This window comes from Somniosus microcephalus, unplaced genomic scaffold (assembly GCF_052327205.1).
Source record: "Somniosus microcephalus isolate GS21.2 unplaced genomic scaffold, FLI_Smic_1.0 scaffold555, whole genome shotgun sequence".
Lineage (NCBI taxonomy): Eukaryota > Metazoa > Chordata > Chondrichthyes > Squaliformes > Somniosidae > Somniosus > Somniosus microcephalus.
The window spans coordinates 22447-94535 of record NW_028225742.1 but is presented as its reverse complement, the minus strand read 5'-3'; the positions used below and the strand labels follow the sequence as shown (position 1 = coordinate 94535).

The following is a 72089-nucleotide window of genomic DNA, read 5'->3' as shown; positions in this document are numbered from 1 at the left end:
GAGACTAGGAGCGAGAGAGAAAGGTGTGTAACTCTGTGCAGTGATCGAGACTAGGAGCGAGAGAGAAAGGTGTTTAACTCTATGCAGTGACAGAGAGAGACCGGGAGCGAGAGAGAAAGGTGTATAACTCTGTGCAGTGATCGAGAGAGACTAGGAGGGAGAGAGAAAGGTGTGTAACTCTGTGCTGTGATAGAGAGACTAGGAGCGAGAGAGAAAGGTGTGTAACTCTGTGCTGTGATAGAGAGAGACAAGGAGCGAGAGAGAAAGGTGTGTAACTCTGTGCAGTGATAGAGACTAGGAGCGAGAGAGAAAGGTGTTTAACTCTATGCAGTGATAGAGAGAGACCAGGAGTGAGAGAGAAAGGTGTGTAACTCTGTGCAGTGATCGAGAGAGACTAGGAGCGAGAGAGAAAGGTGTTTAACTCTATGCAGTGATAGAGAGAGACCAGGAGCGAGAGAGAAAGGTGTGTAACTCTGTGCAGTGATCGAGAGAGACAAGGAGCGAGAGAGAAAGGTGTGTAACTCACTGCTGTGATTGAGAGACTAGGAGCGAGAGAGAAAGGTGTGTAACTCTGTGCTGTGATAGAGAGAGACAAGGAGCGAGAGAGAAAGGTGTTTAACTCTATGCAGTGATAGAGAGAGACCAGGAGCGAGAGAGAAAGGTGTGTAACTCAGTGCAGTGATCGAGAGAGACTAGGAGCGAGAGAGAAAGGTGTGTAACTCTGTGCTGTGATAGAGAGAGACTAGGAGCGAGAGAGAAAGGTGTGTAACTCTTTGCAGTGATAGAGAGATAAAGGTGTGTAACTCTGTGCTGTGATAGAGAGAAACCAGGAGCGAGAGAAATATGTGTAACTGTGCTGTGATAGAGAGAGACTAGGAGCGGGAGAGAAAGGTGTGTGACTCTGTGCTGTGATAGAGAGAGACTTGGAGCGAGAGAGAAAGGGGTGTATCTCTGTGCTGTGATAGAGAGAGACAAGGAGCGAGATTGAAAGGTGTGTAACTCTGCAGTGCTAGAGAGAGACTAGGAGCGAGAGAGAAAGGTGTGTAACTCTGTGCTGTGATAGAGAGAGACCAAGAGCGAGAGAGAAAGGTTTGTAACTCTGTGCTGTGATAGAGAGACTAGGAGCGAGAGAGAAAGGTGTGTAACTCTGTGCTGTGATAGAGAGAGACTAGGAGTGAGAGAGAAATGTGTGTAACTCTGTGCTGTGATAGAGAGAGACTAGGAGCGAGAGAGACAGGTGTGTAACTTTGTGCTGTGATAGAGAGAGACTAGGAGCGAGAGAGAAAGGTATGTAAATCTGTGCTGTGATAGAGAGAGGTGTGTAATTCTGTGCTGTGATGGAGAGAGACTAGGAGTGAGAGAGAAAGGTGTGTAACTCTGTGCAGTGATAGAGAGAGACCAGGAGCGAGAGAGAAAGGTGTTTAACTCTGTGCTGTGATAGAGACTAGGAGCGAGAGAGATTGGATTGTATCTCTGTGCTGTGATAGAGAGAGACTAGGAGCGAGAGAGAAAGGTGTGTAAATCTGTGCAGTGATAGAGAGAGACTAGGAGCGAGAGAGAAAGGTTTGTATCTCTGTGCTGTGACAGAGACTAGGAGCGAGAGAGAAAGGTGTGTAACTCTGTGCAGTGATAGAGACTAGGAGCGAGAGAGAAAGGTGTTTAACTCTATGCAGTGATCGAGAGAGACTAGGAGCGAGAGAGAAAGGTGTGTAACTCTGTGCTGTGATAGAGAGAGACTAGGAGCGAGAGAGAAAAGGTGTGTAACTCTGTGCTGTGATAGAGAGAGACTAGGAGCGAGAGAGAAAGGTGTGTAACTCTGTGCTGTGATAGAGAGAGACTAGGAGCGAGAGAGAAAGGTGTGTAACACTGTGCTGTGATAGAGAGAGACTAGGAGCGAGAGAGAAAGGTGTGTAACACTGTGCTGTGATAGAGACTAGGAGCGAGAGAGAAAGCTGTGTAACTCTGTGCTGTGATAGAGAGAGACTAGGAGCGAGACAGACAGGTGTGTAACTCTGTGCTGTGATAGAGAGAGACTAGGAGTGAGAGAGAAAGGTGTGTAACTCTGTGCAGTGATAGAGACCAGGAGCGAGAGAGAAAGGTGTGTAACTCTGTGCTGTGATAGAGACTAGGAGCGAGAGAGAAAGGTGTGTAACTCTGTGCTGTAATAGAGAGACGAGGAGCGAGAGAGAAAGGTTTGTATCTCTGTGCTGTGATAGAGAGAGACTAGGAGCGAGAGAGAAAGGTGTGTAAATCTGTGCAGTGATAGAGAGAGACTAGGAGCGAGAGAGAGAGGTGTGTAACTCTGCTGTGGTAGAGAGAGACTAGGAGCGAGAGAGAAAGGTGTGTAACTCTGTGCAGTGATAGAGAGAGACTAGGAGCGAGAGAGAAAGGTGTGTAACTCTGTGCAGTGATAGAGAGAGACAAGGAGCGAGAGAGAAAGGTGTGTAACTCTGTGCAGTGATAGAGACTTAGAGCGAGAGAGAGAGATGTTTAACTCTATGCAGTGATAGAGAGAGACCAGGAGCGAGAGAGAAAGGTGTGTAACTCTGTGCTGTGATAGAGACAGACCAGGAACGAGAGAGAAGGGTTTGTAATTCTGTGCTGTGATAGAGAGAGACTAGGAGCGTGAGAGAAAGGGGTGTGACTCTGCAGTGATAGAGAGAGACTATCAGAGACCATCAGAGACACAAAACAGAGACAGACCCTCACCAGGTACAGACTAAGCGACCACCAACTGGAAATTGAAAAAGGCAGATACAAGAAATCCTGGCAGCCTAGAGAGAATAGAATATGCGATCAATGTCTGGCTGGCGAGGTTGAAACAGAAATGCATTTCCTCCTAAAATGCGAAAAATTCAACACATCAAGAAACATATTATTCAACAAGCTAAGCCAAACAACCCCAGATTTCAAGGAATTGGATGATCTGTCAAAATTGAGATTAGTCCTAGGAGAAGGAGACAGACCATACCTTGGGGCCAAATATGTAACAACATGTCACAACCTGAGGACTGTTTAAAATTAAGACTGTTTAAAATTAATATTGAACGTACCAAATGAAGTACAAAGACTGTTTAAAATTAATATTGTTTAAAAGTAATATTGTATGTACCCAACAAATGTCAAATCGATTGACACCTACAGAATGTTGGAAAACTGTACCTTTTTGCTATGTAAGCTTTGGCAATATGGTTCTCTGTAAACTTTCATGCCAATAAAGCATTTTAATTGGAATTGGAATTGGACTAGGAGCGAGAGAGAAATGTGTGCAACTCTGTGCTGTGATTGAGAGACTAGCAGCGAGAGAAAGGTGTGTAACTCTGTGCTGTGATAGAGAGAGGCTAGGAGCGAGAGAGACAGGTGTGTAACTCTGTGCTGTGATAGAGAGAGACTAGGAGCGAGAGAAAGGTGTGTAACTCTGTGCTGTGATAGAAAGAGACTAGGAGCGAGAGAGAGAGAGGTGTGTAACTCTGTGCTGTGATAGAGAGAGACTAGTAGCGAGAGAGAAATGTGTTTAACTATGTGCTGTGATAGAGAGAGACTAGGCGCCAGAGAGAAAGGTGTGTAACTCTGTGCTGTGATAGAGAGAGACTAGGAGCGAGAGAGAAAGGTGTGTAAATCTGTGCTGTGATAGAGAGAGACTAGGAGCTAGCGAGAAAAGTGTGTAACTCTGTGCTGTGATAGAGAGAGACTAGGAGCGAGAGAGAAAGGTGTGTAACTGTGTGCTGTGATAGAGAGAGACTAGGAGCGTGAGAGAAAGCTGTTTAACTCTGTGCAGTGATAGAGAGAGACCAGGAGCGAGAGAGAAAGGTGTGTAACTCTGTGCTGTGATAGAGAGAGACCAGGAGCGAGAGAGAAAGGTGTGTAACTCTGTGCAGTGATAGAGAGAAACTAGGAGCGAGAGAGAAAGGTGTATAACACTGTGCTGTGATAGAGAGAGACTAGGGGCGAGAGAGAAGATATGTAACTCTGTGCTTTGATAGAGAGTGACTAGGAGCGAGAGAGAAAGTTGTGTAACGCTGTGATAGAGAGAGACTAGGAGCGAGAGAGAAAGGTGTGTAACCCTGTGCAGTGATAGAGAGAGATTAGGAGCGAGAGAGAAAGTTGTGTAACTATGTGCAGTGATAGAGAGAGACCAGAAACGAGAAATTGTGTAACTCTGTGCAGTGATAGAGAGAGACTAGGAGCGAGAGAGAAAGGTGTGTGATGTGCCTCAATGAATCCGAGACTCAACGATAACGGAGCAAAGCAAAGCTTTTTTTTAACTTAGAAAGTAATACACAGTGGAGAAGTGTCTCTCATGCAGAGATCTGCTGTACTGCCTGTGAGACACGCTGGGGCCTGCTTAAGTAGGGGCCAGGTGTGGGCGGAGCCCTACACAATACAATAGAGGTAAGGAAATGAAAATTGAACTAAACTCCTCTGCTTGCCACAGTCACAGGCACAATCAAACATAGAGAGTACAGAGTGCCTGATGAATGGCATATTTCATCACATTCACCCCTTCTACAGATTTAGTCTGTTCGGGGGTTTGATAGTCCTCTGTGACCGACGTAGCTGTTGTGGTGCCGCGGGTGTCGGCTGGGTGTCCCCGGTGGCCTCCTGGGTCTCTGCCGGGGGCACCGCCAGGGTTGTTGAAGGGGTAGTTGGCGGGGGTGCCGTTGGTCAATGTTCTTCCGGGGGCGATGAAAGGATAGTGGGTGGGTAAGAGTTGCTGTGATTGCTGTTGTTGTCGTGGTTGTTGTCATTACCGGCTGGGGCGACGTCTTTTATGGACACGGTGTCCTCCCTTCCGTCGGCGTGCCGGACATACATGCATTGGGGGTTGGCGTGGAGTAGGTGCACTGACTCCTCGAGAGGGTCCTTCTTGTGGCCCCTCACATGCCTTCGTACAAGTACCGGACCTGCGGTGGAGAGCCATGAAGGCATGGATATGCCTGAGGTGGATTTCCGGGGAAAGACAAACATCCGTTCATGAGGCGTGGCATTAGGGGCAGTACACAATAGCGACCGTATCGAATGGAGCACATCTGGGAGGACTTCCTGCCAGCGGGAGATGGGGAGGCCCTTGGTCCTTAGAGCTAGAGTGACTGCTTTCCATACTGTCCCGTTCTCTCGCTCCACCTGGCCATTACCCTGGGGGTTGTAGCTGGTGGTACGGCTCGTGGCGATCCCCCTGGACAGCATGTACTGGCGTAGCTCTTCACTCATGAAGGACGCCCCCCTATCCGTATGGATGTAGCTCGGCATACCGAACAGGCAGAACATGCTGTTGAGGCATTTAATGACCGTGGCGCTGGTCATGTCTGGGCAGGGGAAGGCGAATGGGAAACGGGAGTATTCATCCACAATGTTCAGGAAGTAAACATTGCGGTCGACTGACGGGAGGGGGCCCTTGAAATCTAAGCTGAGCCGCTCAAGGGGCCGTGTAGCTTTGATTAAGTGGGCTCTATCTGGGCGGTAGAACCGAGGCTTGCACTCAGCGCAAGTGCGGCAGTTCCTGGTCAGAGACCGAACTTCCTCAGTCGAGTAGGGTAAATTGCGCGACTTTATGAAGTGGAACAGCCGTGTGACACCTGGGTGGCAGAGGTCGTTGTGGAGGGTCTGTAGCTGATCCCCGGTGGCGCTGGCACACATCCCTCGTGAGAGGGCGTCGGGGGATTCGTTAAGGGCCCCTGGCCGGTAAATGATTTCATACTCGAAGGTGGAGAGCTTGATCCGCCACCTGAGAATCTTATCATTTTTAATCTTCCCCTTCTGTTTATTATTAAACATAAACGCTACCGACCGCTGGTCGGTAAGTAGGGTGAAGCGTTTGCTGGCGAGGTAGTGGTGCCAGTGGCACACTGCCTCCACGATGGCTTGGGCCTCCATTTCCACGGAGGAGTGTCTGATCTCGGGCACTTGGAGGGTCCTCGAGAAGAAAGCTACGGGCCGCCCCGCCTGGTTGAGGGTGGCCGCCAAGGCAAAGTCAGTTGCATCACTTTCCACTTGAAAGGGAGTGTTCTCATCCACTGCCTGTAGCGTGGCCCGTTCAATATCCCGCTTAATGCTTTTGAAGGCGGCGTGGGCCTCAGCAGAGAGCGGAAAAGAGGATGCTTTCATGAGGCGGCGGGCATTGTTGGAGTAGTTGGGGACCCATTGGGCATAATAAGAAATTAACCCCAGGCACCTTTTCAGGGCTTTGGGAGTGTTGGGCAGGGGGAGCTCCCGTAGGGGGCGCAATCTTTCGGGGTCTGGTCCGATTTCCCCATTCTCCACCACGCTGCCTAGTATGCAGAGGCGCATGGTGTTGTAAGTGAGGTTGAGTTTTTGTGCGGTTTTCAGGAACCTCTCGAGGTTCGAGTCGTGATCCTGCTGGTTGTGACCGCAGATGGTGACGTTGTCGAGGTAGGGGAAGGTTGCCTGCAAGTGGTGGTCATCGACCATGCGGTCCATCTCCCTCTGGAAGACCGAGACCCCATTCGTCACCCCAAAGGGTGTACGGGCGGTCCTCTGGACTGATAGGGAGCTGGTGGTATGCTGACTTGAGGTCGATGGTGGAGAACACCCGGTATTGGGCAATTTGGTTCACCATTTCTGATATGCGGGGTAGCGAGTAGGCGTCTAGTTGGGTGTACATGTTGATCGTTTGGCTATAGTCGATCACCATCCGTTTCTTCTCGCTACCCCTCACCACCACCATTTGGGCGCGCCACGGGCTGTTGCTGCGTTCAATAACGCACTCCCTCAGCAGCCTGTCCACCTCGGTCATGATAAACCGCCTGTCCTCCCAGCTGTACCTCCTGCTTTTGGTCGCTATTGGCCGGCAGTTGGGAGTAAGGTTCGCGAATAGCGAGGGCGGCTTTACCTTCAGCGTAGCCAGACCGCACACTGTGCGGGGCGGCTGGGACCCACCGTAATTCAGCGTGATGCTTTGGTGGTGGCACTGGAAATCCAGGCCCAAGATCACGCTCGCACATAGACTCTTCATGATTAGTAATTTAAAATTATCGTATACAGTTCCGTTAACGGATAATTGTACCGCGCAGTAACCCATAATGGTCGATGTCTGGGTTTTATCAGCCATAGAGATGGTGCCCCGAGCAGGGACCACCGTTAGAGAGAGTTGTTGTGCTAGTTCAGGGTGGATAAAACTCTCCGTGCTTCCACTGTCAATTAAGCATTTAACCCCGCACCCGTTTACCTCGATGTCCACCATTGATTTGGATAGCGTGTGCGGTCTGGTCTGGTCCACTGTGACCGATGCTGCTGTAGGGCCCTGATCGAGACAAGATGGCGTCCACGCTGTCTGCTCACAAGATGGCGGACCCCACGAGGTCGGGCAAGATGGCGTCCAAGATGGCCGCTCCCACGGCGCACACGCGGCCGTGGCGGGTTTTCCAGCGGGGTTCCCTCTGCACACCTTCCCGAAGTGTCCCTTCTTACTGCACTTAAAGCAGGTGGTGCCTTTTGCCGGGCACAGGTTTCTGGTGTGCTTCGGCTGCCCGCAGAAGCAGCAGTTGGGGCCCCGACGCGTCGCGGCTGTCGTAGGGCTTCTGGGGGGAGAGCGGGGTGTCGGGCTGCCGGGCGGGGAAGATGCCTTCCAAGATGGCGGTGCCCTTGGTGCACGCGTGGGCGGCGCGGGCTGAGGAGTGGGCGTCCGAGTTTCTCTGGGCCACATCCAGGGATCGCGCTGTGTCCACAGCCTGTTTCAGGTCCAATCCTGTTTTTTCCAGTCGTCTCTGCCGGATGTAAGTGGAGCTGAGGCCTGTGATAAAGGCATCACGAACAAGCTCGTCAGTGTACACTGCAGCTTTTACATCTTGGCACTTGCAGTCTTTGCCAAGCGTTTTCAGGGTGACTAGGAACTCCTCCAGCGATTCCCCAGGTCGCTGTGTGCGAGTAGCGAGCAGATGCCTAGCGTACACCTCGTTCGTAGGCTGCTGGTAATGTGCATTTAGGATGTCGCAGGCGGCCGGGTACGTGTCGGCGTCTTGGATGAGGGTGTAAACCTGCTGGCTTACACAATTCCGCAGGATTCCGAGTTTCATAATTTCAGCGTCCGTAGCATCTGTGCTGGCTGCGGAATTGTCCAGGAAGTATTCCATACACTTAAACCAGTGTCTGAATCGTGCCGATGCGTCCGAAGCATGCGGGTCCAAATCCAAACATTCGGGTTTCAAGAGTTGATCCATTGCGTTGAAAATTGAGTTAATAAAATTGATGTGCCTCAATGAATCCGAGGCTCAACGTTAACGGAGCAAAGCAAGGCGTTTATTAACTCAGAAAGTAATACACAGTGGAGAAGTGTCTCTCATCCAGAGATCTGCTGTACTGCCTGTGAGACACGCTGGGGCCTGCTTAAGTAGGGGCCAGGTATGGGCGGAGCCCTACACACAATACAATACAGGTAAGGAAATGAAACTGAAACTGAAACTAAACTCCCCTGCTTGCCACAGTCACAGGCACAATAAAACACAGAGAATACAGAGTGCCTGATGAATGGCATATTTCATCACAGTGTGTAACTCCGTGCTGTGATAGAAAGAGACTAGGAGTGAGAGAGAAAGGTGTGTAACTCTGTGCTGTGATAGAGACAGACTAGGAGCGAGAGAGAAAGGTGTGTAACTCTGTGCTGTGATAGAGAGATACTTGGAGCGAGAGAGAAAGGTGTGTAACTCTGTGCAGTGATAGAGAGAGTAGGAGCGAGAGAGAAAGGTGTGTAATTCTGTGCTGTGAGAGAGAGAGACTAGGAGCGAGAAAGGTGTGTAACTCTGTGCTGTGATAGAGAGAGACTAGGAGCGAGAGAGAAAGGTGTGTAACTCTGTGCTGTGATAGAGAGAGACTAGGAGCAAGAGAGAAAGGTGTGTAACTCTGCTGTGATAGAGAGAGACCAGGAGCGCGAGAGAAAGGTGTATAACTCTGTGCTGTGATAGAGAGAGACTAGGAGCGAGAGAGAAAGGTGTGTAACTCTGCTGTGATAGAGACTAGGAGCGAGAGAGAAAGGTGTGTAACTCTGTGCAGTGATAGAGAGAGACTAGGAGCGAGAGAGAAAGGTGTTTAACTCTGTGCTGTGATAGAGAGAGACTAGGAGCGAGAGAGAAAGATGTGTAACTCTGTGCTGTGATGGAGACTAGGAGCGAGAGAGAAAGGTGTGTAACTCTGTGCTGTGATAGAGACTAGGAGCGAGAGAGAAAGGTGTGTAACTCTGTGCTGTGATAGAGAGAGACTAGGAGAGAGAGAGAAAGTGTAGTGTATGTACCCGTCTATCTTTAAGGGAACTATTGAATGTAACCGTTCACCTTTAAGGGAACTACTTTAGGTGTGGCACTATTTGTTTGGCTTCTGTATACTGTAATACCGATAGTGACCACACCAGTATATAAGTGTTGTGCCAGGAGTTATTGGGCAGATTCGCCCGGACCTTCGAATAGTAAAGACCTGTTTTGTTTGTTACTTCTGAAGTCTGTGTATTTATTAACTGCACAACCCACAGACTTTACAGAAAGGTGTGTAACTCTGTGCTGTGATAGAGAGACTAGGAGCGAGAGAGAAAGGTGTGTAACTCTGTGCTGTGATAGAGAGAGACTAGGAGCGAGAGAGAAAGGTGTTTAACTCTGTGCTGTGATAGAGAGAGACTAGGAGCGAGAGAGAAAGATGTGTAACTCTGTGCTGCGATAGAGAGAGACTAGGAGAAAGACAGAAAGGTGTGTAACTCTGTGCTGTGATGGAGACTAGGAGCGAGAGAGAAAGGTGTGTAACTCTGTGCTGTGATAGAGACTAGGAGCGAGAGAGAAAGGTGTGTAACTCTGTGCTGTGATAGAGAGAGACTAGGAGAGAGAGAGAAAGTGTAGTGTATGTACCCGTCTATCTTTAAGGGAACTATTGAATGTAACCGTTCACCTTTAAGGGAACTACTTTAGGTGTGGCACTATTTGTTTGGCTTCTGTATACTGTAATACCGATAGTGACCACACCAGTATATAAGTGTTGTGCCAGGAGTTATTGGGCAGATTCGCCCGGACCTTCGAATAGTAAAGACCTGTTTTGTTTGTTACTTCTGAAGTCTGTGTATTTATTAACTGCACAACCCACAGACTTTACAGAAAGGTGTGTAACTCTGTGCTGTGATAGAGAGACTAGGAGCGAGAGAGAAAGGTGTGTAACTCTGTGCTGTGATAGAGAGAGACTAGGAGCGAGAGAGAAAGGTGTGTAACTCTGTGCTGTGATAGAGAGAGACTAGGAGCGAGAGAGAAAGGTGTGTAACTCTGTGCTGTGATAGAGAGAGACTAGGAGCGAGAGAGAAAGGTGTGTAACTCTGTGCTGTGATAGAGAGACTAGGAGCGAGAGAGAAAGGTGTGTAACTCTGTGCTGTGATAGAGAGAGACTAGGAGCGAGAGAGAAAGGTGTGTAACTCTGTGCTGTGATAGAGAGACTAGGAGCGAGAGAGAAAGATGTGTAACTCTGTGCTGTGATAGGGAGAGACTAGGAGCGAGAGAGAAAGGTGTGTAACTCTGTGCTGTGATAGAGAGACTAGGAGCGAGAAAGGTGTGTAACTCTGTGCTGTGATAGAGAGAGACAAGGAGCGAGAGAGAAAGGTGTGTAACTAGGCCAATATCCATTAATAATTACTCTACAAAAAACAGCCACCAAATTTTGGAAACACCTAAAAATGAGCAACCCCCACTGTAATGATATCAGCAAATAGAGATGGTATTTGCCTGTTCGATTATGATGCCTTAATAGCATGATTGCATGTATTGATTGCTTGTGCCTGACCAGCAGAGGGCATGTGACCGAGAGAAGCAAGGCAGTTATTTTTGGTTTCGGTTTCATTTAAGATGCATCACTAGCAGGGTGTCTCCTGAAAAGCTGTATAAAGAGTTGAACAGACTTTAGATTAAAACTCATTCTCTTTCATAAATGTCTCATCATTGAACCCACAAAGAAATCAATACACCCACTGCTATCATTACGAAGCCTTGAAATGCCAAGAGAGGACCATAAAGAAGAATACCCTCAGTCAACTAGTCCTGGGACTCAGTGAAGCAACCACTAACACTACTAACAATAACCAGCCCCAGGACAGTGACATCGTAGCACAGAGAATTCGACCCAACACAATTGTCACTAAGCAAAAGGAAAAATACCTGTCATATTGGGCAGAAACAACAAAAACCCAAAACAAACTCAATTGCTACTTGGCACTAAACAGACAATACAACATGGCTGAATACCTGACCATGGTAAAGGATAGCAAACTGAGAAAAACCTTGACAAGGTACAGACTTAGTGAACATAGCCTGGCGATCGAAAAAGGCAGACACAGACAGACCCGGCTGCCAAGAGAGGACAGGATATGCTCTCACTGCAGTCAGGGAGTGGTGGAGACAGAGGTGCACTTCCTCACAGCTTGTGGAAAATATCAGGACATCAGGGAGAATTTCTACCAAAAATTCACACAAATATGCCCTGAATTCAGAAATTTGAATGACGACCAAAAACTCCCATACCTACTAGGGGAACAGAGAAACTGTGTAACCTTAGCGGCACCCTATGTTACAGCTTGCCATAAACAGAGGGACAACCAGTAAACCTAAGAAAAGAGTATATACAAATTATACGAATGTATATTTATACACTCAGGGATATATCTGTTTATACACTGTATGAATAGATCTGCATTTATGTGTTTGATGGGACAGTATTCAGGGAGCTTTAAGAATATAAGATCATAAGAAATAGGAGCAGGAGTAGGCCTATCGGCCCCTCGAGCCTGCTCCGCCATTCAATGAGATCATAGCTGATCATCCAAATTCAGTACCCTGTCCCTGCTTTCTCTCCATATCCCTTGATCCCTTTAGCCTTAAGAGATATATCCAACTCCTGCTTGAATATATTTAATGAATTGGCCTCCACTGCCTTCTGTGGTAGAGAATTCCACAGGTTCACCACTCTCTGGGTGAAGAAATTACTCCTCATCTCTGTCCTAAATGGCTTACCCCTTATCCTTATACTGTGACCCCCGATTCTGGACACCCCAATCATCGGGAACATCCTTCCTGCATCTAGTCTGTCTGGTCTTGTTAGAATATTATAAGTTTCAATGAGATACCCTCTCATTCTTCTAAACTCCAGCGATTTATATGCCCAATCGACCCAATCTCTCCTCGTCATTCCTGCCATCCCAGCTATCAAGCTGGTGAATCTTCGCTGCACTCCCTCCATGGCAAGAACATCCTTCCTCAGATAAGGCGACCAAAACTGCACACAATACTCAAGATGTGATCTCACCAAGGCCCAGTACAACTGCAGCAAGACATCCTTGTTCCTGTACTCAAAACCTCTCGCTATGAATACAAGCATAAACTTTGTCTTCTTACCCGCCTGCTGCACCTGCTTGCTTACTTTCAGCAACTGGGGCACAAGAACACCCAGGTCTCGTTTCACTTCCCCTTTTCCCAATCTATTGCCATTCAGATAATAATCTGCCTTCCTGTTTTTGACACCAAAGTGGATAACCTCGCATTTATCCACATTATATTGCATCTGCCACGCTTCTGCCCAATCACCCAACCTGTCCAAATCATTCTGGCGTTTCTCTGCATCCTCCTCACAGCACACACGCCCACCCAGCTTTGTGTCATCTGCAAACTTGGAGATATTACATCTAGTTCCCTCGTCTAGATCATTAAAATATATTGTGAACAGCTGGTGGTCCAAGGACCGATCCCTGCGGTACCCCACTAGTCACTGCCTGCCACTCGGAAAAAGACCCATTTATTCCAACTCTTTGCTTCCTGTCTGCCAACCAGTTCTCTATCCAAGTCAATACCTTGCCCCCAATCCCATGTGCCTTAACTTTATACGCTAATCTCTTATGCGGGACCTTATCGAAAGCCTTTTGAAAATCCAAATACACCACATCCAATGGTTCTCCCTTATCTATTCTACCAGTTACATCCTTAAAAAATTCCAGTAAATTATTCAAGCACAAATTACCTTTTGTAAATCCATGTTGACTTTGTCCGATCCTGTCACTGTTTTCCAAGTGCTCTGCTATTACATCTTTTATAATGGACTCTAGCATTTTCCCCATTACCGATGCCAGGCTTTCCGGTCTGTAATTCCCCGTTTTCTCTCTACCACCTTTTTTGAACAGTGGGGTAACATTAGCTACCCTCCAATGCATGGGTACTCTTCCAGTGTATATCGAATGTTGCAAGATGACCAGCAATTCATCTACTATTTCTAGGGCCACTTCCTTAAGTACCCTAGGATGTAGCTTATCAGGCCCTGGGGATTTATCGGCCTTCAATCCTGTCAATTTGCCTAACATCATTTCCCTAAAAATACTGATTTCATTCAGTTCCACCCTTTCATCAGACCCTATGTTCCCTGACATCTCCGGGAGGTTTTTTGTGTCCTTCTTGGAGAAGACAGAACTAAAATATGTATTTAGTTGGTCTGCCATTTCTTTGTTCCCCATTATAAATTCCCCTGATTCTGACTGCAAGGGACCTATGCTTGACTTCACCAATCTTTTTCTCTTCACATATCTACAAATGCATTTAAAGTCAGTTTTTATGTTCCCTGAAAGCTTACTCTCATACTCTATTTTACCCCTCTTAATTAATCCCTTTGTCCTCCTTTGTTGAATCCTAAACTGCTCCCAATCCTCAGGTTTACTGCTTCTTCTGGGCAATTAATATGTCCTCTCCTTGGATCTTATGCTATCCCCAATTTCCCTTTTTAGCAACTGTTGATTCACCTTTTTGTTTTATTTTTACGCCAAACTGGGATGAACAAATTCTGTAGCTCATCCATACGTTCTTTGAATTTTTGCCATTGCCTATCCACCGTCAACCCTTTGAGTGACATTCCGCAATCAATCCTATCCAACTCGCGCCTCGTACTATTGTAGTTTCCTTTGTTTAAATTCAGGACCCTAGTCTCTGAGTCAACTACTTCACTCTCCATCCTAATGAAGAATTCTATCAAATTATGCTCGCTCCGACCCAAGGGGCCTCGTACAACAAGACTGCTAATTAATCCTTTCTCATTACATAATACCCAGTCTAAGATGGCCCGATCTCTAGTTGGTTCCTCGACAAATTGGTGCAGGAAACCATCCCGTATACACTCCAGGAATTCCTCCTCCACAGTATTATTACTAATTTGGTTAGCCCAGTATATATGTAGATTAAAGTCACCCATGATGACTGCTGTGTTCAGAGTTAACTTATCAGGTCGTTGAGCTTTCATTGGAACAGGCAGCTCCACATGTGTTAGATCGAGAGTAATGCTCCACTCACCTCACTGTAACACTTTGAAATACCCCAACCTTTCACTTTAACACTCTGATTTACCTCTCACTTTACTCCTCACATACATATCCCAAACCTCTCCCTGTAACAGACTGATAAACCCAACTCACCTCACTTAACACTCCGATGCACGCTACACCCCTCAATTTTACACTCTGATATAACCAACTCTGTTCACTTTAAAACACTGATATAACCCATAACCCTCACTAACATTCTGGTATACCTCACAACACTATATCCAGCACCCCTCACTGAAACACACAGATACAACCCACTCTCATAAATACCATAAACCTCTCACTGTAACATACTGATATACCTCACACCCCTCACTGTAACACTCTGACATACCCCACACCACTGAATGTAACACGCTGATATAACACACACCCCTCGTTGTAACACCCTCGGATATACCCCACACTCCTCACTGTAACACTCTGATTGTTGAGTCTGTGTTTACAAATGCAGTTATACTGAATAACAGGACACAGACTACAGAAGTAAGTAAACAGGTCTTTAGTGATTGAGGGTCAGGGCGGAACTGAGGTACACTTTGCACCGCAGGGTTTATATACCGGTGTGGTCACCACCGGTACTACAATGTATAGGAGCCATCAAAAAGTAGTCCATCGCCTTAAGATATCCTCTTAAGGTAGTACAGGTTACATACACTACACTGATATACCCCACACTCCTCACTGTAACACTCTGATATACCCCACACTCCTCACTGTAACACTGATATATCCCACACTCCTCACTGTAACACTCTGATACACCCCACACTCCTCACTGTAACACTCTGATATACCCCACACCCCTGAATGTAAAACTTTGATGTAACCCACACCCCTCATTGTAACACCCTCGTATATACACCACACTCCTCACTGTAACAGTCTGATATTCCCCACACTCCTCACTGTAACACGCTGATATACCCCACACCCCTCACTGTAACACTCTGATATACCCCACACCCCTCACTGTAACACTGATATACCCGACACACCTCACTGTAACACTCTCATATACCGCACACCTCTCACTGTAACACTGATATACCCCACACTCCTCATTGTAACACACTCGTGTATATACCCCACACTCCTCACTGTAACACTGATATACCCCACACCCCTCACTGTAACACTCTGATACATCCCACACCCCTCACTGTAACTCTCCGATATACCCCACACTCCTCACTGTAACACTCTGATATACCCCACACTCCTCACTGTAACACTCTGATGCACCCCACATTCCTGACTGTAACACTCTGATATACCCCACACTCCTCACTGTAACACTCTGATATACCGCACACCCGTCACTGTAACACTGATATACCCCACACCCCTGAATGTAAAACTTTGATGTAACCCACGCCCCTCATTGTAACAGCCTCGTATATACACCACACTCCTCACTGTAACACTCTGATATACCCCACACTCCTCACTGTAACACTTTGATATACCCCACACTCCTCACTGTAACACTCTGATGCACCCCACACCCCTCAATGTTAAACTCTGATATAAACAACACAGCTCACTGTAAAATTCTGATATACCCCACACACCTCACTGTAACACTGATATTCCCCACACCCCTCACTGTAACACTGATATACCCCACACCCCTCACTGTAACATTCTGATATACCCCACACCCCTCACTGTAACACTCTGATATACTCCACACTCCTCATTGTAATACCCTCGTATATACAGCACACTTCTCACTGTAACACTGATATACACCACACTCCTCACTGTAACACACTGATATAGCCCACACTCCTCACAGTAAGTCTCTGATATACACCACACTCCTCACTGTAACACTGATATACACCACACTCCTCACTGTAACACACTGATATACCCCACACCCCTCACTGTAGCACTCCGATATACCCCACACCCCTCACTGTAACACTCTGATATACCCCTGTTGTCGGAAAAATGATTCCTCGGAAACTAGACTTTGAGTAAGAGAGACAACTTTATTAAATGACAGAGCTCTGGGAGAAGCGTCTGCAACCACGTGGTCTGCGAGAGCACCTTCTCCCCGATTGTAGTACGTGCCGAGCTTATATACAATTCCAAGAAGTTGGTTTTAGATCATTTACATTCATCCAATCAATTCATTTATTAGCGCATATCATTATTTTCCTCCAGTCAGGAGTTTACACACTTGTGTTGCCAATTCTGCCTCTTCAGGTCTTCGTTCCGTCTTGTTCCCTGGCGGAATGTGATTAGTACGATAATAGGATACAAGTGATTAGTTCGATGATAGGATACCAGTGAACCTTGTTAGTCCTCAGTGATCCAATTAGTCCCAGTCAGGACACGAGACGAACTTTGTTCCAGCCATGCATAAGCGTGGCATGTCTCACTGTGCAGTGATTCAATTAATCCCAGTCAGCGAATTTGTTGTTTGTGTCTTTTCCAGCAAAATCTTGTCCAGCAAAATTTTATTCTAACGATCCCTCCTCTTGGTCCTGGAGCACGATTCATTTGCTCCCAGATGACCATCCTCGGTCCCCCTTTCGTCGGTGCTTACAGCCACTGGCTTATGTCCGGGGGTTCGGTTGTTCCTTCGACAGTGTCGTATTAGTGTTCTTCGTCCCTTGGTAGCAGGTTGGTGTGTTCCTCCACGATAGAGGCGATTGGCATCACGGTTTTCATAGCAGTTTGGCAACACAACTTTATAAGGCTCAGCACACAACACATCAACATACAAATTACAACTATTATTATTATCCCTTGCATCATCCACGCTCCCCACCCGGTTTTCCCTAGCAACCAATCAAGCCACCCTGTGCTTGTGGGTTGATGGAGCTTCTTTATTTCTTCTTGGATATGATTTGCTAGGCTCGTGATATTCTCGGAGCTATCTGTGACATATGTACAGCAGTCTGTCCCGCTCAGGGCACAGGTGCCTCCTTGCGCCGCCAACAGATAATCTAGGGCTATCCTATTCTGTAAGGCGGTGGTCCGGATCGCCACCATTTCGGCACTCATTTCTCTCAGGGACTCAGCCGTATCGTCGGCTATTTGTTTGAGCACTGCTGCCATGTTTATGGATTCCCTTGCTATTTTTCCTGTTCCGTACCAGGGGAATGCTATAGCCCAGAATCTTTCGGTTTCCGTAATAGCTCTCTTAACACGCTTGGCTGGTTGCCATAATGACTGGTACCCGTAGTGGTGGGTTAGGGAGGATAAATAATGAATGTATGGTACTACATATCCTATATAGCATGACCCAGTCCAGGTTCGTGGAAGCCATGGATACGCCTTATATCCGCAAATGAAATAGGTATTATTATAGGCCTCAAATTTGTTCCAAAGTTGGTACATGATCCCAGGTATTCCCCTCCAGGGTAGATTGCTAGTCCGGTTTAGCACTTCGGATAAATTAAACATTCCCACGTAGGGCCATTCTAGGGCACCTGGTGGTTTAGTACTGGTTTTGGTTAAAGTGTAATTATACTTGCACTTACTCCATCCAACCACTAACCCTGTCTCATCATAGTTTACCAAGCAGACTTCCTCCTCTGCATTGTTTAGTTTTCCCCCTGTGCTGACTAATAGCTCTTCTGGATACCTTCGATTATCGTACTGGGGATGAAACCATCCTTTAAAGTTCGTGGGGTTATACCCTGCCTGTTTCCACTCATGTTCCAGCTGATCTGGATTCAAGCTAGTTTGGGTTTGTATGGTATCCTCCTTATTCCAGGTGGTATTAGAGTATAATAACCACCCTACCATCTCCTCTACCTTAAAGGGGATAGGCCTTAATGGGATTCCTGCCCCCGTATGGGTGGGCACATGGGTGCACACCCAGCAGGAGCTTTGGCCCATTTTGTTCGCATAGACATATGACATATACAGAAAGGTATTTACATGCAATCCTCTCTCTTTACGTAAATGGGGTACCGCGCTTCCCGTGACAATATGAAATAACACCATTACCCATAATACTCTAAACATGATTAATATATCACTACAGTCCAGTCTTTAGAGGAATTTTATGACAAAGGGTATGCAGATCACCTGTAAAACAGATTCAGAAAGTAGCCAGTCAGTGGTCTTTATATACTTTCAATTGTGTCCAATGCTTCCATACTCCTTTACCCCTTATGTCTAGACAGGCACAGGTATCCCCACTGATTATGATTTCATATGGCCCACTCCATTTTGGGGCGAACCCTGGTTTGCTGGGCAAAGTTTTCACCATGACTTAACTACCCGCTGAGGGAACATAAGCCGTCATTGTGAGCTCTTGTGCCCAATCCTTGTCCTCCTGATTATCACGGACATTCTTTTGCATCTCCTTTAATTGAGTGCTAAGTTCCAGAACGTATCGTTTTAGTCTATCTTTTAAAGGGCCTACATCGGCCCCACCTGTTATGATGCCTTCTGGCAATTGCATCGCCCTTCCTGTCATCAATTCATAAGGGGTCAAGCCTGTCGTTCGGTTTTCAGTGGCTCGCAGCTTCATTAGGGTAATGGGCAATACTTCAGTCCAGGTTTTCCCCGACATCTGCATTGCCTTTGCCAATGCATTTTTAAGGGTTCGGTTCATTCGTTCCACCATGCCCGAACTTTGAGGGTGGTATGGGATGTGGAATTTTTGTTTAATTCCCATTAATTGGCATACCGTTTTTATGACACTCCCGGTAAAGTGGGTACCTTGATCAGAGTCCATTTGAATTGGTATTCCCCACCTGGGGATTACTTCTTCAGCTAAGACTCTGGCAACCATCAAAGCGGTGCAATTTCACGTGGGGAAAGCCTCTACCCAGCGGGTGAATTGGTCTATGACCACGAGGCAGTATGTTTTGCCGTGTGACGGTGGAAGGGGACCTGTGAAGTCTATTTGTATATGCTCCCAGGGCCCTCGTGGCCTTGGTTGATGTCCCATTTTGACCTTTATGGGTCGCCCGGGGTTATACTGCGCACAGGTGATACATCGATGGCAGTATAGAAACATAGAGATAGGAACAGGAGTAGGCCATTCGGCCCTTCGAGCCCGCTCCGCCATTCAATGAGATCATGGCTGATCTTCGTCTGAGATCATAGCTGATCTTACCAGTTCAGTACCCCGTCCCCGCCTTTTCTCCGTAACCCTTAATCCCCTTAGCCTTCAGAAATATATCCAATTCTCTCTTGAAAATATTTATTGAATTAGCCTTCACAGCCCTCTGTGGCAGGGAATTCCACAGGCTCACCACTCTTTGAGTGAAGAAATTCTTCCTCATCTCTGTTTTAAATGATTTGCCCGCTATTTTTAGACTGTGGCCCCTGGTTCTGTGCTCCCCGGCCATTGGAAACATTCTCTCTGAATTCAGCCTGTCCAGGCCTGCCATAATTTTATATGTTTCGATGAGATCCCCTCTCAATCTTCTAAACTCCAGTGAGTACAAGCCCAAACTATTTAATCTCTCTTCGTAGGTCATTCCCGCCATTCCAGGTATCAGCCTGGTGAATCGCCGTTGCACTCTTTCCATGGCAAGAACATCCTTCCGCAGATGTGGCGACCAAAACTGTACACAATACTCCAGATGCGGTCTCACCAGCACCTTGTACAGCTGTAGTAAGGTATCCCTATTCCTATACTCGAACCCCCTTGATATGAAGGCCAACATACCATTTGCCTTCTTAATCGCCTGTTGCACCTGCATGCTCTCCTTCAGTGACTGGTGCACAAGAACACCCAGGTCTCTCTGCACTTCCCCATCTCCCAATCTATTGCCATTTAGATAATAATCTACCCTCCTGTTTTTACCCCCAAAGTGGATAACCTCGCATTTATCCACATTATAGTGCATCTGCCACGTATCCGCCCATTCCCCCAACCTGTCCAAATCGCACTGTAGCCTCCTGACATCCTCATCAGAGCCCACCCCTCCTCCTAGTTTAGTGTCGTCAGCGAATTTGGAAATATTGCATCCAATTCCCTGATCCAGATCATTTATATATATTGTGAACAGCTGGGGTCCCAGGACAGATCCTTGCGGCACCCCGCTGGTCACTGCCTGCCACTCCGAAAACGAGCCGTTTATTCCAACTCTCTGTTTTCTATCCGCCAGCCAGTTCTCTATCCACGTTAATACTTTGCCCCCAATCCATGAGCCTTAATTTTGCATGATAATCTTTTGTGTGGAACCTTATCGAAGGCTTTCTGGAAGTCAAGGTACACCACATCCACTGGCTCTCCCCCATCTATTTTACCAGTTACTTCCTCAAAAAATTCCAGCAGATTAGTCAAACACGATTTACCCTTTGTAAATCCATGTTGACTCTGTCCGATCCTTTCCCCATTTGTCAAGTGCTCCGCTATTTTATCCTTAATAATGGACTCTAGCATTTTGCCCACAACCGATGTAAGGCTTACTGGTCTATAATTCCCTGCTTTCTCTCTACCCCCCTTTTTAAATATTGGGGTAACATTAGCTACCCTCCAATCCACGGGTACTGTTCCCGAGTCAATGGAGTTCCGGAAGATGATCCTTAGAGCATCTGCTATCTCCAGGGCCACCTCCTTAAGTACCCTAGGATGTAGTTTATCAGGCCCCGGGGATTTGTCGGCCTTCAGTCCCCTCAACTTACCCAACACCATATCCCTAGAGATACTAATTTCTGTCAGCTCCTCCCTCTCATTAGTCCCTATGTTTGCCAATATTCCTGGGAGGTTATTTGTGTCCTCCTTTGTGAATACAGAACCAAAGTATGAGTTTAATTGGTCTGCCATTTCCTTATTCTCCATTATATATTCTCCCGAATCGGACTGCAAGGGACCGACTTGGGATTTTACCAGTCTTTTCCTCCTGATATACCGATAAAAGCTTTTGCAGTCTGTCTTTATGTTTGCTGCAAGTTTACTTTCGTATTCTATTTTCCCCTTCCTGATCAATCCCTTTGTCCTCTTTTGCTGTATCCTGTACTGCCCCCAATCTTCCGGTCTGGTGCTTTTTTTTGCCAGTTGATATGCCCTTTTTTTGATTTTATGCTGTCCCTAATTTCCCTCGTTATCCACGGTTGAGTCACCTTTTTAGGTTTATTTTTATGCCAAACCGGTATAAACATGTTCTGGAATTCTTCCATTCTATCTTTGAATGCTTGCCATTGTCTATCCACTGTCAATCCCCCCAGAAACACCACCCAATCAATCTTACCCAATTCCCGTCTCATACCCTCGTAATTCCCTTTATTTATGTTCTGGACCTTAGTCTCTGATTCAATTTCCTCACTCTCCATCTCGACTGAGAGCTCGATCATATTATGATCGCTCTGACCCAAGGGGCCTCGTACAAGAAGATTGCTGATAAGTCCCTTCTCATTGCACAATACCCAGTCTAAAATGGCCTGATCTCAAGTCGGCTCCTCGACATATTGGTCCAGATAACCGTCCCGAAAACATTCCAGGAATTCCTCCTCCTCAGAATTTTTACTAATTTGGGTAGTCCAATCAATATGTAAATTAAAGTCACCCATGATGACAGCTGTGCTCTTATCGCACGCTTCTCTAATTTCCCTTTTTATGCCTTCCCTCACCTCCATATTACTATTTGGAGGCCTATATATCACACCCACTAAGGTTTTCCTCCCCTTGCTATTTATCATTTCTACCCATACAGATTCCGTTTCATCCGAGTTAATATCCTTCCTTTCCATTGCATTAATCCCCTCCTTTACCAGCAATGCTACCCCACCTCCCCTACCTTTTTGCCGATCCTTCCTAAATATTGTATATCCCTGGATGTTAAGTTCCCAGCCTTGCCCACCCTGCAGCCACGTTTCTGTAATCCCAATCAAATCATACTTGTTTACCTCTATTTCCACAACTAATTCATCCACCTTGTTCCTAATGCTTCTAGCATTAAGATACAAAGCCTTCAGGCTTGCTTTTTTCACACTCTCATTATGAATTAGTTTGGCCCTTTGTGTTTCTCTCCTTTGCTTATTGCTTCTCAATGATGGAGCTGTATATTATGATGGAGCTGTATAAAACACTGGTTAGGCCACAGCTGGAATATTGTGTGCAGTTCTGGTCGCCACACTACAGGAAGGATGTGATCGCGTTAGAGAGGGTGCAGAGGAGGTTCACCAGGATGTTACCAGGGCTGGAGCGCTTCAGCTATGAAGAGAGACTGGGCAGGTTGGGTTTGTTTTCCTTGGAGCTGAGGAGGCTGAGGGGGGACATGATTGAGGTGTACAAAATTATGAGGGGCATAGATAGGATGGATGCTGAGGAGCTTTTTCCCTTAGTAGAGGGGTCAATAACTAGGGGGCATAGATTCAAGGTAAAGGGCGGGAGGTTTAGAGGGGATTTGAGAAAGAACTTTTTCACCCAGAGGGTGGTTGGAGTCTGGAACTCACTGCCTGAAAGGGTTGTGGAGGCAGAAACCCTCACAACATTTAAGAAGCATTTGGATGTGCACTTGAAATGCCATAGCATACAAGGCTACGGGCCAAATGCTGGAATATGGGATTAGATTAGACAGGGCTTGATGGCCGGCGCGGACACGATGGTCCGAAGGGCCTCTATCCGTGCTGTATTACTCTATGACCTTTCTACCATCTATTTCTGACTTCATATGACTTCCCTCTTTTCCACTACCTAGGTTCCCATCCCCCTGCCAAATTAGTTTAAATCCTCCCGAACCGCCCTAGAAAATATTACCCCGAGGACATCGGCTCCCTCACAGTTCAGGTGTAGACCGTCCCCTTGGTACAGGTCACTCCTCCCCAAGAACTGCTTCCAATGCCTCAAGAATTTAAATCCCTCTCCCTTGCACCACTGCTCAAGCCACGTATTTAGCTTATCTATCTTACTCTCTCTAAACTTATTAGCTCGTGGCACTGGTAGCAATCCAGGGATTACTACCTTTGAGGTCCTACTTTTCAATTTAGCTCCTAACTCCCTAAATTCAGCTTGTAGGACCTCCTCCCTCTTTTTACCTACATCATTGGTACCTACATGTACCACGACAACTGGCTGATCCCCCTCCCCCTTCAGAATGCTCTGCACCCGCTCCGAGACATCCTTGACCCTTGCACCAGGGAGGCAACATACCATCTTGGAGTCTCGGTCTCGGCCACAGAAACTCCTATCTATCCCCCTTACAATTGAATCCCCTATCACTATAGCCCTATCCCTCTTTTTCCCGCCCTTCTGTGCAGCAGAGCCAGTCATGGTGCCCTGAACCTGGCTGCTGGTGCCTTCCCCTGATAAGTCATCTCCCCCAACAGTACCCAAAACGGTAAACCTGTTTTGGAGGGAGATGACCGCAGGTGACTCCTGCACTACCTTCCTGCCTTTACCCTGCCTTTTGGTCACCCATTTACTGTCTGAGCTAGCCTTTACCTGCGGTGTGACCAACTCACTGAATGTGCTATCCACAACATCCTCAGCATCGCGTATGCTCCAGAGTGAGTCCATTCGCAGCTCCAGCGCCGCCATGCGGTCCGCTAGGAGCTGCAGCTGGACACACTTCCTGCACACATAGTTGTCAGGGACAGTGTCCCTGATTTCCCACATGGCACAGGAGGAGCATGACACGGGTCCGAACTGCCCTTCCATGACTTAACCCTTACAATACCCTTTCATTTACTACGATTTAGCTTAATTATTGAATTCTACTTAGAATAAGTTTGTGAAAGTACTCACCAACCAGTCACCTACCTGTTTTCTGGTGTTGTATTTTCACTGCCGCCTCCTGTCCTGGAACCTTTTCCACCTAGGTTAGGCTCCTGAAATAAAATAAATTGAACCTACCTTTTCAACTTCCCCTAACCCCTAAAAGGTTAGAGGAGGTGGAAGGGTGGGAGACACTACACTGTAGTGTTTCGGGTTTAGCAACAGCTCCACCTATATAAGAGTTACTGGCCTCCTGCTCTCCCGACTGCACCAGCTGTGAAAGAAAAAGCCCGCGAAAGGTGAGCTTTTAAACTCACCAGTTACTGGCCTCCTGCTCTCCCGACTGCCCCAGCGATATCTCTTCCCATCCCCTTCCGCCACCATTCTTTGCTGAGGCTTCCCATCATCGCTTCTCTCCCTGAGTGTACAAGCCCATGGTGGAGTTCTAATAGCGTATTTTGAATGCACTTGGGGGCCATTACCCTGTTATCCTTTCGCCAGACATTATCGCTTCCCCGCTTTGCGCCTTGTTCTTCCCACGTACCTTTTTCGACGTCGGGGGTGTCCTCATGGAGTTCGTCAATACTTATCTCGTCCTCGGAGCTGCTCACAGCGGCTATTGGTACTTCTTCAATCCTTTCTTGCTCTAGCACCCTTTGTGCTGCTTGGTCCGCAGCCTGGTTCCCCTGGTGATTTAACCAGTCTGGGCTAGTCTGGTCCGGTTCCCTCTGATGTGCCTTAATCTTAATTACTGCTACCTGTTGGAGTTTGTCGCTAGCTTCTAGGAGGGCTTCTATCCTCAGCTGGTGTTTTATGGGATTGCCTCCCGTAGTAATGAATCCCCTCCTACCCCATGCAGTCATATAATCGTGGACCACCCCAAAGGCATACCTACTATCTGTGTAAATGTTCACGATTTTATTCTCTGACAACTCTAGTGCCCTGGTGAGAGCCACTAGCTCTGCCACTTGGGCCGATAGGCCTCCATCAATCCATCCTGACTCTACAGTTTTTAATTCGCCATTAACCATCGCCCACCCTATTCGGGGCAGCCCATCTACATACTTGCGTGAACCATCTACGTACAACGTCTCTTCCGCTGTCACTAAAGGGGTGTCTTTTATCCTATCTTCATCCAGGTTCATATCTACGTCCCCACAGTTGTGGGGCTCCCCAGTTCCCAGTATTCCTTCTGCCGGGTTCTCCCCTGTGTCTCTAACAATGGTTACTGCTTTACTCGGAGGGAGGAGGACGGCCTCCCACTTGGCATGTCTCATGTTCGAGACGGATCTTAATTTCCCGGTATTCAGCATCTCTACCAGAGTGTGTTTAGTGTGCAATATAACGTTTCCTGTCATTACTATTGGCTCACTAACCTTTACTGCCCAAGCCGCACAATCCAATGCAGCTATGCACCGGGAGAGCCCTGTGACTACCAGTCCCTCCACTGTGGAATAGTAGGCGACGGGCCTTCTTTTATCCCCATGATCCTGTGTAACTACTGCTGTGTAAAACCCTTCTTCATTGTTGCAATGTATGTGGAAGTCCTTACTCATATCTGGCAGTCCTAGCCCTGGGGCTGATACTAGCTCAGACTTTAGTTGAGTATAAGCTTCCTCTTGTTCCGGTCCCCAATCTATCGGTTCCAATGCGGGTTTACCCCCTTTCACTAATCTTTGTATAGGTTCTGCTAATTTAGCGAACCCCGGGATAAAATTTCGACTGTAATTAAAGAGCCCCAGTACCTTCCTGTCTCCAAGTACTGTTACGGGTCTCGGCATGCCCTGGACAGCGTGTTTCCTGTCCTGTGGCATTTCTTTAAGTCCTTGGGAGATTAGATGTCCCAGGTATAGGACCTGAGTTTTTCCTATCTGTGCTTTTTTAGGGCTTACCTTGAGGCCAGCCGTCTCTAGGGCCCTTAGTACTAAATATAGGGTTGCCAGATGGTCTGCCTTCGTTTCCGAGGCTATTAGTATGTTGTCGACATACTGCAAAATAGTGCTTCCTTTAGGTACTTCTATCTGTTTTAGGATATCACTCATGACGCGGTGAAAAATAGCTGGGCTATTATGGAATCCCTGTGGCAATCGGGTCCACGTATATTGTTTATCCCCTACTGTGAATGCAAATTTCTCGTGATTCCGGATCTAATGGGAGTGCCCAGAATCCGTTAGCTATGTCTAAAACGGTGAATATCTTCTGTTCAGGGGATAGCCCATTCAAAATTGTTGAGGGGCTGGCAACGATGGGGTGTAATTTAGGAGTGACCCTGTTGAGGGCCGTATAGTCTATAATCAACCTATAGCTCCCATCAGGTTTCTCTACTGGCCATGTGGGGGAATTAGTAGTGGTCGTGGTTTCCCTCAGGATACCCCTTTCTACTAGCCCCTTCACTATGTCCACGACTGCCTTCCTGGCCTCCGCCTTTATTGGGTACTGGCGGTGGGATTAGCCAATGTCCCGCCCCGACTCACAGGAGCCATCTAGACTATTTCAACGTCCCCCTCGCCTGCAGGGGCTGTTGGTTCTGCACTGTAATATGGGGGAAGGGAGGTGGTGTCTGGACAAGTCCCCATTCGCCCCCCCTCGTATACCTTACACTCTAATTCCTTTATAATCTTTGCTTGACATTTCGCCTTTGTCTCTAGTTCCGTAACCATCTGTATTTTGTCTTGTGCAACTTTCTTTATTACGTTTACTTGTTCAATGAGTCCTGCTAGTTGGTGTACTAATAACACTCCTGCTTTCTTGGTTTTATCCTTTGTCTGTTTAGTCAACCAGCTTCTCTGGAGTTCTAAAGTCTGTGACACATCCCACCCGTCTTTCTGCATCTTCTTAATTAACGACTGTCGGTTTGTCATATAAGAATATGTGAGGGAGCCCGAAGGTCCCCTCTTAACTTCCTCACCTGACATCGCCGCTGCTTCACCGATCGTTCCTTCGTGTCTGGGATCTGTTCCTTAGAGAGCCCCCCTATACTTTCCTTCCAAGAATACCCGAGCTTCTTGTCGCACTCTATGCCAGCGTTCTCAGAGGTCCGGGTTTGTCTTTCTCTCAAAACTGCCCGGACGTGTAACGCTTGCTTGTTGGACGGGGTTTCTACCCCTCCCCGGTGCCGGTTTACCTGATCAGGGTCCTACAACACCGACACTAATAATCTCCTAGTTCACTTAGCAACATGATATAATGCAGAAAAATGTTAACCATACTCGACTAGTATCACGACTTTAGAACACCTTGGAGTCTCGGCACCTACTTCATGGTCCTGGCCTTCGCGTGGGGCATTTGCCCTCTTAACAACCGGCCTGAGGCTAGGTGTCTGAGACAAGTGTCCTCCTGATCCGAGGTTTTACTTAGTTACTATTACACAAGTACAAATACACACATACAAATCAAGTAGTGTCTCTTACCCACTCAGTCTGTGTCCCAGATTCGTTTTGGTGCTGCTTCGCCGTTCAGTCGCCTTGTCGAGTGTCTCTGATTTATGGCCGGTCAAAAATCTGACTACTCACCCTGGTCACTGATTCGTACGATTGTTCAGCTCCGTGGCGCCCTGCTTGCAGCGCCAATTTGTTGTAGGAAAAATGATTCCTCGGAAACTAGACTTTGAGTAAGAGAGACAACTTTATTAAATGACGGAGCTCTGGGAGAAGCGTCTGCAACCACGCGGTCTGCGAGAGCACCGTCTCCCCGATTGTAGTACGTGCCGAGCTTATATACAATTCCAAGAAGTTGGTTTTAGATCATTTACATTCATCCAATCAATTCGTTTATTAGCGCATATCGTTATTTTCCTCCAGTCAGGAGTTTACACACTTGTGTTGCCAATTCTGCCTCTTCAGATCTTCGTTCCGTCTTGTTCCCCGGCGGAATGTGATTAGTTCGATGATAGGATACAAGTGATTAGTTCGATGATAGGATACCAGTGAACCTTGTTAGTCCTCAGTGATCTAATTAGTCCCAGTCAGGACACGAGACGAACTTTGTTCCAGCCATGCGTAAGCGTGGCATGTCTCACTGTGCAGAGATTCAATTAGTCCCAGTCAGCGAATTTGTTGTTTGTGTCTTTTCCAGCAAAATCTTGTCCAGCAAAATTTTATTCGAATGTTAGAACGGATTCTTTTACCCTCAGTCTGGTTCAGTAAACACCGAGTCGAACAACTGGAGAATTCAAACGATTTATTATCCGCGGAGTCTTACTCTGATATATCGACACCGACTCCTGCAAGAGTCTGCGAATCCAACAGAGCAAGCAATTTGCCATACCGTGTGCTACATTATTATACTTGCATTTGAGAAGACATTAACACATCGCACATTCTGAGCCAATCCTGAGCTGTGCACGTATACATTTAATTTGATTTCCTGGCCTGGCAGTTTGAAATAAAGAAGTCACATTTAACTGAATGGGTTACAGTTAAGTAAATATCCTGGTAATGTGCTCACGATCACCTAAACATTATGGTAATGCGTTTGCAATCATGGTAATGCGTTTTCTGATCGCCTATTGTCTGTATAACTTCTGCACACTGACTTATATTGTTCCTAACAGCAAGGTGTGACATTTGTGGGCGCCAGCCATATTAGCAGCCAAAGATCAGTTTAGCCTTTTTATTTTACTTCTTGCTGCCTTCGCAGTTTCTGGTTTCTATTTCCTTGACCTTGGTATTCTCACGAACACCCCACACTCCTCACTGTAACACTCTGATATACACCACACTCCTCACTGTAACTCTCTCATACACCCCACACTCCTCACTGTAACACACTGATATTCCACACACCCCTCACTGTAACTCTCTCATACACCCCACACCTCACTGTAAATACTGATATACCCCACATCCCTCACTGTAACACACTGATATACCCCACACCCCTCACTGTAACAGATATACCCCACACCCCTCACTGCAAATCTCTGATATACACCACACTCCTCACTGTAAGTCTCTGATATACCTCACACCCCTCACTGTAACACTCTGATATATCCCACACTTTAATCCACTCTTACATATCCCAAACCTCTCACTGTAACAGATCGATAAACCCAACTCACCCCACTTTAACACACTGATGCACCCCACACCCCTCAATGTTACACTCTGATATAACCAAAACTGATCATTGTAAAACTCTTATATACCCCACAACCCTCACACTAAAATTCTGGTATACCTCACTACACTCTGATATATCCAGCACACCTCACTGAAACACTCAGATACAACCCACTCTCTTAAATACCATAAACCTCTCACTGTAACACACTGATATACCCCACATCCCTCACTATAACATTCTGATATACCCCACGCCCCTGAATTTATCACTGATATATCCCACGCCCCTCACTAACATCCTCGGATATTCCCCACACTCCTCACTAACATTCTGATACACCCCACACTCCTCACTGTAACACTCTGATATACCCTACACCCCTCACTGTAACACTCTGATATACCGCACATGCCACACTGTAACACTCAGATATACCCTACACCCCTCACTGTAACACTGATATACCGCACATGCCACACTGTAACACTCAGATATACCCTACACCCCTCACTGTAACACTCTGATATACTCCAAACCACTCTCTGTAACACTCTTGTAAACCCACTCCCCTGACTGTAATAATCTTATGTACCCCACACACACCTTATTGTAACATAGATATACTCCACGTCCCTCACTGTAGCACACCGATATAGTCCACATCCCTCACTGTAACACACCGATATACCTCACACCCCTGACTGTAACACTGATATACCCCACACCCCTGAATGTAACACGAATCTAACCCACACCCTCAGTGTAACACCCTGAGGTACTCTATCCCTCTCACAGAAACATTCTGATATAACCCACACGAATCACCATAACAATGTGATATACCCCACACCCCTCACTGTAACACTGATATACCCCACACCCCTCACTGTAACACTGATATACCCCACACTCCTCACTGTAACACTCCACACTCCTCACTGTAACACTCCACACTCCTCACTGTAACACTCTGATATACACCACACCCCTCACTGAAACAATCTGATATAACCCACACCCATCACTATAACAATCTGATATACCACACACCCCTCACTGTAACTCTCTGATACACCACACGCCACTCAATGTAACACCCTCGGATATACACCACCCCTCACTGTAACACTCTGTTATACCCCACATCCCTCAGTTGAAAACTGTGATATACCCCACGCCCCTCACTGTAACACTGATATACACCATACACCTCACTGCAACGCTCTGATATACCCCATACCCCTCTCTGTAACGCTGATATTCCCCACAGCATTCACTTTAACACTCTGATACACCCCTCACCTTAATCCTCTCTTAGTTATACCAAACCTCTCACTGTGACCCACAGATCTATCCCACTCACCTCACTTTTAACACTCTGATTTACCCCACACCCTTCACTGTAACACTCTGATACACCCGACACCACTCACTGTGACACTCTGATAGACCCCTCACTTTAATCCTCACTTACATGTCCCAAACCCCTCTCAATAACACATCAATATACCCCACTCACCTCACATTAACACTCTGATATACCACTCACACCCCAATGTAACAATCTGATGTAAACCCAGACCCCTCACAGTAATACTCTGACAAACTCAACACCCCTCACTAACACTCTGGTATACCTCACTATACTCTGATATACCCAGCATCCCTCACTACAACACTCAGATACAACCCACTGACTTAAATACCACAAACCTCTCAATATAACATTCTGATATACCCTACACCTCTCATTGAAACTCTACTAGATATCGAACATCCCTCACTGTAACACGCTGATGATACATCCGACACCCCTCACTGAAACATTCTGATATAACCCACACCCATCAATATAACAATCCGATATTTCGCACACTCCTCACTGTAACACGCTGATACACCCCACGCCCCTCACTGTAACACCCTCTGACATACACCACACCCCTTAATGTAACACTCTGATATACCACAGACACCTCACTGTAACACTGTTATACGCCACATCCCTCAGTTGAAAATTGTGATATACCCCACACCCCTCACTTGTAATGCTCTGATATTCCCCACAGCATTCACTTTAACACTCTGATATACCCGTCACTTTAATCCTCTCTTAGGTATCCCAAACCTTTCACTCTGACCCTCGGATATATCCCACTCACCTCACTTTAACCCTCTGATATACCCCACACCCCTCAATATAACACTCTGATAAAACCCAGATCCCTCACTGTAAAACTCTGACATACACCACAACCCTCACTCTAACACTCTGGTATAACTCATTACACTCTGATATACCCAGCACCCCTCACTGAAACACACAGATAGACCCCACTCTCTTAAATACCACACACCTCTCACACTAACACACTGGTAAAACCCACAACACTCATTGTTCCCCACACCCTTCACTGAAAAATTCTGATTTAACCACACCCATCATTATAACAATCTGATATACCCTTCACCCCTCACTGTACAACCCTGATATACACCATGCCCCTCACTGTAGCACTCTCGGTACACACCACCCCCTCACTGTAACCATCTATCAGTAAGAAAGTCTGTGACTACACAAACCGCTCTGGGTCCAGGTATATTGTGTATCAGTAAAACAGTCCGTGACTACACAAACCGCTCTGGGTCCAGGTATATTGTGTATCAGTAAAACAGTCCGTGACTACACAAACCGCTCTGGGTCCAGGTATATTGTGTGTCAGTAAAACAGTCCGTGACTACACAAACCACTCTGGGTCCAGGTATATTGTGTATCAGTAAAACAGGTTTATTAAGCATTAAACAGCCAGCACAAACAAGTAGTACTTAACAAGAAGATAGTCACAGTCTGATCGTTGAAACCCCGGCGTTCCTTCCGAGTGTCCGCGGCACAAGTCTCCTGATGTATCTTGCTGTGTTCCGTTGACCCATGCGCGCTTCCTTGGGATCTTGCTGTGTTCTGTTGACCGAAGCTCCTATCAATCTCTGGTTACACGGTGCGCTGCTTTCAATGTTCAAAACCTGTACCTTTATACCCTTTTCCCTCTCGTTTTGCCGACGTGGCAGTAATTAATCCTCTAACACCTGGTAAAAAGTCTTGCTCCCTCGTTAGCCATCTTATGACCTTGTTTGATCCTTCTGACTTTTTCTCCATGCATTACAAAGTGCCTTTATCTCAGATTTTTTGCATCTGTGTTCACTATGGAGAAGGACGATGTAGACATAAAAATCGGGCAGGGGGACTGTGATATACTTGAACATATTAGCATCAAGAGGGAGGAGGTACTAGCAGTTTTAGCAGGCTTAAAAGTGGATAAATCCCCAGGCCCGGACGAGATGTATCCCAGGCTGCTGTATGAGGCAAAGGAGGAGATTGCAGGGGCTTTGACACAAATTTTCAGAACCTCTCTGGCCACAGGGGATGTGCCAGAGGACTGGAGAACAGCTAACGTAGTACCATTATTCAAGAAGGGTAGTAGGGATAAACCAGGGAATAACAGGCCAGTGAGCCTAACATCAGTGGTAGGGAAATTATTGGAAAAAATTCTGAGGGACAGAATTAGTCTCCACTTGGAGAAGCAAGGATTAATCAGGGATAGCCAGCATGGCTTTGTCAAGGGAAGATCATGTCTGACCAATTTGATTGAATTTTTCAAGGGGGTGACTAGGTGTGTGGATGAGGGTAGTGCAGTGGATGTGGTATACATGGATTTCAGTAAGGCTTTCGATAAAGTCCCGCATAGGAGACGGGTCAAGAAGGTAAGTGCCCATGGGATCCAGGGTGCCTTGGCACATTGGATCCAAAACTGGCTGAGTGGCAGAAGGCAGAGGGTGATGGTCGAAGGTTGTTTTTGTGACTGGAAGCCTGTGTCCAGTGAGGTACCGCAGGGATCGGTGCTGGGTCCCTTGCTGTTTATGGTCTACATTATTGATTTGGATGTGAACGTAAAAGGTATGATCAGTAACTTCGCAGATGACACGAAAATTGGTGGGGTGGTAAATTGTGAGGAGGAAAGCCTCAGGCTACAGGACGATATAAACGGGTTGGTCAGATGGGCGGAAAAGTGGCAAATGGAATTTAACCCTGAAAAGTGCGAGGTGATGCATTTTGGACGGACAAATAAGGCAAGGGAATACACAATGAGTGGTAGGACCCTAGGAAGTACAGAGGGTCAGAGGGACCTTGGTGTACATGTACATAGATCCCTGAAGGCAGCGGAACAGGTAGATAAGGTGGTTAAAAAGGCATATGGGATACTTGCCTTCATTAGCCGAGGCATAGAATATAAGAGCAGGGAGGTTATGATGGAACTGTACAAAACGCTGGTGAGGCCACAGCTGGAGTACTGTGTGCAGTTCTGGTCGCCTCACTATAGGAAGGATGTGATTGCTTTGGAGAGGGTGCAGAGAAGATTCACCAGGATGTTACCTGGGATGGAGCGCCTCAGCTATGAAGAGAGGCTGGACAGGCTGGGGTTGTTTTCCTTGGAGCAAAGAAGGCTGGGGGGGGACCTGATTGAGGTGTACAAAATGATGAGGGGCATAGATAGGGTAGACAAAGAGGAACTTTTCCCCTTAGTAGGGGGGTCAATAACAAGGGGGCATAGATTCAGGGTAAGGGGCAGGAGATTTAGAGGGGATTTGAGGAGGAACTTTTTCACCCAGAGGGTGGTTGGAATGTGGAACTCAATGCCTGAAAGGGTGGTAGAGGCAGGAACCCTCACAACATTCAAGAAGCATTTGGATGAGCACTTGAAATGCCATTGCATACAAGGCTATGGACCAAATGCTGGAAAATGGGATTAGACTGGACAGGGATGGATGGGCGGCGCAGACACGATGGGCCGAAGGGCCTCTTTCTGTGCTGTAAAACTCTATGACTCTATGACTCTATGATAAGCATTTGTGGGGAGAATTGGGATGTGTATATAACCCTTTATCAAAACTCTGGACTACTCCCGCGGAACAGACTTGCATGTCTGAGGAGCTAGCTGTTTGGGTTATTGAATGTGTACACTTTGCAACTCATTGTGGTGCCAGGGCAGTGAGTGATGTGCTTCTAAGTACTTGGTGGCATCCAAGGCTTCAAGCAATAGCACAGAACATTAGCGATCGATGCCTGACTTGTCAACAACACAACCCTGGAAAGGGAGTGTCTTGCGAATGGGGAAAAACCCCTTTACCGGAGGGTCCCTTTGAGACCCTGCAAATGGACTACATTGAGTTGGAAAGATGTCAGTGTTACAAATACGTACTTGTCATTGTAGATGTATTTAGTAAATGGATCGAGGCATATCCAACCACAGACAATAAAGCCTCTACTGTTGTTAAGGTATTGCTGAGAGAGATCATACCTCGGTATGGTATTCCAACTCGGTTAAGTTCTGACAACGGTCCTCACTTCACTGCCGAAGTGAACAAGGAACTTTGTAGCCAGTTGAACATTCATCAGCAATTGCATTGTGCTTATCGACCACAGGCTGCAGGACTTGTCGAAAGAACCAATCAGACTCTGAAGAACAAACTTGCTAAACTGGTAGCCGAAACCGGCTTAACCTGGTTGAAATTGCTTCCTGTGGCTCTCTTTCAGATCCGCACCACACCCGCGGGTAAAGCACGACTTACCCCTGCTGAGATTATCTATGGTAAACCACTCAAGACTCCCTGGAACCAAAATGCTGCTACAACGGTGCATTTTCACCATATGACTGAAGAAATGACGACCTATGTCTTGGCTCTTACTAAGGTTTTACGTAGGCTGCATTCACAAGTCCGTGCTGCATATGGTGAACTTCCTGACTTATCTGCTTCTCTAAAAATTGAACCAGGTTCGTATGTGATGGTTAAGAACTGGACTCGTAAAAGTCTAGATCCAAGGTGGGAAGGTCCATATCAGGTCTTACTAACAACCCCGACTGCAGCTAAGGTCGAGGGAAGAAGCGCATGGGTGCACTTCCACCATTGTAAATTGATTGGAGAAACCAATCAAAAGGGGGGGAGATAATTAGTAGATTTCAGTACAGTATAGAGTAGATTTTACGAACAATCATTAATTTTATTTTAATTGATAAGAGACTACAGAACTCACGCTCGGCCTTGATAAAGGTGACTGCAGTTTTACGAGGTCTGGTGTTGTGTTTGGATTGTTTTGGCCTGCCAAAATCCTACTTTTATTATACTTATTATACGATTTCTAATTTTTAATTTTTAAAATTTTAGCTTTAAGTTTTTAACTTTGGATCTTGTGTAAGCAGTTTGTTTTCCAGATTAATAACTAATAAGTCGCATTGATTGATCACGGAGGATCAAGATGAGGACCTTATTACTGCTTCTGAGCGTTATCCTGCTCGCGGGCGGGGCGTTCAATCGACTGAAGAAATGTGCCGAAGAGATATTCTCCAGTACAAAGACAAGAATCTTAAAGCTTTCGGATCCTGGAACGTGACTAAATGGGACTTCTGTAATGGACTATTAAAAAAGGAAATCATCAGAAGAAGAAATTGAATTACTAAATATATAGAGGGTGAAGCGAGTGAGATGGTGAAGGAATTAATGGAGGAGGAGTATAATAGACTCAATAAAGTAGAGATGAACCAGTAGGATGAAGCCCAGAATCACAGGGTACCTTAGATGGTTATCATGGAATGATTAAAGGGGGGAATGAGAATATAGAATGCAAAGATAAGGTAACAACTCGCTCCGCATGGCCAAGGACCCTGCCAATCTAAAATGGAGGACCCTGTTAGCCTAAAATGGTGGTGCAATGTCGACATCGCTGAGTCACTTGCATATTGTGAGAGATGATCATGTTAATTCAAGAAACTGAAGGCAGCAGGAAGTAAAATGCTAATATGGCTGGCACCCACGATGTCACACCTTGCTGGTGGAACAATGTAGGGTGGAGTGCAAAGGGTATACTGACAATAGGCGATCCGAAAACACATTACCATGCATTACCATAATGATTAGGTGATCGTGAAACCATTACCTGCATATTTTCTATATTATAAACCAGTGAACTGTGACTTCTTTATTTCAAACTGCCAGGCCAGGACATCACTTTAAACTGTGTACGTGCCTCGCTCGGGATTGGTGTAGAATGTACGATGTGTTAATGTCTTTTCAAAAGTAAAGTATAATAATGTGACCCACTGTATGAAAGATTGCTTGCTCTGGTGGAACCTGTCGAGACTCTGCTGGAGTCAGAACGGTGCTGTATCAGAGTAAGTCTCCCGGGACAACAGAATAAAACAACTGTTGAACTAAACCAGTATTCGACTCAGTGTTTGTACTGAACCAGATTGAGGACCAAAAAAATCCGTTTCAACACAGGAACAAGGATGTCTTGCTGCAGTTGTACAGGGCCTTGGTGAGACAACACCTTGAGTATTGTGTGCAGTTTTGGTCGCCTTATCGGAGGAAGGATGTTCTTGCAATGGAGGGAGTGCAGCGAAGATTCACCAAACTGATACCTGGGATGGCAGGAATGACGTATGAGGAGAGATTGGGTCGATTGGGCTTGTACTCGCTGGAGTTTAGAAGAATGAGAGGGGATCTCATTGAAACTTATAAAATTCTAACATGACTAGACAGACTAGATGCAGGGAGGATGTTCCTGATGGTTGTGGGTTCCAGAACCAGGGGTCGCATAGAAACTTAGAAACATAGAAGATAGGAGCAGGAGTAGGCCATTCGGCCCCTCGAGCCTGCTCCGCCATTCAATGAGATCATGGCTGATCATCCAAATTCAGTACCCTGTCCCTGCCTTCTCCCCATAACCCTTGATCCCTTTAGCCTTAAGAAATATATCTAACTCCTTCTTGAATATCTAACTCCTTCTTGAATATATTTAATGAATTGGCCTCAACTGCCTTCAGTGGTAGAGAATTCCACAGGTTCACCACTCTCGGTGAAGAAATTCCTCCTCATCTCAGTCCTAAATGGCTTACCCCTTATCTTTAGACTTAGAGATGAGGAAGAATTACTTCACCCAGAGAGAGGTGAACCTGTGGAATTCTCTACCACAGAAGGCACTTGAAGCCAATTCATTAAATATATTCAAGAAGGAGTTGGATATATTTCTTAAGGCTAAAGGGAGCAAGGGATATGGGGCGAAGGCAGGGACTGGGTACTTAACTTGGATGATCAGCCATGATCTCATTGAATAGCGGAGCAGGCTCGAGTGGCCGAAAGGCCTACTCCTATCTTCTATGTTTCTTCCATGTTTAATCATAAGAATACATGAGAGGGGGTGTCCCTTTAAATGTGGAGGGGGCGGGTGTCCCTTTAAATGTGGAGGCGCGGGGCCGCGCATGCTCAATCGGCCCCACCACAACACCAGGCTGCCAGTGCGCCTGCGCGGGGTCTCCGGGGAGCAGCCGGAAGGCCGGGCCCGGGGAAGAGGCGGAATCAGCGGCCGGGGTAAAGTCAACTGTTGGGGAATCGATTTAAGTCGAGGTGAGGGGGGGGGAGCGGAGACCGAGATTATAAAGTAAAAGACGAGAAAACCAAACCTGAGAGTCGGGCGGGCGGGACCTCCGCGGACGTCAGACGGAGCGGATTGAGCCGGAGCAACGTGAATCTGACTGACGGGAGCGCGGACCAATAGGAAGAGGGCTAAGCTGGGAGGACTGAACTGGGCGGCCTGGTCCTCCAATCAATGGCGGCGCGGCTAGGGGGCGGGACCTTCCTCCCCGGCGCTGGTAGGCTGGGGCCCGATTGTGACGTCATCAGAGGAAGAGGCAATTCAGGAGGATGGAGGCCCGGCCTGTGACTGACGGGTGCTTTGACCAATTGGACGAGGGCTGAGGTGGGCGGACTGAACTGGGCGGCCTGGTCCGTCAACCAATAGCGGCGCGGCAAGGGGGCGGGGCCTCCTCTCTAGCTCAGGTGCGCTGGGGCCGATTGTGACGCGCTGTCCCCAGCTGAGAGCAGCTCAGTCAGCACAGAGCTGGGGCTGGAATCTGGGAGAGGGGCCGCAGGCAGCACAGAACTGGGGCTGGAATCTGGGAGAGAGGCCGCAGGCAGCACAGAGCTGGAGCTGGAATCTGGGAGAGAGGCCGCAGGCAGCACAGAACTGGGGCTGGAATCTGGGAGAGAGGCCGCAGGCAGCACAGAGCTGGGGCTGGAATCTGGGAGAGAGGCCGCAGGCAGCACAGAGCTGGGGCTGGAATCTGGGAGAGAGGCCGCAGGCAGCACAGAACTGGGGCTGGAATCTGGGAGAGGGGCCGCAGGCAGCACAGAGCTGGTGCTGGAATCAGAATCTAGGAGAGGGGCCGCAGGCAGCACAGAGCTGGCCGCAGGCAGCGGGCCTGGCAAAGGGGCACAAGCTTCATAATACAAGCTTCTTTGACATGCACATTTGTTTCCTGCAGACAAACTTGGTCACTGCAAAAAAAACTGTTTAACAATTCATCATAACTCCCCTGCTTTAGGGGAGGCGTAGAGTGCAAAAAGCAAGGAAGTTATGGTGAAACTGTGTGAAAGACTGGAGTCAGCTGTGGCTCAGTGGATAGTAGAGTCAGAAGGTTGTGGGTTCAAGATAGACTTGCACTTGTAAGAACATAAGAAATAGGAGCAGGAGTCAACCATTCGGCCCTTCGAGCCTGCTCATATACATATAAATGACCTGGATATTGCAATGCAGTGTAGAATTTCTAAATTTGCCGATGCCACACGCCCAAATTTGGTGACAAACAGTGAGGGTGATACCAATCGACTGTAACAGGACATGGAAAGGCTAGGAGAATGGGCAGACAGGTGGCAGATGGAATTTAATACAGAGAAACATAGAAGATAGGAACAGGAGTAGGCTATTCGGCCCTACGAGCCTGCTCCGCCATTCAATGAGACCATGGCTGATCATCCAAATTCACTACCCTGTCCCTGCCTTCTCCCCATATCCCTTGATCCCTTTAGCCTTAAGAAATATATCCAACTCTTGAATATATTTAATGAACTGGCCTCCACCGCCCTCTGTGGCAGAGAATTCCACAGGTTCACCACTCTCTGGCTGAAGAAATTCCTCCTCATTTCAGTCCTAAATGGCTTACCCCTTATCCTTAGACTATGACCCCTGGTTCTGGACTCCCCGGCCATCAGAACCATCCTTCCTGCATCGAGCCTGTCCAGGCCTGACAGAATTTTATAGGTTTCAATGAGATCCCCTCTCAATCTTCTAAACTCGAGTATAAGCCCAATCGACCCAATCTCTCCTCATACGTCATTCCTGCCATCCCAGGTATCAGCCTGGTGAATCTTCGCTGCACTCCTTCCATGGCAAGAACGTCCTTCCTCAGATAAGGCGACCAAAACTGCACACAATACTCAAGGTGCGGTCTCACCAAGGCCCTGTACAACTGTAGCAAGACATCCTTGTTCCTGTACTCGAACCCTCTTGCTACGAAGGCCAACATACCATTTGCCTTCTTAACCGCCTGCTGCACCTGCATGCTTACCTTCAGCGACTGGTGCACAATAACACCCAGGTCTCTTTGCACTTGCCCTTCTCCCAATCTATTGCCATTCAAATAATAATCTGTCTTCCTGTTTTTGCCACCAAAGTGGATAACCTCACATTTATCCACATTATAGTGCATTTGCCATGTTTCTGCCCAATCACCCAACCTGTCCAAATCGTACTGGAGTTTCACGACATCCTCCTCACAGCATACCCTCCCACCCAGCTTTGTGTCGTCTGCAAATTTGGAGATATTACATCCAATTCCCTCGCCCAGATCATTAATATAGATTGTGAACAGCTGGGGTCCTAGGACCGATCCTTGCGGTACCCCACTATTCACTGCCTGCCACTCGGAAAACGACCCATTTATTCCAACTCTTTGCTTTCTATCCGCCAACCAGTTCTCTATCCAAGTTAATACCTTGCCCCCAATCCCATGTGCCTTAATTTTGCACGCCAATCTCTTATGCGGGACCTTATCGAAAGCCTTCTGAAAGTCCAAATACACCACATCCACTGGTTCTCCCTTAACTATTTTACCAGTTACATCCTCAAAAAATTCCAGTAGATTAGTCAAGCATGATTTACCTTCTGTAAATCCATGTTGACTTTGTCCGATCCTGTCACTGCTTTCCAAGTCTTCTGCTATTGCATCTTTTATAATGGACTCTAGCATTTTCCCCACTACCGATGTCAGGCTTACCGGTCTATAATTCCCCGCTTTTTCTCTGCAACCTTTTTTTGAATAGTGGGGTAACATTAGCTACCCTCCAATCCATGGGTACTGTTCCAGAGTCTATCGAGTTCTGGAAGATGATCAGCAATGCATCTATTATTTCTAGGGCCACTTCCTTAAGTACCCTGGGATGTAGATTATCAGGCCCTGGGGATTTATCGGCCTTCAGTCCCATCAATTTTCCTAACACCATTTCCCTACAAATACTGATTTCTTTCAGTTCCACCCTTTCATCAGACCCTATGATCCGCGGTATTTCTGGGAGGTTATTTGTGTCCTCCTTTGTGAAGACAGAACCAAAATATGTATTTAGTTGTTCTACCATTTCTTTGTTACCCATTATAAATTCCCCTGATTCTGACTGCAAGTGACCTACGCTTGACTTCACCAATCTTTTTCTCTTCACATATCTATGAAAGCTTTTACACAGTCAGTTTTTATGTTCCCTGAAAGCTTACTCTCATATTCTATTTTCCCTTTCTGAATTAATCCCTTTGTCCTCCTTTGTTGAATCTTAAACTGCTCCCAATCCTCAGGATTATTGCTTTTTCTGGCCAATTCATATGTCCTCTCCTTCGATCTTATGCTATCCCTAATTTCCCTCGTTAGCCACGGTTGAGTCACCTTTTTTGTTTTATTTTTATGCCAAACTGGAATGAACAAATTCTGTAGCTCATCCATTCGGTCTTTGAATGTTTGCCATTGCCTCTCCACCGTCAACCCTTTGAGTGCCATTCCCCAATCAATCCTACCCAACTCGCTCCTCAGACCATCGTAGTTTCCTTTATTTAAATTGAGGACCCTAGTCTCTGAGTCAACTACTTCATTCTCCATCTTAATGAAGAATTCAATCATATTATGATCGCTCCGACCCAAGGGGCCTCGTACAACAAGATTGCTAATTAATTCTTTCTCGTTACATAATACCCAGTCTAAGATGGCCTGATCTCTGGTTGGTTCCTCGACATATTGGTCCAGGAAACCATCCCGTAAACACTCCAGGAATTCCCCCTCCACAGTATTGTTACTAATTTGGTTAGCCCAATCTATATGTAGATTAAAGTCACCCATGATGACTGCTGTGCCCTTATTGCACGCTTCTTTAATTCCCCTTTTAATGCCATCCCCAACCTCCGCCTTACTGTTTGGAGGTCTATATACCACTCCCACTAATGTTTTTTTCCCCTTAGTATTTCTCAGTTCTACCCATACAGATTCCACATCATCAGAGCTAATATCCTTCATTACAATTGTGTTAATCCCTTCTTTAACCAGTAATGCTACCCCACCTCCCTTTCCTTTTTGCCTATCTTTCCTGAATATCGAATACCCTTGGATGTTGAGTTCCCAGTCTTGGCCATCCTTGACCCATGTTTCCGTAATCCCAACCAAATCATATTCGTTTACCTCTATTTGCGCAGCCAATTCATCCACCTTATTACAAATGCTCCTCGCATTAAGACACAAAGCCTTCAGGCTTGTTTTTTTAACGCTCTTAGACCTATTAGAATTATTATTTACTGTGGCCACGTTTGATTTAAACCGTTGATTTCTCTGACTGCCACTTTTGCTTTTCTCCTTGTGATGCGCTATCAATTCTAATAAGAGGCCGAGCAGAGTTCAGAACGACAGGCTTTTATTAACTACTGAATTGCACTTCAGACAGATCAGGACTATGCCTCTAGTGGACGACCGAATGCCTGGAGCTGCCATGCGGCCGTCCTTATACTCGGTAGCCGAGGGCGGAGTCAGCTGAGGCATAGTCAGACGTAACAGTGAAACAAGAGTGAACGACAGCAACAACAACAACAACAACAACAAGTGAACACAGTGAACTACAGTGGTTTACCACATTCACGCCTCGTTTAAAATTAAGTCCGGTGGGGTGAAGTGTATCAAAAGTTCGAGTAGGCGAGTCTGTCGGGCGGCCTCGTTTGCCGTCGAGATCTTCGTGGCGACGGTTGCGATGTTACAGCTTCCAACGACGCGTCTTGAGCGGGGTCGGGCACCGGTGTATCGTCCCCTTTGGTGTTGGGTGGGCGAGTGGACTCCGGCTGGTCCTGGGGTCACGGCATGCCGTCTACTGGGGTGGAATGGATAGGGGTGAGAATTTGGTCTACTGAATTTTGGGCCGTGTCGAAGGGGGTCGTGGTGGAGGGCAATGGTGACGGGTCAGTGGACCCCGAGGGTGCCAGATCTCTAATGGAGACTGTATCCTCCCGCCCGTCCGAGTATGCCACGTAGGCGTACTGGGGGTTGGCATGGAGGAGGTGAACCTTCTCTACCAGGGGAGCCGTTTTGTGGGACCTTACATGCTTCCTCAGCAGGACGGGCCCTGGAGACGTCAGCCAGTGTGGTAGTGAGGTACCGGATGTGGACCTCCGGGGAAAAACGAACATTCGCTCATGGGGGGTGGCGTTGGTGGCCGTACACAGCAGTGACCGGATGGAGTGGAGCGCATCAGGTAGGACATCCTGCCAACGGGAGGTCGGAAGGCCCCTAGATTTTAAGGCTAGGAGGGCCGCCTTCCAAACCGTCGCGTTTTCTCTTTCAACCTGTCCGTTCCCCCGGGGGTTGTAGCTGGTGGTCCGGCTTGAGGCAATACCTCTCATGAGCAGGTACTGACGGAGTTCGTCGCTCATGAAGGACGAGCCCCGGTCGCTATGAATATAGCTGGGAAAACCGAACAGAGCAAAGAGGTTGTGCAGGCATTTAATGACCGTAGCGGTGGTCGTGTCCGGGCAGGGGATGGCGAAAGGGAAACGGGAGTACTCATCAACTATGTTGAGGAAGTACACATTACGGTCAGAGGAGGGGAGGGGCCCTTTAAAGTCGACACTCAGGCGCTCAAAAGGGCGGGTGGCCTTGATCAGGTTTGCTCTGTCAGGCGTATAGAAGCGCGGCTTGCACTCTGCACAGACTGGGCAGCTCCTGGTCATGGTCCTGACCTCCTCGATGGAGTAAGGCAGGTTGCGGCCTTTAATGAAATGGAAGAACCTGGTGACCCCCGGGTGGCAGAGGTCGTTGTGGAGGCCCCGTAGTCTATCGATCTGCACGGTGGCGCATGTGCCTCGCGATAGAGCATCTGAGGGTTCGTTAAGTTTCCCGGGCCGGTACAAGATGTCGTAATTGTAGGTGGAAAGTTCAATTCTCCACCTCAAAATCTTGATTTTTGATTTTGCCCCTCTGCTTGTTGTTGAACATGAAAGCGACTGAACGTTGGTCAGTAAGCAGGGTAAATCGTTTTCCAGCCAGGTAGTGCCGCCAGTGGCGCACCGCCTCCACAATGGCCTGGGCCTCTTTTTCCACAGAGGAGTGTCTGAGTTCGGAGCCCTGGAGGGTTCGTGAAAAAAAGGCCACGGGTCTTCCCGCCTGGTTAAGGGTAGCGGCCAGGGCAAAGTCGGATGCATCGCTCTCCACCTGGAAGGGGATGGACTCGTCTACCGAGTGCATGGTGGCCTTGGCAATGTCGTCTTTTATACGGTGAAAGGCTGAGCAGGCCTCCGCCGTCAGGGGGAAGGAGGTGGACTTGATAAGTGGACGGGCTTTGTCCGCATAATGAGGGACCCACTGGGCGTAATAGGAAAAGAAGCCCAGGCACCTTTTGAGGGCCTTGAGACAGTGGGGCAGGGGAAGTTCCATCAATGGGCGCATCCGGTCAGGGTCAGGGCCGATGACTCCGTGTTCCACCACGCAACCAAGGATAGCGAGGCGGGCTGTGCGGAATATGCACTTTTCCTTGTTGTACGTGAGGTTTAGGAGTTGGGCCGTGCGAAGGAACTTATCAAGATTGGCGTCATGGTCCTGCAGGTCATGGCCGCAGATGGTCACGTTGTCCAGGTAGGGAAACGTGGCCTGTAACGCATTCTCGTCGACCATCCGGTCCATCTCCCTCTGGAAGATGGAGACACCGTTGGTGGCGCCGAAAGGAACCCTGAGTAAGTGAAAAAGACGGCCGTTTGCCTCGAAAGCTGTGTACTGGCGGTCCTCGGGGCGGATAGGGATTTGGTGGTATGCTGCCTTGAGGTCAATGGTCGAGAAAACGCGATATTGCGCTATCTTATTAACCATGTCGGCTATGCGGGGGAGAGGGTATGCGTCCAACTGGGTGTACTTGTTGATAGTCTGGCTGTAGTCAATGACCAGGCGCTGCTTGTTGCCAGTCTTAACGACTACCACCTGAGCTCGCCAGGGGTTGGTACTATCCTCAATAATCCCCTCTTTCAGGAGCCGCGTCACCTCAGATGTTATGAAGGATCTGTCCCCGGTGCTGTATCGCCTGCTCTTTGTGGCGATAGGCTTGCAGTCGCGGGTGAGGTTGGCGAACGGGGGGGGGGGGGGGGTGATTTTGAGGGTGGAGAGACTACAGGTGGGGCGCGGCGGGCAATTTAAAAACTGCTGGTTGCAGACAGTGAGCGGGGGGAAGAGGTCCACCGTATGTCAAGGTGACGCTCTTAAAGTGACAATGAAAGTCCAACCCCAGCAGAACGGCAGCGCAGAGATGTGGCAGGACGAATAGCTTTACATTTTTATAAACGGAGCCCTTCACCGAGAGGGTCACTACGCAGTAGCCGCCGACGTCTGCTGAGCGAGATTTTGAGGCCATGGAGATCCGATGGCGCGTTGGCCGGACCGAGAGGGAATAATGCCGTACCGTATCAGGGTGTATGAAGCTCTCCGTGCTCCCGGAATCAAAAAGGCAAGTTGTGGCGCGGCCATTTACCTGGATGTCCATCGTGGACCTGGCTAGCTGATGGGGTCTGGATTGATCCAGCATAATGGAGGCCGCTGTGGAGTCGGGAGCGTCGCTGTAGAACCCCGGTGAGGCGGCGGTGGGTGAGTCGGGGGCCCGTTGGCAAAATGGCGGAGTCGGAGAAGAAGGACAAAATGGCAGCACCCATGACGATCCCGATCCCCACGAGGCTGGAGGAAGGCAAGATGGCCGCTCCCACGAATCGCACGCGGCGCTGCTGGAGGTAGGGGTCTTCTGACTTCTGCAGACGCCAGCGTAGTGTCCCTTCTTACCGCAGGCAGAGCAGACCGCGTTTTTCGCCGGGCAGCGCGCCCTGGGGTGTTTGGTTTGGCCACAGAAATAACATTTCTGGCTCGGGCGGGACATCGCTGCAGCAGTTGAGACCGGGGCGGCGCCGCGTCCCAAGATGGCGGCGGCTGCGGCATCCATGAGGCGGCCGCGCGGTCCGGGGAGTAGGCCTCCATGTTCCGGTGGGCTACGTCCAACGAAAGGGTGAGTGAAATCGCCTTCTTCAGGTCGAGCTTGCTACTTTCCAGCAGTCGCTGCCGTGTGTGAGTGGACCTGAGGCCCGCAACGAGGGCATCACGGATGAGCTCCTCCGTATGTTCCGTGGCTGATACTTGCTTGCATTCGCAGGCTCGGCCGAGTTCCTTCAGCGCCCGTATGTATGCTTCTGTGGGTTCCCCGGGCTGTTCTTTGCGAGACCCCAGGAGATGTCTTGCGTAAACATAGTTGACCGGGCGTGCGTATTGCTCCTTCAAAATGTCGATAGCCCCCTGGTAGCTCGTAGCGTCCCGGATAAGGGCAAAAGCTCGGTGGTTTACTTTAGAATTCAGCACCCTGAGCTTGTCGGCGTCGGTGGCGACGGTCTCGCCGGATGCAGCCAGAAAGGACTCAAAACAGTTCAGCCAGTGCGAGAACTTAGCAGTCGAGTCCGGTTCTTGCGGGTCGAGTTCCAGGCACTTGATCTTAAGTATCTGCAGCATCGTTATTATTTTTTTTTTTCAGTAGTTAATAAAATTGATGCGCTATCAATTCTAATAAGAGGCCGAGCAGAGTTCAGAACGACAGGCTTTTATTAACTACTGAATTGCACTTCAGACAGATCAGGACTATGCCTCTAGTGGACGACCGAATGCCTGGAGCTGCCATGCGGCCGTCCTTATACTCGGTAGCCGAGGGCGGAGTCAGCTGAGGCATAGTCAGACGTAACAGTGAACGACAACAACAACAAGTGAACTACAGTGGTTTACCACACCTTGTTTCCCTTTCCTCTGTCTCCCTGCTCAGGTTCCCAACCCCCTGCCATTTTAGTTTAAACCCTCCCCCACAGCACTAGCAAACACTCCCCCTAGGACATCGGTTCCAGCCCTGCCCAGGTGCAGACCGTCCGGTTTGAACTGGTCCCACCTCCCCCAGAACCGGTTCCAATGTCCCAGGAACTTGAATCCTTCCCCCTGGCACCATTCCTCTAGCCACGTATTCATCTGAATTATCCTTCTATTTCTACTCTGACTAGCACGTGGCACTGGTAGCAATCCTGAGATTACTACCTTTGGAGGTCCTATTTTTTAATTTACCTCCTAACTCCCTATATTCCACTTTTAGGACCTCATCCCGCTTTTTACCTATATCGTTGGTGCCTATATGCACCACGACAACTGGCTGTTCACCCTCCCCTTCCAAAATGTTCTGCAGCCGCTCGGAGACATCCTTGACCCTTGCACCAGGAAGGCAACACACAATCCTTGAGTCTTGTTTGCGGCCGCAGAAACGCCTATCTATTCCCCTTACAATTGAATCCCCTATTACTATAGCTCTACCCCTCTTTTTCCTCCCATTCTGTGCAGCAAAGCCACCCCTGGTGCCAGGAAGTTGGCTGCTGCTGCTGCCTTCCTCTGATAAGCCATCTCCCCCAACAGTACTCAAAGTGGTGTACCGGTTGGAGAGGGGGATGGCCACGGGGGACCCCTGCATTACCTGCCTGCGCCTAGTACTCTGCCTGTTGGACAGGAAGAAAGGGAACGGGTAACCAACTCCTTAAACATGCTATTCACGATGTCCTGAGCATCGTGAACGCTCCAGTATGCATCCAATCGCAGCTCCAGTGCCACAATGCGGTCTGTCAGTAGCTGCAGCTGGATGCACTTCCTGCACATGTAGTTGTCAGGGACACAGGAAGTGTCCCCGAGTTCCCGCATATCACGTGGCCGGGCTGTCCTGCCATGACTTACCCTTTAGTTAATTGAATTTAAATTAAATCAATGAATCCCACTAATAATACTACAGTTAACTGGTTTACCAACAGTCCCCGCTACACCAGAGAGACCTTAGAAAATATAAACCAGAGTTAAGAAATCCCGTTCCAGGGACTTGAGCATATAAAGCAAGGCTGACACTCCACTGCAGTGCTGAGGGAGCGCCACACTGTCGGAGGGGCAGTACTGAGGGAGTGCCGCACTGTCGGAGGGGCGGTGCTGAGTGAGCGCTGCTCCATGGCAGGGGCAGTAGTGAGGGAGCGCTGCACTGTCGGATGGTCGGTACTGAGGGAGCACCACACTGACGGAGAGGCAGTACTGCGGGAGCGCCACACTGTTTACAGGGACACCCACCTACTTCACATTAAAAGGGACTCCCTCCCCCCTCTCGTGTTCTTCAGATTAAACAAAGAAGAAACATAGAAGATAGGAACAGGAGCCTGCTCCGCCATTCAATGAGATCATGGCTGATCATCCAAACTCAGTACCCTGTTCCTGCTTTCTCCTCATATCCCTTGATCCCTTTAGCCTTAAGAAATATGTCTAACTCCTTCTTGAATATCTAACTCCTTCTATGGCAGAGAATTCCACAGGTTCACCACTCTCTGGGTGAAGAAATTCCTCTTCATCTCTAAGTCTAAGGATAAGGGGTAAGCCATTTAGGAGAGATGAGGATGAATTTCGGGAGCGGGGCCCGGCGGCGCATGCGGAGTAGGGGGAGGGGGCAGGGCCTGTTCAGAGCCCGCGCTCACCTTGGAGCGGCGCGTGCGGAGTAGGGGGAGGGGGCGGGGCCTGTTCAGAGCCCGCGCTGACCTTGGAGCGGCGCGTGCAGAGTAGGGGGAGGGGTCGGGGACTGTTCAGAGCCCGCGCTCACCTTGGAGCGGTGCGTGCGGAGTAGGGGGAGGGGCCTGTTCAGCGCTCACCTCCAACAATGAGAACAACAACTTGTATTTCTATAGTGCCTTTAACGTAGGAAAACGTCCCAAGGTGCTGCACAGGAGTATTGTAAGACATTGAAAAATGTGACCCTGAGCCACAAAAGGAGAAATTAGGGCAGATGGCCAAAAGCTTGGTCACAGTGGTGGGTTTTGATCAGCCATGATCTCATTGAATGGCGGAGCAGGCTCGAGGGGCCGAATGGCCTACTCCTGCTCCTATTTTCAATGAGAGGCGGAGAAGTTCAAAGAGGGAATTCCAGAGCTTAGAGCCGAGGCAACAGAAGACACGGCCACTGATGGTGCAGCGATTATAATCAGGGATGCTCCAGAGGGCAGAATTGGAGGAACGCAGATGTCTCGGGGGGGAGGAGGCTGAGGGGAGACCTGATTGAGGTGTATAAAAGTATGAGGGGCCGAGATAGGAAGGACCTATTTCCCTTGGCAGAGGAGTCCACAACCAGGGGGCGTAGATTTAAAGTAATTGGACGGAGCTTTAGAGGGGAGTTGAGGAGAAATGTTTTCACCCAGTGGGTGGTGGGGGTCTGGAACTCACTGCCTGACAGGGTGGTAGAGGCAGAAACTCTCATCACATTTTAAAAGGTACTTGGATGTGCACCTGAAGTGCCGTAACCTACAGGGCTATGGACCAAGTGCTGGAAAGTGGGATTAGTGTGGACAGCACTTAAATCGGCCGGCACGGACAAGATGGGCCGAATGGCCTCCTTCTGTGCCGTAATTTTTCTGTGATTCTATTGCGGGGGACGGTGGTTGTGAGGCTGGAGGGAATAACTAAGATAGGTAGGGGCGAGGCCATGGAGGGATTTGAAAACAAGGATGAGTATTTTGAAATCGAATCATTGCTTAACCGGGAGCCAGTGTAGGTCAGCGAGCACAGGGGTGATGGGTGAACGGGACTTGGCGTTGAGTTACGACACGGGCAGTTTTGGATCACCTCAAGTTTAAATCGGGTCGAATGTGGGAGGCCAGCCAGGAGAGCATTGGAATAGTCGAGTCTAGAGGTAAGAAAGGCCCGGGTGAGGGTTTCAGCAGCGGATGAGCTGAGGGAAGGGCGGAGATGGGTGATGTTACCCAGGTGGAAGTAGGCGGTTGTTGAGATACCGCGGCAAACGTGGGAGTCGAGACCAGAGTTAGTAAAACACAACTGCTTTATTCAACCTCATGGCAAACAGAAACTGGAAAAGCCTGCGCATCCACTTAAATACTCCCCAGACAGGAAGTGCTCCCAGCAGCCTGTCCCTGTGGGAAACAAGTTGCTGGAGGAAAGGGCCCCCCGGCTGGGGGCGTCTGCTTAAACTGTCCGTGCCGCCGTGTCGCCACAGAGCTCCCCCCAGAATCCGCTTAGGAGGCGTGGACGAGTCGTGACGGTGGTCTGATGGTTCTGCCGGAGCGGCTCTGAGTGGTCGCCGGTCTAGTTGGTGGGGCCGGGCGGTTCGCCGCCGGCTGTGCTGGCTGGACGGCCTCTAGTTGGAGGCCGGGCCACGGGGACCTGTTCCCCTGGTTCTGTGTGTGCTGGTTTGAGCCGGTCGATGGAGACTGTGTCGACCTTGTCCCCGGTTTGTAGTACCTCGTACGGTCCGTCGTACGGGGGTCGCAGGGGCCCGCGGTGCGCGTCGTGTCACACGAAGATGAAGCGCGCCTGCTGTAAGTTTGGCGGGACGTGAGGTGCGAGTTCGCCGTGTCGGTTGACCGGAAGAGAGAGTTGAGCCGCTGCTGTTTGGCCGACCAAGGCGTGGTAGCCTCCGGAAAGAATTCACCTGGGACGCGCAGCGGTTGTCCGTAGACAAACTGCGCTGCCGCGGACTGGAGGTCTTCCTTGACCGCGGTGCGTAGGCCTAGTAGCACCCACGGTAGGCGGTCAGTCCAGGTACTGTCCTGCAGGCCGGTGCGGAGTGAGGCCTTGAGTGACCTGTGGAAGCGTTCAGTGGAGCATCACCCCGAGGTTGCGTGCTGTGGCCGTCCAGAGCTCGGAGGTGAACTGGGCGCCTCTGTCAGAGGTTATGTCGGCTGGTACGCCGAACCTTGCGACCCAGGTGTTAACCAACGCCCTGGCGATGTCGGCTGTAGTGGTGGAGGGCAGCGGCACTGCCTCAGGCCAGCGTGTGTAGCGGTCAACCATCGTGAGGAGATAAGTTTGGCCTTGCGATGGCGGCAGAGGACCGACGATGTCGACGTGTACGTGGTCGAAGCGGCGGCTGGGTACCTCGAAGTCTCCCAGGGGTGCTTTTGTGTGTAGCTGTACCGTAGGCAGGAGGTGGCCCAAGTCTGAACACCTTTGCTGAGGCCGCGCCAGACGAAACGCTGGGAGAGGAGTTTGACGGATGCGCGGGCACCCGGATGGGAGAGCGCGTGTAGCGCGAAGATGCGGCGGCGCCAGGTTGCAGGGACGACCGGCCTGGGTTGGCCGAGTGAGACGTCGCAAGTGACTGCTGTGGCTTCGGGCCCGTGCGCGACCTTGGCTAGGCGTAGCCCTGGCAGCCGCCGAGAGGAGGTCTGGGTCCGTGAGCTGGGCCGCTGCTAGTTGCGCGTAGTCGACCGCGAGGTGATTCGCGCAGATGGCAGGACGGGAAAGGCAGTCGGCGACAACGTTGTCTCTACCGGAGATGTGCTGGATGTCTGTAGTAAACTCGGACACGGCCGCTTGCTGCCTAGCTGACCAGGATTCGGTGTGCTTGGCCATCGCCTACGTGAGCGGCTTGTGGTCCACGTACGCGGTGGCCTTCCAGGAGGAACCTGAAATGGCGGACCGACAGGTGGAGTGCGAGAAGCTCGCGGTCGAAAGTAGAGTATTTGACCTCCGGGGGGCGCAGGTGGCGGCTGTAGAAGGCAAGTGGCTGCCAGGCGCCATTGACCCACTGCTCGAACACGGCTCCGACCGCGTGGTTGGAGGCGTCGGTAGTGAGCGCGACCCGGGCATCAGCCCTCGGGTGCGCGAGCAGGGTGGCGTCGAAGGTGGCTGACGTGTCAGTGGTCCAGGCTATGTCCATCTTGCCGGATTTACCTCGGAGGGAGTCGTATAGGGGCTTCATGAGGGCTGCAGCTCTGGGGATGAACCTGTTGTAGAAGTTCACCATCCCGAGGAACTTCTGGAGGCCCTTGATGGTTTTGGGGCGGGGGAATTGCGGGACGGCCCCAGCAGGGGTGACGTGGTGACCGAGAAAATCGATCTCGGTTAGGCCGAATTGGCACTTCGCCGGGCTGAGGATGAGCCCGTGTTGGGCTAGGCGCCCGAACAGGATGCGAAGGTGTTCGAGGTGTTCCTGTTTGGAGGAGCTGGCCACGAGAATGTCATCTAGATAGACGAACAGGAAGTTCAGGTCCCGGAGGACTGAGTCCATAAGGCGCTGGAAAGCCTGGGCTGCATTCTTGAGGTCGAAGGGCATCCTCAGGAACTCGAACAGGCCGAATGGGGTGATGACGGCCGTTTTGGGGATGTCCGCGGGGTGTACGGGGACTTGGTGGTAACCGCGCACCAGGTCGACCTTGGAAAAGACGGTTCGTCCGGCCAGTCGGGCCGAGAAGTCCTGGATGTGCGGCACCGGGTAGCGGTCGGGGGTGGTGGCATCGTTGAGGTGGCGGTAGTCCCCGCAAGGGCGCCAGCCTCCGCTGGAGCGGCGGATGATGCCAAGTTGTTCCATGGTGGTGAACTCGGCCCGCGCGATTTCCAGCTTGGACAGGTTGAGTCTGCGGGCGTGGGCAGAAACTGGGGGCCGGTGGTGGGGATATACTGCTCCACACCGTGTTTGGCGGCTTTGGCCGAGAAACTTGGCTAGGAGTGCCGAGTAGTCGTCCGTGGCTCTGGCGAGGCAGTAGGTCGTCAGGCCGGCCGAACGGGCCGGGGTGAATACGCCGGGGATGGGGGCCAATAGTGTTGATGTTGACGAGGCGGTGCCTCGGAATGTTGACAAGGAGGCCGTGGGCGCGTAGGAAGTCGGCACCGATGAGTGGGCAGAGTACCTTGGCTGTGAGGAACTCCCAGCAGTAGCGGCGGCCTGCGAGGTCGAGCGTGACCATGCGGGTGCCATATGTGCGGATGTCTGAGCCATTGGCTGCGGCCAGCGTAATACCCCATGTGTCGCTTTGGATTTCGAGGGCGGAGGCGGGGGTGATGCTGTGCTGGGCCCCTGTGTCGCACAGAAATCGGCGACGTACAGTAGAGGCCCCTTTTGCCCCACGGCCATCGCGGGGGGGGGGGGGTTTGAAAGTGCACGGTGGCGTGCAGCGTTGGGCCCTAGTGCCAAAACGGGTGTGGTAGTAGTAGTGACCCGGAGTGGTAGGGCGGTCGGGCCAAGTGGGCCGGGAAGACCGCGTGGTCGGGTGCGACGTCGCAAGCGGACTGCGCAGAGAGCAGCCGGTCGGCTTTTTCGGCTATGTCATTCAGGTCCGTGGAGCCAGACTCCACAATGAGCAGGCGGATGCTGGCGGGGAGTTGCCGAATGAAATGCGTGCGAAAGAGGGCGCTGGTGTCTTTGTCGTCCGAGAGGGACAGCATGTGGGAAAGCAGATCCGAGGGTGAAGCGTCACCAAGGCCGGGGAGGTCAAGGAGTTGGCAGTTGCGCTGGTAAGAGGACGTTTGAAATTTTTTAAGGAGCGCAGCCTTCAGATGTTCGTACTTGCCATCCACTGGTGGAGCCTGCAGCACTGCCCAAACCTTGGGGACTGTGGCGTAGGTGAGAGAGGAGCCGAGGTAGTCGTACTTTGTGGCGTCGACTGTAATGTGTTTCAGCCAGAATCTGGACTCAGCTTGAACAAACCAGGCTTCGGCCAGGTTCTCCCAAAAGTCCGGTAGTTTAACCATGACTGCGTTTGTATCCGCTATGCTAGCTTAGGATTCGTCCTGAGCGTTGGGGTCACCAGTGTTGAGATACCGTGGGAGTCGAGACCAGAGCTAGTAAAACACAACTGCTTTATTCAACCTCATGGCAAAGAGAAACTGGAAAAGCCCGCGCATCCACTTAAATACTCCCCAGACAGGAAGTGCTCCTGGCAGCCTGTCCCTGCGGGAAACAAGTTGCTGGAGGAAAGGGCCCCCGGCTGGGGGCGTCTGCTTAAACTGTCCGTGCCGCCGTGAGCGGATTATGTCCAGTGGTGGCGTGTCGCCACAACATTGTCTTAACTGATGGGTCAACCCTCATACAGTACGTAGACGACCTGCTAATTGCATCACCTACCCAAGAGGCATTGTGAATCAGTGACTCAGCTTATTGTTGGACTAATCATGATGACAACCTCAGTAAACAATTACTGATGACTGTGGGAGCATTGCAGTATGTCACAAGATCAGTATCAGAATACCAGAAGCAGTTTAATTTGGGACATTGGCATGATAAATTGCACTGTACAGTCTATTATGACAAAACGGGAGAAGATCTAGAAGTGGCAATTAATTACAAGCCCTTTCTGCATCAGAAATATTCACTTAAAATCCGAAGAATTTTAATTGGGCCAGAAGGAATAGCGTCACCAATCTTGTTGACCCAAACAGCATGGGAATTATTCAGGGTAAAAGTCTCTAAGCCACACTGTACACTAGCAGTGGCACATGAATTCAAATCTTCTGATCTAGGACAGATGGTCCTACGCCTATCAAAAGCTGCAGTTCAACAGGAGTGGAGAATAAGTCAGGGTTGGTTCAAGACCTAAGAGCAGTTAACGAGTCTGTTCTCCCTGCCTACCCGGTTGTCCCAAACCCAGCCACTATCCTGACCAGTATACCTCCTAATTCAAGGTATTATACGGTCATTGATCTCTGCTCAGCCTTCTTCAGCATTCCTATTCACCAAGATTCCCAGTTCCTGTTTGCCTTCACGTTCAAAGGAACCCAATACACATGGACCAGGCTGCCACAAGGCTATACAGAAAGCTCAACTATCTTTTCGCAGTGCCTCAAACATGATTTACAGGACATTGTCTTAACCGATGGGTCAACCCTCATACAGTATGTAGACGACCTGCTAATTGCATCACCTACCCAAGAGGCATTGTGAATCAGTGACTCAGCTTATCACTAAGCCTCGTATAGACATTGTAGAAACTCCTCTGGGCAATAGCGATTTTATATTTTATGTTGATGGATCAGCCCTCAGAGACGAAAAGGGCTCGCCAAAAAGTGCATATGCCATTCCCAATGATCATTCAATTATCGAAGCATGCTCACTACCATCTTTCTTTTCAGCACAACAAGCAGAACTGTTTGCTGTTACAAGAGCATGTATTTTAGCTACAGGAAAATCAGTGAATATTTATACTGACTCTCGGTATGCATTTGGAGTCACTCATGATTATGGTCAAATTTGGAAACTTAGAGGATTCCTGACTTCATCAGAATCTACAGTTAAAAATGCTGAACAAATTGATAACCTTTTAAAGGCTCTCCAGTGTCCTACAAAAGTTGCTGTTATTAAAGGCAAAGCACATACAGGCAATCAAGACCATGCTTCTTTGGGCAATGATAGGGCGGATCGAGCAGCTAAGGCTGCTGCTCTATCTGATACAGGGTCACAAGTGTCTGCATATGTTCTTAGAAATCAAGATCCAGACAATCCCCCACCCACAATTGATGACGTTTTGGCCTATCAATTACAGGCCAGTCCGGACGAAGTGTTAGCTTGGGTGAATGATTCTCGTTTTAAAACACCTGAAGGAGTATGGGTCTACCATGACGGCCGCACGGCGGCTCCCAAGTCAATACTCCCATGGATTGCCCGATGTGTCCACGTGTTCACATGCAGGCAAAGGGGGGATGGCAGACTATATCACACAAACTTGGTATTCACCAGGCATTGACAATTACAAAACAAATTAGTGAACAATGCATTACCTGCCAAACAATGAACCCAGGTAAAATGGAAAAGGTACAGGCTGCCTCCCACCCAAATTCAACAGGACCCTTTGTACATTTACAGATGGATTTTATTGAATTACCAGTATGTTTAGGATTTAAATATGTATTAGTTATTGTCGACGTGTTTTCACGATGGATTGAAGCCTTTCCATGTAAAAAAAAAGAATGATGCAGTTACTGTTGCTAAATGTTTATTAAAAGAAATTGTACCACGATTTGGTATACCTGCACAACTTTCAAGTGACAATGGATCACATTTCACTGGGACAGTTGTGCTAGAAATGTGTAAGGCTTTACAGATCAACCAACACTTCTACTGCAGCTGTCATCCACAGTCAGCGGGACTGGTAGAAAGATATAATGGTATGCTGAAAAATAAACTTTCCAAACTCTGCAGCGAGACAGGACTTAAATGGGTCGAACTGTTACCCTTGGCATTGATGGTAAGGCGATCAGCAACAAACAGAACGACGGGACTGTCACCACGTGAAGTCGTCATGGGACGACCTCAGAGACTGCCATGCAGATGGACATTCACAAGATGGATGAACATATGTTGAATTATTGCATTGCCTTAACTAAGTGTATTTCCAGTTTCCACCAACAGGTCAAGCAAGCCCAGGTTGAACCAGCTGAAGGAAGGTGCCATAACCTAAAACCAGGAGACAACGTATACGTGAAAGTATTCAAGAGAAAGAACGGTCTCCAACCCAGATTCGAAGGTCCGTACCAAGTACTCCTAGCAACTAATACTGCTGTAAAGGTGAAAGAGAGACCAACATGGATCCACGCCTCCCACTGCAAAAGAGCTCCAGAAAACAAGGAAAGAAATCACCAACCCATTGGTAAATGGAACTGGACATTAGGACTATGTTTCCTTGGGGCACTTATAATACCTGCAATGCCCGAATTGTATATAAATACATTTTTGTATATGGCATACATGTACACAACAACGGTAAGCGCTTCCAGCTGTTGGGTTTCTGCCCATGTTCCCATACATAGTATAGGGGGAATTCCATTAAGACCTATCCCCTTCAATGAGTCAGAGACGATGGAATGGATTTTACGCCAAAATGGGAGTATTACCAAGTATGAGTTAAATGGCCCCAAAAAGATTATAGTAGATGAAGACTGGCAAAGGCATTGGACCTCGGCAGGGTACGATTTGGACACCCTCAAAGGATGGTATCAGCCTAAGTATGACCATGCTAGACAGCTCCCCTCCCTGGTCCTCATCAATACATCTGGGATAGGGAGACCAGTAAGCTCATGGTGCCTGGATAAGAGTACAGGACCAAGCGTTGGCCACAGTTATTATGCAGAACCAGTTAAAGTAATGATGCAGGTACAGATCAAGGACCTATTTGATGGAGAAGGAAAGATTAAATGCAATCTTGCTAGACTAGGTTGTCCTTGATAAGGACAAAAGGAGGGAATGTGGAAATATGATTTTGCCCTTACTAGTGCATGATGGGATACTTGATATCTAATGTATTTTTGTACCATTGCCTGTGGACTAAAACCGAGTCAGCAGCAACTAATGTAATCTTCTGACCTATTGCAATTAAGTTAATCACAACCTGCCAGAACACATTCCATTGGCCTTCCTGATCGGTCTATAGTTTCCAGCCTTCTGTCTACTGCCCTTTTTTGCTGTCTTTTAAAGTTTTCCCAATCCTCTATCCTCCCACTAGATTTGGCTACCTTAGAGCCTTAGAGCAATACCACCAACGCTCTCTACGCAAAATCTTGAGGGTCAGCTGGGAGGACAAGCGTACAAACTGGAGTATACTTGGAGGCCAATATCTACAGCATCACTACGCTCATCATGCAGCATCAACTCCGATGGATAGGACATGTCATTCGCATGTCAGACTCACGTCTCCCAAAACAGGTTCTGTACTCCCAGTTGAAGGAAGGGCAGAGGTCTCCTGGTGGTCAAAAGAAGCGTTACAAAGATAACATCAAAGTAATCCTTAAAAAGTTCCATCTCGATATTGATAACTGGGAGGAAATCGCACTGGACAGAGACAATTGGAGAAAATGTATCCACAACGGAGCCGCACTACATTAAAAGAATCTCCAGCATGCCGCTGAGGATAAACGCCAGCGCCGTAAGGAGAGACAACAACTTAAGACGACCCATACTCCAGTCACTACCAATAGTCTTACATGCCCACACTGTAGTAGAGTCTGTGGATCTCGGATTGGCCTCCACAGCCACCTGAAGACCCACAAGTAGATGACTGAAGGAGGACATACCATACTTGAATTTGACTGGTCGCCGATGATGAGTGGTGGTTTAAACCCAGGCAGAGCCAGGTCACTAGGACACAGGTGACGCCGTAAGAGCTTCAATAGTCGGGATGCGACACTTGTGGCTGTCCAGAGGATCCCTGGATATAAAGCCATTAGGTAGAACATCCGGGTGTGGCTGTTGGGGAGGGAAAGGATTCTTGAGCAGGGCCAACAGGAGAGATTACATAACATAAGAACATAAGTAGGAGCATGCCGTATGGCCCCTCGGGCCTGCTCCGCCATTCAATAGGATCATGGCTGATCCGAATCTAGACTCACGTCCACTTCCCTGCCCTCTCCCCGTAACCCCTAATTCCATTATCTGCGAGGAAACTGTCTATCTCCATTTTAAATTTATTTAATGTTGCAACTTCCGCAGCTCTCTGGGGTAGCAAATTCCACAGATTTACTACCCTCTGAGTGAAGAAGTTCCTCCTCATCTCAGTTTTGCAAGGGCAGCCCCTTATTCTTAGATTGATGTGGGAAGCACAGGGTTAATGGGAATGTTATTGTAACATGCTATGTTGGAAGCCATGTATTAGGCTGCCACCATAATTACAAGGCATGATGGGAAGCTTGGCCATCCTGACACAAGCAATGGGCTGGATTTTGTTACTGGGGCGGGCTGGAGTCGTGTAATCTGCATTTCGTGTTAGCCACCCGATTCTAAAACGATGTGGGAAAATGATGCCATTTTAACTTAATTGGCCAATTGAGTTCCAACGTGTGGGAACCCATGGCCAAGGAGATTACCAATTCGAAAGTCGCCTCTGATGATGTCATCATTGCTGCTGCATTTAAGGTCTGCAACAAGCCTTGCTTCTTCTGCAGACTGCCAAGCTCTTGCCCTTACATGTTAGAGACACCTGCAGGAAGAATGGCCAGCCAGAGATCTAGGTCTGCACCCCACTTTGATGTTGCCCTGCAGGCTTTAGTAGAGGGAGCAAGAGCAAATAAAGAGGTGCTCTTCCCTTCTTCAGGGAGGAAGAAGCCTCCCCAGCAGACCAAGGCTGTGTGGATCCAGGTGGCAGAGGAGGTCAACTCTGTCAATATCCTGCAGAAGCTGGGTTCAGTTCAGGAAGAGATTTCATGACCCTCTGTGCACTGGAAAAGTGAGTATGAATTTCCCATCACCCTCAATCTGATCCCCATTGCCTTTCCTCACCAGCACTCAGCTTTAGCAATCTCTTCCTCCAATTCCCACTTGACACTGACATCCATGCACCCTTACCCATTCCCCCTCTATGGTCACATTCACCTAACTAATCGACTGTGCTGCCCTCACACTCCCTATCACTGATGCTATTACAACTTACAACACACAGGGAGGGCCCTTGGTCTTGCCACCTCACTTCATCTTTGTCCCCTTCTAAGCATCTATGCTCTGGAGTCTCTACACTCATTCCTTCATTCTCACTCAAACTCCACACGTCTCCCTCATTGCAGGAAAAGAGAGCTCACAATAAGAGGGAAAGAGCAACGACAGGAGGAGGGCCACCTTCAGTAGCCCAGCTCATCCCCTGGGAGGCGGCGGTCCTGGAGATCGTGGGAGTGGAGGAAGATTTCCAAGGGGGGGGGGGGGGGTGGGGGTGGAAGACACGGACAGACAGGCACAATACAGCAAGCTGGTGACAGAATAGTTTTCCATGTCTCTCAATGACATTGCATGAGCCGCTGATAATGATTCTGAAGCTCTAACAGATGGACGTATGATCATCTGCAATATGCATGTAACCTTGGCCTCATCTGAATCTTTCCTTTACTCCCCCACAGGACCATTGCAAGCATCCATCCCCACTAGCATGAGCCTCAAGACTCCTCAGAGGAAGCTGCAACCTCTGAGGGTGTAGCATCAGCAGAATTCACCGCACCCAACACCAGCGCAGACACTCCCACCTCGGAGGGAACATCGTGAGATAGAGTAGTGTTGTCACCTGGTATATCACAGCTCACAAGTGAGCATCAGCAGACTGTGGAGACAGGGACAACAGTGGTGAGTCCTAGTCGGAGGGTGCAGGAATCTGCCAGCTCGGCTCAGCTGCATGTCGACCCTCTGCCTCTGGGTCCATCCATAACATCAGCAGGGCTGGAACTCCAGGAACAGATGCAGGAGTCTCTGGCAGGTTTTGTCTCCAGGGTCGCTGCAAGTGTGGAGCGAATGGAGGAGTCCATTGCTAACATGAGCAGACCCCTTGTGGAGTCATTGGCGCATGAACACTTCACCATGGAAAAAGTGGCAACCTCCATGCACGTGATAAGTCGCCAGAGTGCAGAAAACATGGTGATGTTCTGAATAGAATGACATCTCTGAAGGAGCGATGGTCATCTATTGAACAGAGAAACCAGACCTTCATGGAAGTCCTTCTGAGTAGGACTGCCAGTGCAGAAACAGGTCCCCATGGCCCCCCTGATGTGCAGCAAGGTGCTCTCCAGCCACTTGCAGGCACTGAGGGGGACCGGACCAGATGTGCACAGCAAACCACGATGATTCTGGAGACCCTGGCTGCTGAGTACTGCAGGGCTCCACCTGATCTATCCAGGCATCTGAAGCGCATCTTCAGCAAACCGATGGTTTGCTCGATTATGGCTCTGGTGGACATGTGGCTGGAGTTTTAGCACTCCTCTACTTCGTTGGATGGGCTTTTCAATGGCGTCATTAGCCATGTCCTCAGGGGATAGCCCTTGTCTCCAATTAGCCTTGCGTTAAGTTGGTCTGGTGGACTGAATAGCGGAGGCACACTAGACTGGCACAGTATGAAGGAGTCATGGCAACTGCCAAGGTACTTGACAAAAACATGCAAAATTTCCTTCTTGTGGTCACACACCAGCTGAACGTTGAGGGAGTGGAAGCCCTTGCGGTTGACAAAAATACCTGGATTGCGATGGGGTGCTTAAGGGCCATGTGTGCAGTCAACGATGCCTTGCACACTTGGAAAGCCTGCCAGATTAGCTAATCCAACCGCACGTGCAGTGACACTTGCTTCATTCTTGGTGAAATGGATGTGATTGTGTGCAATGGCAAAGAGGGCATCGGTTGGTGTTGGGGCTCATGGCCCGATTTCAGAGGACCAAGGTGACAGTATAAACGGCACCCATGTTTATGGAATAGATGGCAGTTCAAGTAGAGATCAGAGGAGCAAGCTGTCAATGCTGTGATTGGTTCTACCAATGAGGTGAGACGAGATGGCGACTTTGCTGGAAACACTTGCCACCTGTAAAAAGCTAAGTCTGTGCTGGGAATGCAGTCACAACAGCTTCTGCCCGAGGAAAGTGATCAGCTGTGAGGTGGGAGCTTTTATAGTACATTACACGCCATCATCGAATCAGCTGGATCAATGGCCACTCAATTCCTGCCTCAGGCCGACAGATGTGGTTCCCGAGCTGTGTGAATCCCGCAGGCAGCCAGGGAAATTAGAAAGGTACTCTGAAAAAGGTGCTCAAGGGTCTGACAACTACCCGTTAATGATTTGAATTAGGTGGCCCACCTCTGCCTGTCTGGTTGCTGCTGCACCGGCAACGCACCCTAGGGAAAGGCCGGTGCGATGGCAGGTTCCTGACCTGCTGCAACTTTTCAAATTTCCCACCCAACCCGCCTCCAATCACCTGCACAGACCTCGACTGTTGGGTGCCACACCCCATTTATAGTTCGGGCTTGAATGGCTGCATTACATGAATATCTCCAGAGCTCCCTCAGACTTCGGCCCTCGAATCCAGGGGGCAGGGGATGCTTCTTTGAAGCAATGTGGAATAAATCAGCAAACTGGTGGGGTGGGGGGGGGGGAAGACAGGAAGGTGCCAATAAAGAGGAAAATAGTGCCCGAGCTGCTACCAGCAGAGACATGGCTGCACACAGGAACAGACCGAATCCACCTCTCCCAACTGACCCGACAACACTTAAGATCCCTGTACCACGTCGGAGATACGTGGTGGGTTTGGGGGGGGGGGGAAAATACGGAGCCTGGTGGGGGATTCTCAGTTGAGAATGCCTGTAAACAGCAAACTAAAAAGCACTTGCATTTATATAGCGCCTTTCACAACCTCACAGCCAATGAGTTACTTTTGAAGTCTAGTCACTGCTGTAACTGAGGAAACAGCAGCCAATTCACACACAGCAAGATCCCAGAAACAGCAATTAGAAAGCCAGCTGATCTATTTTCAGTGATGTTGGTTGAGGGACGATATTGGCTCAGAACACTGGGGAGAACTCCCTCTGCTCTTAGAAATAGTGTTGATGTGGCAAAAAGCCACTAAGATTCTCAGTGACTTGTATAATTGCCTTTAAGCATGTTTATCACCTTTTAATGTTGGCTCTGGTTAAACAGCTAGATTGACAAAATCGCACTCTGACGCGATAAAATCACCACGTGGGTCATGTGACGTCAGAGGTAGAGGGCGTGGTCAGCCAGTCCTCATGTGGAGTGATAGTGAAAAGACCTGTTTAGAGCTTCTCCTGCATTTTCTTGTTTTGTAAAGTTTTAATACATTAAACTCAGTTTGTTAACTTCCAGTGAGTTTATAGATTCTTTGCTAGGAGTGCAGAGACTCCTACATTGAGATCTTTTACACCCACCAGAGGACAGATGGGGGCCTCTGTTTAACAGCTTATCTGAAAGAAGACACCTCCGACAGTGCAACACTCCCTCAGCACTGCACTGGGAGTGTCAGCCTGGATTATGGGCTCAAGTTCTGGAGTGGCCTGAATTGCTGAGTATATATATAACCCTAACCGACAGCTAGATAAATAAACAAGCGGAGGTAACCCCTCAGACTAGCAACGTATAGCACGAATGTACGTTAATCACTTGACAACCACGAACAGCAGCATTTCAGGGTGCACAGACCCCCCCCCTCAACCAAGTCTTCAACTTGGCAACTTCCCTCGCTGGGGTCGAGTGAAGGAACTGGTTTCGGAGAGTCAGCAATGGCCAGCACAGTGAGTGAGTCAGGAAGTATTGTGGAAAAGACTACTTAAGAGCAGTGGAGTTATTGGCCATCTTCCGAACCCATTAACCAAGAACCCATTCCCTCACAATGATAGTGAGCAGATGGAGAATCCGATAGTAGGTTGTATTAATTCTCATGTAGTGGACACCTTCCCCTCGAGTCACTTTTTGTATCTGGTTTCCAATTTAGTGGTGCATATTCGTACTTGAGATGAAGATTCCCATTCCCTGTTCATCCCTCAGGAAGCTCACCACCACCACCCAGGACAGAGCAGTTCACCTAGTCAGCAGTCCTGCCACTAGACTCACTATCCACCCTTTACCAGTAGTGCTGTGTGGCTGCTGCATGTCCAACCCACTGGGTGCAGTGTAGCAAGGTTACTGCCCTCCATGACCTCTACCAGCAAGGACAAGAGAAGCAATGTTGTGGGACCATCACCTCCAAGGTCACACACCACCCTCACTTGGTGAAATAACACTCACCCTTCATTAGTCAGCTCAAATGTTGGAATTCCTCGACCCAACACCATTGCCACAAAGACCACAGCTGTTCAAGGTAGCCCGCCACCTTCAGGACAACTAGGGATGGGCAATAAATGCCAGCCTGGTCAGCAACACCCACATCCTGAACAAAAAGCTGATCCTAGTTTTCCTCAGGGCTTTGCTGCAATCAGTTCCCAGGAAGAGTCATTGACAGACAGTAGAGGCAGCAAGATCCTTGGCTTGAGGGATATGGCGAGAAGTTGGGGCCAAGAGAGAAACAGGCTTGTTGGGTCTAATGGCCTTTTCCTGTTCCTAAAAATTCTTGTGTCCTTGTTGCTTCTCTGCAAACCCAAAGAGTGGAGCCAAAGTGAGGCACACAATAGTTAACCAGCCACAAAGATCCCATGGCACGATTTTGAAGAGCAGGAGAGTTCTCCCTGGTGTTCTGGCCAATATTTATCCCTCAGTTCATTATAAAACAAATGATCTGCTCATTATCTTATTGCTGTCGGTGGGACCTTGCCATTCATAAATTGGCTGCCTGTAAAGCACTTGAGACATGCTGAAAAAGATTCTTTACTAGATGATCTAAAAACCCTTCCAATTCCAATGATCCCAAAATGTAGAGAACTTACTAGAATTAGACAAACATTCAGGAAATTAACAGCACTGGGTAAAATGGGCAGAGTCCATATGAAGCTTGACCAAGGTGAATTTTGCTGAGGGTATGGTGGCCTAGTGGTTCTGTACTGGACTAGCAAACCAGTACTCGAGTTCTAATCTGACCATGGCAAATTGAATTTGAATGGGCTGGATGGAAGCTAAGAGATTGTTGTAAAAACCCAATGGTTCATTCCTGTTCAAATTAAAAGCCAGCTTTATTTTTCAAAACTGCTGCACAATAATTGGTCTCCAGGAATTGGTTTCAACAAGTGCATGAAGGTTTAGGGGCAGGAGAGCTCGGAGTCCAGGATTCATCGGAATTCAAGACTAAAATTCCATCTCAAAATATGGTCCAGTTGCCTCAAATGGATCTCCATTTCATCAAAAAGCCAAATTACTTACAATAACTCAGCACATTGAGGTCAGGTAGCAGCAAATGCTCAAATCACAAAGCTGGTGGTCTGGTTCAGAAAGGCTAATGGAATGTTGGCCTTTAGCTTGAAGGTTGGAATTCAAAGAGTGAGGAAGAGAGATTTTGGTTGCACAGAGTCTTGGTTAGACCCTATCTGGACACTGCGTTCAGTCCTGGGCCCCGCCCCCCAGGAAAATATATATCGGCCTGAGTGGGTGCAGCGCAGATTCACCAGAATGATACCGGGTTTAAAGAGTTCAATTATGGAGGACAGGTTGCACAGACTTGTGTATTCCCTAGAGAGTTTAGAAAGTTGGTCTAAATAGTTGTTTAAAAAAAAAGGATTTGTATAGGCAGAGAGAGAAAAACTGCAGGTGGGGAACCCAGAACGAGGCCATAATCTTCAAGCTCAGTCATTTAAGAGTGAAATCAGGAAGCACATTAGTGGAAATGTGCAACTTTCCCCCAAAGGCTGCAGTCAATTGAAATTCAAGACAGATCAAGAGATTTTTGTTGTTGGGTAAAGTAGAGATGTGGAGCAAAGGAAGGTAAATAGAATGAGGCTCACATCAGCCATGATTTAATAGAATAGCAGGTTCAAGGGGGATGAATAGCCTCCTCCTGTCTCGATGCGTGACCTCCAACAGCTCAAGATTTGGTATCATGCTTGCTCCTGTATCTCTACAGAACCAACCCATTCCCTGCTCAATCATGAATGTCAGGTGTACACCATTCAGAATCTGGGTTTCAAAAGCTCAGACAGTTTCAAAAGGGATTAAAGTAGTGTAAACCAGGTGTGCAATTGGAAGTTGGTGATATGGACAACTTTATTTTTTTAATAAAAATGTTCTCTTTGAAATTCCTGCAGAGCTGAAATGAAGTTTCTCCCAGAAAGATATGGAGAACAGAAAAACTGCCCATCAATGATCCCTAATTAAAGGCCCACTCAATCAATCTGTTTTGTATTGAGAAATGCTTCCCCCCCACCCCAGAACCACAAACCCTTATAGCTTTTCAGCATGTTCTTTCCACTGACTAACTTTTGCGATTTAAAAGTCTGAGCAATAGCTTGCTGTTAACCAAGTGCTCAGAAGCACTCCCCCTGATCACAGCACCTGTCCAATTACCAGCAGTGTTTCTTGAACTGGATCCATTGGTGCTGATTATTAATCCAATTTTCAATCCTAACCCCAGTCCATTCAATTAACTACTTCATACTCCTGGTAAACACTGGTCTCCAATTGAGAAACCTGCCCCACTTTATAGAAGTTTGAAGGGAGTCAATAAAGTTTAAATTGGTCTCCTGCCTTTTCAGCCCAAGTTGCAGCATCAGACATGATTGGTTGTAAAGTTAGTCAAATCCCAACTGCTTGTTAAAGAGATTATTAAACTGGATTGTACCATTCCCATTGAAGATCAGTCTGAACAAGGCCAATCCATGAACTCATTAGTTCAGTCTCACTTCTCAAGTGTTCCTAAACACAAGTTAGTTTTAGATTAGTCATCTCATCAGAGACAGCAACTCTTGACAATCCAGCACTCCAATATGACACCAGGGAGTCAGCCTAGATTATGTACTCAAGTCTTGGAGTGGGGCTTGAACCCCTCACTCTCTGCCTTAGAGGCAAAGCGTACTGCTATTGAGCCACGTTTAAGCTGAGCTTCATCAATCCATTGGGAAACCCCTCAACTCTCTCCTTTATAGAGAAATTTAATTTAATAGGTTTATAATCAGCCCATATTGAGCATTCAAGCTGCTTTGTACACCAGCTAACAAGTGAACCCACTACAACTCCAGCTTCAAAAGCATTAAAGCAGAGCACAAACCAGGTGTGGAACTAGAAGAGTTGCAGTTTCCAAAAAAAGGATCTTTGCAATTACTGCAATTTTAAGTCTCCTCATATCTTTCTAAGAGATCAAAGAAACTCCCAATTTCACATCTCAATGACCAGAGAGGTTCCATTCTCAAATTCAACTGCTTTGCATTAGGAGAATTCACATCTCTCCCCAACCCAGTAAGCACTCTTAAACCTTTGTGCAGGCTTATCATGTTCTGGCTGCCTCAGTTCCAGCCTTTCCCTCACACAGCCTCTTGCAATCTCCCAATCAGGGAAAGAGGCCGGCTGGGCCTTTTATACACCACTTGGCTGAGGAGGCTAACCAGTTGCCTGACCTAGTTTCCCTTCTCGTCACCCCACCCAAACCCCACAAGAAAGCGGGCAGGTCGGAGGACCTCCTCGTGGGTCTGCTCCTGGGCCTGGCGAAGAAGGCCATTAATTGGTCCAGGCAGCGGGCGGTCGAGGGGGTCGTCCGGCCGGATTGCCTCCCTCTCTTCCGTGGCCATGTTCGCGCCCGGGTGGCCCTAGAGCTGGAGCACGCGGTGTCCGCCGGCGCGCTAGTTCACTTTCGTGACCGGTGGGCGCCGCGGGGACTGGAGTGCATGATTGGGCTGGAGAACCAAATTTTAATTTGATTATTAAGGTTTATTTGAAGTTTTATTGGTTTATTACAGTTTTATTGGTTTATTTACAGTTTTAATGGTTTATTTACAGTTTTTATCTGTCTAAATTTATGGTTTTACCAAAAGAGGAACCCCACAAGAAAGCGGGCAGGTCGGAGGACCTCCTCGTGGGTCTGCTCCTGGGCCTGGCGAAGAAGGCCATTAATTGGTCCAGGCAGCGGGCGGTCGAGGGGGTCGTCCGGCCGGATTGCCTCCCTCTCTTCCGTGGCCATGTTCGCGCCCGGGTGGCCCTAGAGCTGGAGCACGCGGTGTCCGCCGGCGCGCTAGATCACTTTCGTGACCGGTGGGCGCCGCGGGGACTGGAGTGCATGATTGGGCTGGAGAACCAAATTTTAATTTGATTATTAAGGTTTATTTGAAGTTTTATTGGTTTATTACAGTTTTATTGGTTTATTTACAGTTTTAATGGTTTATTTACAGTTTTTATCTGTCTAAATTTATGGTTTTACCAAAAGAGGAACCCCACAAGAAAGCGGGCAGGTCGGAGGACCTCCTCGTGGGTCTGCTCCTGGGCCTGGCGAAGAAGGCCATTAATTGGTCCAGGCAGCGGGCGGTCGAGGGGGTCGTCCGGCCGGATTGCCTCCCTCTCTTCCGTGGCCATGTTCGCGCCCGGGTGGCCCTAGAGCTGGAGCACGCGGTGTCCGCCGGCGCGCTAGATCACTTTCGTGACCGGTGGGCGCCGCGGGGACTGGAGTGCATGATTGGGCTGGAGAACCAAATTTTAATTTGATTATTAAGGTTTATTTGAAGTTTTATTGGTTTATTACAGTTTTATTGGTTTATTTACAGTTTTAATGGTTTATTTACAGTTTTTATCTGTCTAAATTTATGGTTTTACCAAAAGAGGAACCCCACAAGAAAGCGGGCAGGTCGGAGGACCTCCTCGTGGGTCTGCTCCTGGGCCTGACGAAGAAGGCCATTAATTGGTCCAGGCAGCGGGCGATCGAGGGGGTCGTCCGGCCGGATTGCCTCCCTCTCTTCCGTGGCCATGTTCACGCCCGGGTGGCCCTAGAGCTGGAGCACGCGGTGTCCGCCGGCGCGCTAGATCACTTTCGTGACCGGTGGGCGCCGCGGGGACTGGAGTGCATGATTGGGCTGGAGAACCAAATTTTAATTTGATTATTAAGGTTTATTTGAAGTTTTATTGGTTTATTACAGTTTTATTGGTTTATTTACAGTTTTAATGGTTTATTTACAGTTTTTATCTGTCTAAATTTATGGTTTTACCAAAAGAGGAACCCCACAAGAAAAAAACAAATGAACTAAACTGACAATCATTTAATTTTGTTTCCAATTACAATTAATGAACAGATGTCAAAATCAATTTAGGAGCCAATAGGGACTGGGGTCTTTCGACAGATTGAGCAGTATCAGAACTTAAAGGAGACTCCTTGAATTAGCGCCCCCTGGAGGCCCGGGAGTCTGGTGGCTGTAAACAACTGAGTTAATCAATTATGATTAATCCTTAAATGGAAGCACTTAAACCCTCAATCATAATGGTCCCTTTTTAAAGGAGCACAATGGATTCCAAATCCCAATAAAAAAACTTACCAAATGATAATATTGTTCCCTTTATCCACAATACAATGAGCACACTGGATATAGCAAAGGCTATGGCCCCCGACAACATCCCGGCTATCGTGCTGAAGACTTGTGCTCCAGAACTAGCCGTGCCTCTTGCCAAGCTGTTCCAGTACAGTTACAAAACTGGCATCTATCCGACAATGTGGAAAATTGTCAAACAAAAACAAACACACCAGTCTCGGCCTTCATAAAAAACACACACACCAGTCTCGGCCTTCATAAAAACAAACACACCAGTCTCGGCCTTCTTAAAAACAAACACACCAGTCTCGGCCTTCATAAAACACAAACACACCAGTCTCGGCCTTCATAAAACACACACACACCAGTCTCGGCCTTCATAAAAACAAACACACCAGTCTTGGCCTTCATAAAAACAAACACACCAGTCTCGGCCTTCATAAAAACACACACAGCAGTCTCGGCCTTCATAAAAAACAAACACACCAGTCTCGGCCTTCATAAAAACAAACACACCAGTCTCGGCCTTCATAAAAACAAACACACCAGTCTCGGCCTTCATAAAAAACAAACACACCAGTCTCGGCCTTCATAAAAAACAAACACACCAGTCTCGACCTTCATAAAACACAAACACACCAGTCTCGGCCTTCATAAAAACAAACACACCAGTCTCGGCCTTCATAAAACACAAACACACCAGTCTCGGCCTTCATAAAACACAAACACACCAGTCTCGACCTTCATAAAACACAAACACACCAGTCTCGGCCTTCATAAAAAACAAACACACCAGCCTCGACCTTCATAAAACACAAACACACCAGTCTCGGCCTTCATAAAAACAAACACACCAGTCTCGGCCTTCATAAAAACAAACACACCAGTCTCGACCTTCATAAAACACAAACACACCAGTCTCGGCCTTCATAAAACACACACACACCAGTCTCGGCCTTCATAAAAACAAACACACCAGTCTCGACCTTCATAAAAACAAACACACCAGTCTCGGCCTTCATAAAAAACAAACATACCAGTCTCGGCCTTCATAAAAAACACACACACCAGTCTCGGCCTTCATAAAACACAAACACACCAGTCTCGGCCTTCATAAAAAACAAACATACCAGTCTTGGCCTTCATAAAAAACAAACACACCAGTCTCGGCCTTCATAAAAAACACACACCAGTGTCGGCCTTCATAAAAAACACACACACCAGTCTCGGCCTTCATAAAACACAAACACACCAGTCTCGGCCTTCATAAAAAACAAACACACCAGTCTCGGCCTTCATAAAAAACAAACACACCAGTCTCGGCCTTCATAAAACACAAACACACCAGTCTCGGCCTTCATAAAACACAAACACACCAGTCTCGGCCTTCATAAAAAACAAACACACCAGTCTCGGCCTTCATAAAACACAAACACACCAGTCTCGGCCTTCATAAAAAACAAACACACCAGTCTCGGGCTTCATAAAAAACAAACTCACCAGTCTCGGCCTTCATAAAACACAAACACACCAGTCTCGGCCTTCATAAAACACAAACACACCAGTCTCGGCCTTCATAAAAAACAAACACACCAGTCTCGGCCTTCATAAAAAACAAACACACCAGTCTCGGCCTTCATAAAAAACAAACACACCAGTCTCGGCCTTCATAAAAAACAAACACACCAGTCTCGGCCTTCATAAAACACAAACACACCAGTCTCGGCCTTCATAAAAAACAAACACACCAGTCTCGGCCTTCATAAAAAACAAACACACCAGTCTCGGCCTTCATAAAACACACACACACTAGTCTCGGCCTTCATAAAAAACAAACGCACCAGTCTCGGCCTTTATAAAACAAACACACCAGTCTCGGCCTTCATAAAACACAAACACACCAGTCTCGGCCTTCATATTTAAAACAAACACACCAGTCTCGGCCTTCATATTTAAAACAAACATTTGGCCACACCTCCTACATTTTCCCCTGTGAGGGTGATCCGCCTCACATGTGCGAATGGCCCCTTCCCACCCTGCAGCTCCTCCTCAATGGGACCCCAGTGGCTGCAGCAAGGCTGGGGGAAGGCTGCTGAGGGTCAGATGGTGAGACGGCAGATGCCCTTGGGGGACGGCCTGGACCAGCTCTGGGCCTGGAGGGCCCGGCTGCTGACTGCTCCAGCTCTGCTTGGGCGGCAGCAGTCTGTCATACGGGTGGTGGCAGCTGCAGTGGAGGAGTGACAGTGTTGGCTGCAGGAATGCTGCCAACCTGACATAGCACAGACACTCCCTGGTCGGCTGACACACTGGCACTCGAAGGGGACAGCACTGCAGCAGGTGCAGCAACCTGCTGAAGAACAGACTGCTGGGCTGTTGCGGTGCGGCAAGGGCCCCGGCGATGCCTGGCCGATCCAGCGAGGGTGGCAGCAGTAAGTGCCCATGTGGCCCTGATCTGTGTCTGCATCAGACCAGCCAGTGAATGCACAGCACGACTGATGATGCAAAAATTGGTAGGGTGGTAAATAGCGAGGAGGGTAGCCTCAGTCTGCAGGACGATATAGATGGGTTGGTCAGATGGGCGGAACAGTGGCAAATGGAATTTAACCTGGAAAAGTGCGAGGTGATGCACTTTGGGGGGACTAACAAGGCAAAGGAATACACAATGAATGGAAAGACCCTAGGCAAGATGGAGGGTCAGAGGGATCTGGGTGTGCAAGTACACAGATCCCTGAAGGCGGCGGAACAGGTGGATAAGGTGGTAAAAAAGGCATATGGGATACTTGCCTTCATTAGCCGAGGCATTGAATATAAGAGCAAGGAGGTTATGATGGAGCTGTATAAAACACTGGTTAGGCCACAGCTGGAATACTGTGTGCAGTTCTGGTCGCCATACTACAGGAAGGATGTGATCGCGTTAGAGAGGGTGCAGAGGAGGTTCACCAGGATGTTACCAGGGCTGGAGTGCTTCGGCTATGAAGAGAGACTGGGCAGATTGGGTTTGTTTTCCTTGGAGCAGAGGAGGCTGAGGGGGGACATGATTGAGGTGTACAAAATTATGAGGGGCATAGATAGGATGGATGCTGAGGAGCTTTTTCCCTTAGTAGAGGGGTCAATAACTAGGGGGCATAGATTCAAGGTAAAGGGCGGGAGGTTTAGAGGGGATTTGAGAAAGAACTTTTTCACCCAGAGGGTGGTTGGAGTCTGGAACTCACTGCCTGAAAGGGTTGTGGAGGCAGAAACCCTCACAACATTTAAGAAGCATTTGGATGTGCACTTGAAATGCCATAGCATACAAGGCTACGGGCCAAATGCTGGAATATGGGATTAGATTAGGCAGGGCTTGATGGCCGGTGCGGACACGATGGGCCGAAGGGCCTCTATCCGTGCTGTATTACTCTATGACTCTATGACTCTATGACACTTGGCTGGAAGCCGCCTGTGCTGCCGCAAAGTCCTGCAGACTCCTTGCCTGTGCTGCACTGAATTCTTGCAGACTCCTGGCCTGTGTTGCCCCAAATTCCTGTACACTCCTTGCCAGTGACTCTATGGAGTCAGGCATCATTGCCACTGCAGCCATGAGCTCAGTGTGCCTGCGCTCAGCCGGGGCACCCATTTCCGCAAGGATCCGCACCTCTTCTGTGCTCACCGTAGCAGGACTGAAGGCCGCACTCACACTCCGGGGAGAAGGCTGCCGAGCTTCCCCACCCCTCCCGCGTTGCTGGAGCCCGCTGGGCCCTGGAGCTTCACTCTCCTCAAACACCTCGCCCCTGCTCCCCTCCAGGGAAGATGTGTCCCCATCATGGCCATGGGCTGCCTCGGATGAGGGTGGCTCTGATGGGCCGGCTTCCTCTTCCTCCTCCTCACCTTCCAATTCATTGACAGTGGCAGCTTGAGGGGCCACCTCCTCACCTGGCGATTCAGCATCTGAAAGCAAGGAGACACAAGAGTTAATTTAGAGTGAGGACAGGGCGGCAGCGAGGGAGGCATGAGTGCTGTTATGCACTGCATTGGTTCGATAGTGGCAATGGATGCTGGTGTGAGGCACAAGTGGAAAGAGAGAGGTCCAAAAATTGATGAGCTTACCATCGCTGTCCAGAACAGGGTCGGCATCTCCACTGGCGACGGGGCCAATCAGTCGGCCTGACATAATGTACTCCACACGCTGCTCCAGGT

The 72089-nt window shown here is 48.5% G+C and overlaps 1 protein-coding gene across 2 annotated transcripts; it reads right to left on the bottom strand.

The window, feature by feature from the left end:
* Window positions 1-24172: 24172 nt before the first annotated feature.
* Window positions 24173-37832, bottom strand: LOC147081478 (uncharacterized). Of its 2 annotated transcripts, none has more exons than XM_085980797.1 (2): window positions 37553-37832; window positions 24173-27576 (listed from the first exon to the last, which is right to left on the bottom strand). In XM_085980797.1, the coding sequence occupies exon 2, from the start codon at window positions 26012-26014 to the stop codon at window positions 24293-24295; it is 1722 nt and encodes a 573-aa protein (XP_085836923.1). In that variant the 5' UTR covers window positions 26015-27576; window positions 37553-37832; the 3' UTR covers window positions 24173-24292. The 2 variants fall into 2 exon arrangements, 1 of the variants encoding a protein (XP_085836923.1); XR_015076597.1 differs by lacking the exon at window positions 24173-27576 and adding an exon at window positions 31805-32238.
* Between the last annotated feature and the right edge of the window lie 34257 nt (window positions 37833-72089).

Bases quoted from the DNA above. Each gene is read 5' to 3' on its own strand.
- LOC147081478 (XM_085980797.1), bottom strand. From the start codon at position 26,014: ATGAGTGATATCCTAAAACAGATAGAAGTACCTAAAGGAAGCACTATT.